Genomic DNA, 72,089 nt, shown 5'->3' with positions numbered 1-72,089 from the left:
CTCATCATATTGGATCCTTTCCACTGTCCATCCCTTCAGAGTCCAGACAAGGAAGTCACACCACTTTCTGTTTGTAATCAGCATCTGTCCTTGCACTTGGTAGTAGTATCTATTACTTTGTTTCAATTTCAATGTATCACAGGAATGATCAAAGTAGCAGAAAAAATCTGGATCCAACGCACATTGAGATGGGTGCTTAAATTTCCACTTCTCTGAAGCTGGACATTTGATCTCCAACACACCATAATCATCACAATCACATTTTGTAGGGTTTACCAACCCGTCTGGACTTGCTCCAAGTTGGGGGTACTTTGGATTAACAATCGATCCACAAACCATCACCCTTCATAGCATTTGCATACATCCTTCGCGCAGCAGGTTCATGTTTGATTCCCCAATCACAATATTTACTTTGGAAGTCCCTGTAACCTAAAATGTTCCTTAAAGTACTTTCAGGTTTTGTGTCAGCTTTACACTTGCACACTGTACCAAAATTAGATGATGTAATGCGTTCTCTGCGAGCTTCATGCCACATATCATTTTGGCTTTGTCCATTTGTGAATTTTTCAATTCTGTCTGCATTTTCCACTGTCAATTTCAATCGAGTAAATCTGTCCTCAAAATCTTTCTTACATTCCTCACTTTTCAAATCCATACGGTCGTGATACAGGTAAGGAACATCATGTAATTTTGGGATTTCCTCTGGTGGTTCATCAGATCCCTCGCCGAAAAATGTCAACCATCCAGCATTAGCACTTACTGGAGAACCAATCAGTCTTTTCTTGACCCTTTCAACGTTCAGGGTTGGTTTGAATGATGTTTCCCTTGCATTTGAGATGGGTGACATCTAGCAAATCAGTTTTGGGCCAGATGGAGGCGAGAGTATCTGTCTGGACTTCAGGTTCGTCAGAAATGGCAAGTTACCCAGCCGGACATCGCAGAAGGCGACATCGTCTTGATGAAGGATATGCAATGTAGTAGGGGAGAATGGCCATTGGGAATTATCGACAGGATCTTTCGTGGAGAGGATGGTCATGTGCGCAAAGTGGAACTGACAGTTGTTCGCGAAGGCCAAAGCCATTCATTCGTCAGGCCGGTAACTGAAATCGTACTACTCTTAAAGAAGTGACTGTATGTGAATTCTATTTCTACGAAAGTGTCAAGGAGACTGTGTTAATTGGTTATTAGAAGTGATATATGGGACTTTGAAACATATATATCAGGAGGGGAGTGTAAAGTAACACTTTTATGTTGGTTCGGTTGACATACCATTGTGTATATATTTACAGCTTGGGTAGCGTACTATTGGTTCAGTTACTTACTTTCAGTAGTGTTGACGCACATGTCTACCATGTGTTTACGCTTATTTTAGAGATGTTTCAGGGTATTTTCAGGCCAAAGCGTAAGTTATATTGATTTTTATGTTATCCTACATATATTCATTCATTATAATGTAAACAGCACTATAACGTAACTAATAATTCTGCCAAGCGGGACCGGAATAAGATCTATTCAATCTTAGAGCTATCGCAGTAATTGAGTTCTGTTATTGTCCATGTTATTATATATTATAATTACAATAGTCGGGTTAAACTTTATTTTTCTTATTAACAGATTTTTACCCTCTCAGGGGGATTGTATACCGAATAAAGGTTTAAACGGTACAAAAGGAAAGACACAGCTGGGTGGTACAGAGATTGAATCAACAAGAAGGATTGCTAATGTAAGGATTAATGTTGAGCGTGTCATTGGATCACTTCGTCAGAAGTACACAATTCTGCAGAGCACCCTGCCACTTGACCTGATGTCGATAGCTATTGACTCCAATGTGTCAACACTGGATAAAATTGCGACAGTATGTTGTGCCCTCACAAACTTGTGCCCATCAGTTGTACCAATTGGCCACTTTCCAATTCAGCGCCACCTGGCGGATCATAATCCAAGATGGCGGCGTATGGTGTGTCCGTGTCACAGCACATGTTTTTAGTGTTTTATCAGCGCTACGCGTCAAATTAGACTTTTTCCAGAAAATCTTCGTGCTTAAATGCGTATATAGGTAAGTAAGTCTTTATTTTGGAATGATTTTATAAGGAAATAAGGCGATATAAGACCGATATACACTTGTTCAAATACCCCAGGTGAGAAACCCTGCAGAATGCTATGTAACTCATTTACACAGGTGTAGCATTAAAAATCGGTCATTGTATGATTCACGATTCATTTATTAGTTCTTGATTTGTATAGATCGAATAGAATCAGTCACTGCTTATGAAATGACGGCATCATAACGATGATAGCGAAATAAATAACGATATATCCATAAATACTATTTGCACCAGGTAACATTACAGGTAAGTTTGAAAGGTGTTTTGAATGCCGCCATTTAGCCTATACTATTTTTAGAGCAGGTGAAGTCACGTGATCTATCTAGGATAGTGATCTTCCATTGATTCATTGTATTTTCTATTTCATGTCACCTGACATTCGTATTTAAATAAATATTATAAAAAGTACTGGTATAGGCCTAGTGGTTTAAAAACATATTATGAAAACAAACTTTGATTTATATTTTTCAGATACAAAATGCCTCATCACTGCTGTGTGCCACATTGTACAAATAATTCCAAGACAAAAGATGGTTACTCTTTTCATACATTCCCTAAAGACCCTTCAGTGGCAAAAAAGTGGGTGATTGCTATACGCAGAGATCAAGGTGCAGATTTTGATATCAACAAAGAGACAAGAGTATGCTCCGTTCACTTTAACGCAGACTCTTACCATCCTACCACTGCTATTCATGTTCGAAAACGTTTGCGAGGGACTGCTGTACCATCAGTATTTCAATGGACTGTACAGAAACCCGTCAGAAGGAAACTCAGCCTTCTCATGAAAAGTCCAAATTGTGGAAATGTAGAATCCAACAATACAAGTTTCCCAGAAAAACATGTTTTGGAAAGCTGTAATAATGATTGTGATGAGCCTTTGCTTGTAGACCAGCCTTTTAGTAGTGAGGATAGTTTAACAAATGTGGATTGGGCTGAATCTCCAGACAAGAGTAAATTAAAAGAAACCAACAGTATTCTACTTCACATTAGGAACAAAGAGAAGTTTTCAATTCTACGGTTTTGTAATTCCGATTCTGATATCAGATATTACACAGGATTTTCATCATACCTAGCCTTACACTGTTTCTTCACATTCTTACAACCGGCTTGTAGCTTTTTGTACTATGTAGGGACAGACAACACATCTGAAGGGACACCTTACATATTTCTCAACAAACGTGGAAAGTCCAGATCCTTGTCGCCTATGGAAGAGTTATTTGTAACTCTTGTTCGTCTTCGGAAAGGTTTACCAGAAAAACATTTAGGTGACCTGTATAACCTTTCTGAGGGACATGTGTCAAAAATACTCAACACTTGGATTGCTTTTCTTGACAACAGACTGTCTTCGCTACCAATTTGGCCACAAAGAGATCATGTGAATAACACCATGCCAGCAATTTTCAAGACATATTTTTCCTCTACTCGAACCATAATTGACTGCACAGAAATATTCATAGAACACCCATCTGCCTCGGAGTGTCAGCGGGAGACATTTTCCTCGTACAAACATCACAACACTGCAAAGGGTCTCATTGCCATCGCACCAAGTGGCCAAATCACATTTATTTCTCCGCTCTACTCTGGGCGATGTTCAGACAAGAAAATAATTCGCCATTGTGGATTGTTGGACCTGATAGAGGAAGGAGATGGTGTCATGGTTGATCGCGGCTTTGACATTACAACAGATCTTGAAAACAGGGGTGCTCATCTTATAATGCCTGCCTTTTTAAGTGGAAAAGACCAATTCACTCCTGATCAGTTATCTCAATCCAGAGAAATAGCAACAGTGCGCGTCCATGTTGAGAGGGCTGTGAGGAAGATCAAAGAATTTGAAATTCTGAGACACACAGTTCCCATCACATTGTGTCCTATGCTTGAAAAGATATGGAATATTTGTGGACATTTGGCTAATTTCTCAGGGAGTGGAACATTGTTTAGACAACCCAAAGATGTCTCCACTTGTAAAGAATAAAGACACATTGATAATGCTCTCATGTTTAATGAAATGTCAGATTCTTTTCATATATGAACACTTTATAATATGATACATTTTTTTGTACATATAAAACATGTTTCCATGGTGATCAAAGTTTCAAAAATATTATGTTGAATTTTGTACAATTTTTGTGACAATAAAATGCATTTTCAAATACTGTCATAGTAGTAATACCATGAAAAAATTCCAAGCAAAAAAGTTTGTAAATAATACATTTCTACAAATGAAATATCAGAAATTGTCCAACCGATATTCATATCATCATATATATGCATCAAACATTTATCACTAGTCATACATTGTAATATTCCAGTTGTTGTCTAGATCTATAAAAATGTATTGAAGAAATTTTATATTATCACAAGTGATGATATAGGACAACTTGGATTTCACTGCATCCTTTCTTAAGTTAATCTTTTTTCACTGTTGAAAATATAAAAATAATCTGTCTAAATTATAAACTATATTGAACCATGTATATGAAATGTCAGCATAGCGCAGGAAATGAATATTGTTCACATATTTTTAAACTTACTCTTTACAAGAAGTAATGACTATAAATAAATAATTTAACTAAGAAACTGTGAAATTGAATGTGGACTAAAAATACAAAATTCAATAGTAACAACTTTCATTTTAATTTTTACATGTTACAAGTCATAATTAAAAAATATCACAATTCAATGTCTTAATGACTATGAAACTAATAACAGTATTTCAACAAAAATTCTGTACAGTACAATTGTGACAATGGACATAATTTGTATGACTTGTGCTTGTATTCAATTTTATGCTACCATACATGGTTTAAGATTGTACTAGTGTACACTGAAACCATCAATATATATGTACATTGTGCTTTTAACACGAGACATGCATATGTCCTACACTAACTATCATATTGAACATTACATGTATATGTGTCAGTCACGAGTGCAAAAAAGGAATATAATGTATGAAATATCCTATGTAAAAATTAGAATAAATTTTGTTTTCCCCAAGTCACTTTAGAATCATGTTTTCACTTACAATACAAACTGTTTTTGTACATGTTGTATGTAAAACCCATCTGCACAGACATGTGATAATTATGATAATCAACACATTGAAAGAATCTAGTCAACATGCGAAAATATATGGCTACACACCATTTTTCAATATACATAAAGTAAAGTTTGTATTTAAAATGTCAGTCTGGATGGGTATTGCATGTGCCTCTTGTACTAAACAATACAAGTCGAGACCTTCACTGATCTTTTGTGCGGAGACAATCAACAAAATGTGGGAGCAAATGGCTGAAATAGATACTGTTGAGTTTAGGCAACATATTAGAACAGAAAAACTCTGAATCACGATGTATCTCTACTATGGCAATGTCTTCCGGAGGAACGAATACTACAAAGTCACACTTCTCTATTCCACACAAATTCAGTTGTCCTTGCACTTGATAAAAGTAGTCGTGGGATTTTTTGAGTTGGATTTCACCAGTTGTCGGGTTTTTTTCCAAATAAAAGTTTTTCTCCTTCATTTGTGATAATATACTTGTCTTCTTCTTGAATACAGAGTATGGACATTTGATTTCCACCAGTCTAATCTCATTGTTGACTTTTACTAGTCTATCAGGTGTCACTCCAAGATGGGGTAGTTTGGGGTTTACAACAAGACCAACTGGTGAACTAGCACATGGTTTTTCCTTTTGATACAAAGCCAAGGCTTGAGCTTCATAATTGATACCGTGACGGACACTTTTTGACGTGAAAAACTTCTTCTTTTGTTGAAACGTATTCACAGGGTCTGTTGTATTTTTCAGGCGACAAAAAACACCAAAGTTAGATGCAGTAATACGGTATTGTCTCTCATTAAACCAGAATGAAGTCTTGCTCTGTAGCCTTGTATTTTTCTCTATGAACTTGGCTCTTTGGGTGTCTACACTCACATTAACTAGGTAATGTTGCTGGATGTCTGATTTGAGTGCCTGTGGCAATTCTATTTCACTGAAGCTAGTATTGTCAACCATCTCAAACAAATCTGCGTCTAGGTTTACATCACAGCGTTGCCTACATGCCACAGGTTTGAAATTGTTTTCTCGAATGGTGTCCAACACTGGAAGGTTTAAACCTGATGCATCAAACAGGTTAACAAGTTTGGTTAGATCATTACCTGTAACAGATCTGGCAAACTCGGGCACAGGGTTATGAGTAGCTGCAGCTGCACACAAATCCTTCTTCACGGTCTTAAACGGATCATGTTTGACAAAGTTGATGTCTCTGAACAGAAGAGGCTCATCAGACGTTGGTTTTCTAACATGCCACAATTGCAACTTGTCTGTGCATGTTTTCACATCGGGCATTGTTTTTACATCCTGGCGGTGAAAGTCAATAAGACAGAACAATGTGGCTACAAGGTGCTTACATTGCCCATCTATTCCTGCTGGACATGAGCATGTCCCCCACTTTAATTTTGTTCCTCCATGTTTCAGGCACATGTATATGTTATAAGTTTTCTGCTTCATTGCAGCTTGGCATTGACCTCTGAAATATATCAAGTTTCCAGTTGTGGTACTGCTCAAACCTGTTATTTTTCCCTCTCGGAATAGTGTCCAGCCTTCAACCCTGTGGCGTTTTGTTTTCACAAAGTCAAGAACACTTTCATCGATGTCCTCAATAGGGAAATCTTCACCCCATCCTGTCGTTGGTGCCACGCGTCCTTGAAAACTAAGGAGTCCTTTTTTTGAAATTAAAGGGTTTATTTTCATTAGTTCACAGCAGCCAGGACAAAACCATTTTGCAATGTTCTTAGCTTCTTCTTCATCAAGATTAACACAAGATGGATGGAACCAATCATCACAGAGATCACATCTAACCATTATTTTTTCTGGATCTTCTGGGGTCTTGCAAACACAGTGCAGTGTACGGTCAGTAGATGCAGACTGGTTCATCTCCTCATGATTTCTTTTTCGAGACATGGTTACTTGTTGTTGGTACCTATATAAGTAAACAAAAATAAATAGACACATGAAGATTAATAAGGTTAAAGCTTATCAATAAATAATAGTACAGCTTATGATATCGTAACATATTAAGCTTTTCCATGGTAATATTAGCTGTTTATATTATAATAAACCATTAAGACTATATGCATGTATTTATTGCATTTTACTGACAGAAATCCTATATTATCACTAGTGATGATATAAGATTTTGACTGTACTGCATGGAAGAAATCTGATAAAATCACTAGTCATAATCAAATGTAAGATTTCTTGAATTCAATGCATTAACATAAAAGATACATTCAATGTGCTTTCAGATGTCTGCAAATGCATTTTAAGTTTAACTGCAAATGCAATAAACAGAAAATTTAATAATTTCTCGTTTGATATAAAATATATATCACTTGTATTTCAGATTTTATAATTAGATAACACTTGTGCTACACACTCGTGAAAATATAATTTATAAATAAATCTGTCATACTCATGAAATATATCTTATATTAAATAGGTAACTCTGAATATCCTCATTGATTCCTATGAGCCATATATATATCAAAATATTCAAAAGCAGATTTCACCCTGTTCTTAAATAGGCCTAATAAACAACATAACTGAAGATATATATATTTGTCATTATAACATAAAACAGGGCCAAAAACAAAACATCAACATGACTGCTAAAAATCTTTTTTTATTTTTGGTTAAAAAAATATTTTCATCATCATGTTTTGTCATTATCAACCTCTTGATGTCACGTGACTCTACCTGCTCGAAATATAAAATGGCGGCATTCAAAACACCTTTCAAACTTACCTGTAATGTTACCTGGTGCAAATAGTATTTATGGATATATCGTTATTTATTTCGCTATCATCGTTATGATGCCGTCATTTCATAAGCAGTGACTGATTCTATTCGATCTATACAAATCAAGAACTAATAAATGAATCGTGAATCATACAATGACCGATTTTTAATGCTACACCTGTGTAAATGAGTTACATAGCATTCTGCAGGGTTTCTCACCTGGGGTATTTGAACAAGTGTATATCGGTCTTATATCGCCTTATTTCCTTATAAAATCATTCCAAAATAAAGACTTACTTACCTATATACGCATTTAAGCACGAAGATTTTCTGGAAAAAGTCTAATTTGACGCGTAGCGCTGATAAAACACTAAAAACATGTGCTGTGACACGGACACACCATACGCCGCCATCTTGGATTATGATCCGCCAGGTGGCGCTGAATTGGAAAGTGGCCAATTGAATAACCTTCATCACAAACTGTGTTGTATTAGAGTTTACTTGTACTTGTAATCTATAGTACCATATTCACTGTAATTAGTGCCCATTCTACAGAGGTACCAATCTAATTAAAATCTAGATGGTCATTATCACTGCGTTACATGAACTCTAACAACATCCTATAAGAGGTCACGTTCTGATGACCTCTGAGATGTGTGTATTTCACTTTCAGGGCGAATTGGCATTTTGTCGATGTCATCGAAGCAAGACATTTCGTCACATAAGATATATCATTTTACATCATCATCAGACTGGGCCGGAAAGCTGTTAAAAACATCTCTTATACAGGAAATATTTAAAGAAAGCATAGTACAATGAAAGAAAAGTTCGCCTTGTTTCATCTTAATTGTGAAGACCCGAGAGTTGCAGGTTGGAACCTCACCTGGGACAGTTTGTATTTCGCATTTAAATTGAGTTAACAGGCTGTCCTATACTACTTGTGGGTGTGTTTGAGAAAGGTATATCACCCCTAGCTTGGTATATCTGGGGACGGATTTCCACATGATGTTCAGGGCTTGATTATGAATGATTTAAATACCAATATCTAACAACTACAAAAATGTAATGCACCTTGTTTATGTAACAATATGTAAAGATCAAGACCGGGACTAGGTATCAAAATGCAAATGTAGTAAAAACAATTATTGTAGCAAGCGGATGAGGTACTTTGAGTATCTATATTAGGAATAACAGTGTTGGTATTGAAAGATGCATCAACAATTAGGGACTCCCATAAATATACCCCTCCACATACTTAATGAAGTGTGATTTAAACTTGATTAATGACCACCGAAATGAATTCCATGCCACTATGCTATTGTGTAAACATAAAGTAAATCTATTGAGGGGTTCAAGGGATATGTTTCACACTTGAGGTGGTCAGGAAAGATTTTTCACAACCTGTTCACTGTTGTTGCACAGATGGACAGACAGACTGATGTATGGACAAAGTGTTAACTAATATAATATATGGCGAGTGTAACAAGAGGCCCATGGGGCCTGTATCGCTCACCTGGTTGGATTAGACCAAATGTCGAAATAATGTTCATATTCAATTTGTTTTATTTGTAAAACTCTAACAATGCTATATATGGTTATAGTGTGGGAATCTGAACTGCTTTAAAGATTAATGAAGTCTAGACTCTCTAAGGTCTGAAAGAATTGTTTATAGAACATGCATTCATCACTTTATGAGCCACCATTTATGTTCCCCTTCCCCCTATTACCTCTATTTCCCATATTTGGCCCCGCCCCTTTGGCCCCTCGGGGGTCAGAATCACCATTTATGCAAAATCTCTTCCCCTTCCCCCAAGGATGTTTCTGACCAAATTGGGTTCAAATCCATTCATAACTTTATGACTGGTAGAGATTTAGAGGAATTACCTCTGTTTCCCATATTTGGCCCCTCGGGGGTCAGAATCACCATTTATGTAAAATCTGTTCCCCTTCTCCCAAGGATGTTTCTGACCATATTGGGTTGAAATCCATTCATAACTTTATGACTAGTAGCGATTTAAAGGAATTACCTCTATTTCCCCTATTGGGCCCGCCCCTTTGGCCCCTCAGGGGTCAGAGTCCCCATTTATGCAAAATCTGTTCCCATTCTGCCAAGGATGTTTCTGGCCAAATTTGGTCAAAATCCAATAAGAACTTTATGACTAGTAGCGATTTGAAGCAAATGTTGACGGACAGACGCCGCGCCATGGCATAAGCTCACCGGACCTTCGGTCCAGGTGAGCTAATAAAATGAAATAAAAATGGATGGAGTCTTCACATTGAAACAATGGAGAAGGGTTAACTGGAAGGATTTTGCATGTTTTTGGATAATTTACACAGTATATGAAATTACAACAATGAATGTATTGTAATGAATAAAGTTTGCAGATGTAAATAATGCAATTTAGGTCATAATATTCTGGAATGCGTTAAGATTTACAAATAACAGCTTGTAACATATTTTGAACAAAAAGTTTGGACAGAAATAATAAACTGCACTGCTGTGGAACAAATAAGGCCAAATAAATATATAGTTGTGTTTGCTGCTGAATGGCAGAAAAATTATATGTAAATATATCCAGATAATATTTTTAACTTTATTTATATACAGTTGTTTTAAGTACAGTTTGTGGTTATCAAATAAGAGAAGTATCTGATATTTGAAGTATATTTAGCACTAAATTCTTTTTTACAGTGATGTTTGTTTTAATCTAGATCTGGGTAGAAGGTAAAGTAAGAGTCCCCATAATCACATTTTTGAATGTGATTGTGGGGACGGACTTAAAAATATCATCAAATTGTTCAGAGTTGGAACAAAAATCCTACCGTCATCCCCGTAGAAGGAAACAACCATATATCTTATTCTGGCCTGGCACAAACTAAAAACATATATAACAATACTCTGACTAGATAGGTTAAAGTCAAAATCATACTCGAACTAAGTAAACTAAAAACATATAACAATACTACGACTAGAAATGTTAAAGTCATACTCAAACTACGCAAAAAATTTTCTCACAATTATATATTTAATACAACTCAAAAGGAATAAACTCTTAAAAAAAATATTTTCAAAACGAATGAAGAACAAAGATATTATTGATAATAACATGAAATTATTGACACTGGAATGGTGCTGCTCAAATTAATGCACAAATGTTGGCTTTTTATTAGGAAATGCACCTTTTTGGCACTGAACAATATACTACCTGGTATAAAAGTAAATATACAGTGGATTCCGCAGAATTGCATATTAAACTTATTTATTACATCAAAGAAAAATTGACGAAAATATGCTATTAATAGTTATATGCAATTTAGTAATATGTTCCAAGTAAATAGTTCTTGGATATTGTACTAGATTAACAGAAATGTACATTTAACATGTACGCAATTAAGAGAAATCAACTTTTTATAAAGTTCTCTAAAATATCAAAATAAACTAAAAAAAAAAAAAATGCATAAGTTCATTTCATCCCTGCTGTAATGTAACAACTGAATGGAATGAACTTTTATGCATATTACATTATATGCTAAATAAATATTTTCTGTGATAATAAAATGATATACATGTCTAATTATGTTCACTAAACATATCTAACTCAACACTAAGTCACGTCTAACTATGTTCACTAAACATATCTAACTCAACACTAAGTCACATAAAGTCACTTAAACTTCATACAGTCACAGAGCAATACACATCCAATTAAAATGCGATATTGTAAAGATTGTTGCCAGCTGAAATGCAGGCTTTAATCTTAATTGGAAGGGCAGCAATGATCTTCTGTATGAGCGGGATCCTCTTCGGCACTAGTTTCTGATATGAGCAGCTTTTCTACAGTTGATTTGAAAAGTGTCATTTTCCCATCTTTTTTGTTGTCAGAGGAGTACAGAAACATTATCCGGTATGTCTTCATGGACGAGTCTGCATGCTGAAAATTTCAAACAGCATTATACAAATTAAAAAAAAAATATGGACAATAATACATGTACATGTATACAACTTTATTTTTCAGAACTGATCTTGATTTATGTCAATTGTATGAGCAAGAGGCATCACTGGGGGTACCACTTCAACCCAGCAAATGAACAAATATGCAATATTGATGTACACCTATTTAACATTGTGTATTTTTTTTTTTTTTTATAAAAATCTGGTATGCTTGAAAATCAGCAACCAATGCTACATTTTCATTTGTTAACAATGTCCCTTTAATATTGTCTGACAATATGCAGTAAAAAAAACTTAATTCTAAAATTTTGAGATTCCATGTGCCCTTTTATATCTCTGTTTACTAATTTTATTCCAACTCTTTTGCTAGCCTATAGCTTGCAGTGCTAGTTTACTACTGTCATGTACCTGGTCGGTGAAGTCTGTCAGGGTAATTGCCTCAGGAACATCTGCCGTGGCGTCCTCCTGAAAATTCTGATCATATTGGAATGGCGTCTTGTCACTTTCCTCAACAGTTATGTTTGAATCGTCACAGACAAACTGAAATATATAAAAAGCAATAACCTGATTCAGTAAACATATATACGACAACAATATACATTGAACATATTATATTACATGCCTTATCTGTAACATGTGTAATATAAACCACATGTAACACTAGTGTCATTGACTGTACAGGTCACATGTATATTATGCTGCCACAATACTACAATTGCGTGAGTCATGAATTTCAACATGGTGCAGGACAAACTGCTGCCTGCATTTAGGTTTGTCTGCGCAAAACAGCGTTTTCTGAGTTTTGTGATAAAAATGATCTTAAATTGGTTTTGATTTCATAAGAAGTTTACTTCTAATACTTCATGAATCGCATATGAAATGAAAACTCATTCAAGATCCTACATATATTGTTTTATGTAAGATCATTAAACTTTGCAACAGTGTTGTGTACCAAACTTTGTATGCGAGTATATAGTATACGGTACACAGTGTGACAGGTACTGAAAGTGAGTCACTGCGATCTTTATTTTGACAAAGCAGAAGCGGCGCATATCTATTCATTATTGAGCTTTACTCAAAATTACATCTAGTTTGGATAACTGGCACAGTTTAAGGTTTTAAATATAAAGGGTGTTTGACATCCATGACAATATATACCTGGCATGTTGACGCAGGAGAGGCAGTCAATTGAAGGTTACTAAGGTATTTTTGGGGGTACAGTGCAGTGACCTGCAGCATGTCGCCTTCCTTAAATGTCATTTCTGCATTGTTTCCAAATAGGCAAACTTTTGCAGTTGTGCTTCTGTCTTTCATTTTCATAGCACATCTTCATACAAACCTTCCAATTATATTTTTCATATGGTCCAAATTTCGAATACAGCACGAATACATCAGTTAATTAAAGGAATTAACTTCTCCAATTCAGCTGTAATGTTTCGTAATGTTTCTACAATTTTTTTTATCTCTAATTAAGCCAGCCCTCTTATGGATGAGTTCTTTATGGCGCCCCTTTAGGATCCTCCTACAAATGTGAAACACAAATTCTTAGTCTAGTCAGTTTAAAATTATCTTATTGTGATGAAAAAAACGACATGGGGCACAAGATATTACAACATTATGAATGCCCTTTTCTCAAATGTATACATCAAATTAGCAAATTGACATAACAGAGTGACCTGTTCATAATATAAAAGAAATAACATTAACAAAACAAATTGAAAATAAAGAGAAAACATAACTTGGGTACCGTCTCACAATAGTAGATTCTAAAATATAAGATGATTAAACCTCACTAGTCTTAATGCATTTATACACAATTTCAAATATAATATCCGTTCATTTTATGATCGGGATTACTTGATAGTAATATATCTTATAAAGTAATTTGATGTTTTTTTAGTGTTCAAAGTTTCAGTTAAGTTTAGTTTGGTTTAGTTTATTTTGTTTAACGTCCTATTAACATCTAAGGTCATTTAAGGACGGCCTCCCGTGTGTGCGACATGCATGCGTGTGGTTTGATAATGCAGTGATATGAATATAAAATTTACTTACTGCTGGTATTGTTGAGGGGATTCATCTTCATCTTCAATTAAGATGATTGATGCAGAAGCGTTCTGTTGTTTGGGAGTTGACGTCTCCCTGGCGACAATACTGTCGCTCCACTCTATGGTTTCACTACAAAAGAAAATTAAATAAAGTTATAATAAAATTGAGTTTTGGAAAATACAAAATCAATAAACAGACTAAATCTAGCATTGATTGGTTGATTGTATTAGTTGATCTGATAGTTTAATAAAACAATCATTTAAATGATCAAAAAACAATACTTACTTAAAGAACCTTTCAATTGGATCGACACCAGAGATATTTCCTTGATCGTCCAGGTCCCCAAATTCCTCCACGACTTTAACCAATTGGGTGTCGATTATTTGGCTAGCCATTTTAAATTTGATGTTGGCAGTACGTTTTAGAAAAAAAGACTGGGCTGGTGGAAAGACGATTGCTAGTTTTATCATTGTCACTTATCAATTTGCACCAATTTTTGGAGGGAAATGATTCTAGACGTTCATCAGAATTTGCTATCCCGATCCGTTGATTTTATCGAATCTATTCATTTTGTAAGGATTTTTCGGAGGGAAGGAAATTCATTCGTTAATCAGAATCCGATTTTCTTATCATATAGCATCGATAGAATTTCGTGGGAAGCAATTTGCATCGTTGTTTTTTTTTCTTTTTGAAGTGAAACATGTTTATTCTTCTATTAATATCTGATTTTATTATCGTGATAGATTCATTGATAGCATTATAAAATATTATGAGTGTTTAGTTGCGTAAATTATTAGTTAAACATTCATATTAATACACTGGCTCTGTAATTGTATAAGAGTTTAATTTCTTACCCGACCAATCACTAAATGCAAATCATTTATGATAGTAGCCTTCACGTCTCGCACCCATCCATTCACGAACTGGTTGTAGGCCTCTAGTCCTTTGAAACATCGGAGGTCATCTAATGTGTAGGGGCTCGGGCTGAACACCAAATAGTTGACGATATCTGGATAGGTAATGGAAGGAAGAATACCCGGATCGGTGCTATAAGTAGTGAGCATGTACGTAACGAGCTAATGATTTGGTTTGGTTTATTTTGTTTAACGTCCTATTAACATCTAAGGTCATTTAAGGACGGCCTCCCGTGCGTGCGACATGTATGCGTGTGGTGAGTGCGTATGTGTGTTTTGGGAGGCTGCGGTATGTTCGTGTTAAGTCTCCTTGTGATAGGCCGGAACTTTTGCCGATTTAAAGTGCTATCTCACTGAAGCATACTGCCGAAGACACCCAGCAGCACACCCCACCCGGTCACATTATACTGACAACGGGCCAACCAGTCGTCCCACTCCAAATATGCTGAGCGCTAAGCAGGAGTAGCAACTATCATTTTTAAAGACTCTGGTATGTCTCGGCTAGGGGACAGAACCCAAAACCTTCCTCACAGCGGCGAACGCTCAACTAAAGGCCAAAAGTGAGGCATTGCCAAGGGAGACATTAGGAAGAAGAAAGTTGTTAAGAAAGAAGAGAAAAGATAAGATCCCAAGTTTAGTCGCCTCTTACGATCATGCAATGGGGGCAGCAGGTACAATTCTTACGCCCTACCTGCAGGGCAGACGAGCTAATGAATAGAAATACAATAGATCTATTGTTTATAGAACAATGGGTCTATTGTTTGAATTTTTATAGGCTATTGTTGAATACAATAGATCAAAGGGAATCTATTGAGATTGATTTAAATGTCTATTGTTATCGATTTGAATAGGGGTATGGAATTTTTGTTGGTGGGGACGCACAGGTGTTCGAGGTCATTGACCGAGAAAACAAATGTGGTCAGTAGGGAAAAACACACACAAGAAAAAACGCATGTGATTAGTTGCGGAAAAAACTAAACCGTGTCCTTTCATTGATAAGATAAAAATAGAACATGTATCTATGGTGAATAGGGATTTTCCCACTTACGGTGTGACTGAAATAGAACTGTGGATTGAAATACGAAATAATAATAACAATTCGGTTAAGCAGACCTTTTAAAATTTCAAATATAAAAACCGTTGTCCAATTATAACACATGTTATTTATTTAATTGTTATGGTGATATATAAAATGGTTAGCAATGTTCTCATTACAATCATTTTCATAGCACATCTTCATACAAACCTTCCAAGTCTAGAGCCTTTTGTATTGAAGAAGTGATTATTTGGGATTTTTTTTCCACTGGACATTTGATCAACAATACCACTTTACATCATTACATTGTTGCTGAAGCTTGTCATCAAGAAAAACTGAACACCAAGTATAAAGGTAAGAAAGAATTTATTATATTTTTCATATAGTCCAAATTTCGAATACAGCACGAATACATCAGTTAATTAACGGAATTAACTTCTCCAATTCAGCTGTAATGTTTCGTAATGTTTCTTCAATTTTTTTTTTACCTCTAATTAAGCCAGCCCTCTTATGGAGGAGTTCTTTATGGCGCTCCTTTAGGATCCTCCTACAAATGTGAAACACAAATTCTTAGTCTAGTCAGTTTAAAATTATCTTATTGTGATGAAAAAAAACGACATGGGGCACAAGATATTACAACATTATGAATGCCCTTTTCTCAAATGTATACATCAAATTAGCAAATTGACATAACAGAGTGACCTGTTCATAATATAAAAGAAATAACATTAACAAAACAAATTGAAAATAAAGAGAAAACATAACTTGGGTACCGTCTCACAATAGTAGATTCTAAAATATAAGATGATTAAACCTCACTAGTCTTAATGCATTTATACACAATTTCAAATATAATATCCGTTCATTTTATGATCGGGATTACTTGATAGTAATATATCTTATAAAGTAATTTGATGTTTTTTTAGTGTTCAAAGTTTCAGTTAAGTTTAGTTTGGTTTAGTTTATTTTGTTTAACGTCCTATTAACATCTAAGGTCATTTAAGGACGGCCTCCCGTGTGTGCGACATGCATGCGTGTGGTTTGATAATGCAGTGATATGAATATAAAATTTACTTACTGCTGGTATTGTTGAGGGGATTCATCTTCATCTTCAATTAAGATGATTGATGCAGAAGCGTTCTGTTGTTTGGGAGTTGACGTCTCCCTGGCGACAATACTGTCGCTCCACTCTATGGTTTCACTACAAAAGAAAATTAAATAAAGTTATAATAAAATTGAGTTTTGGAAAATACAAAATCAATAAACAGACTAAATCTAGCATTGATTGGTTGATTGTATTAGTTGATCTGATAGTTTAATAAAACAATCATTTAAATGATCAAAAAACAATACTTACTTAAAGAACCTTTCAATTGGATCGACACCAGAGATATTTCCTTGATCGTCCAGGTCCCCAAATTCCTCCACGACTTTAACCAATTGGGTGTCGATTATTTGGCTAGCCATTTTAAATTTGATGTTGGCAGTACGTTTTAGAAAAAAAGACTGGGCTGGTGGAAAGACGATTGCTAGTTTTATCATTGTCACTTATCAATTTGCACCAATTTTTGGAGGGAAATGATTCTAGACGTTCATCAGAATTTGCTATCCCGATCCGTTGATTTTATCGAATCTATTCATTTTGTAAGGATTTTTCGGAGGGAAGGAAATTCATTCGTTAATCAGAATCCGATTTTCTTATCATATAGCATCGATAGAATTTCGTGGGAAGCAATTTGCATCGTTGTTTTTTTTTCTTTTTGAAGTGAAACATGTTTATTCTTCTATTAATATCTGATTTTATTATCGTGATAGATTCATTGATAGCATTATAAAATATTATGAGTGTTTAGTTGCGTAAATTATTAGTTAAACATTCATATTAATACACTGGCTCTGTAATTGTATAAGAGTTTAATTTCTTACCCGACCAATCACTAAATGCAAATCATTTATGATAGTAGCCTTCACGTCTCGCACCCATCCATTCACGAACTGGTTGTAGGCCTCTAGTCCTTTGAAACATCGGAGGTCATCTAATGTGTAGGGGCTCGGGCTGAACACCAAATAGTTGACGATATCTGGATAGGTAATGGAAGGAAGAATACCCGGATCGGTGCTATAAGTAGTGAGTATGTACGTAACGAGCTAATGAATAGAAATACAATAGATCTATTGTTATCGATTTGAATAGGGGTATGGAATTTTTGTTGGTGGGGACGCACAGGTGTTCGAGGTCATTGACCGAGAAAACAAATGTGGTCAGTAGGGAAAAACACAAGAAAAAACACACGTGATTAGTTGGGGAAAAAACTAAACCGTGTCCTTTCATTGATAAGATAAAAATAGAACATGTATCTATGGTGAATAGGGATTTTCCCACTTACGGTGTGACTGAAATAGAACTGTGGATTGAAATACGAAATAATAATAACAATTCGGTTAAGCAGACCTTTTAAAAGGAGGTGGTGCATAGGAGGGCTAAATCGGCCCACGGCGATTTTTTTCCCAGAAACATATTTTTGTAAAAAGCATAATATCCCCGATTATGTGGGAGGAATTAATTTCCATTCCTCAATGTATATATTCTTTTTTTGGTGATTTCATTATTTCCCCATCAAACTGCATAAGAAGCTAATGTTTTGACCACTAATTATTATAGAACACATTTTTATTTCCTATTTGTGAAACAAATTCACCCCATTTGTTTAAGGTTGGATTTTGTATATGAATCATCACGCTCCTTGACACTAAAATTAAATTTCAGCCTAATTTGATGTCTTCTTTGTGAAAATCATTGTTTTTAACTTTTCATTTAAAGTCTAATATCACAAAGTTATTAATGCAGTACTATCAAAATTTCCGGTTAGAAATAATCTATGGATATTCATCAACATTCAATGAAACAAATTTATTACGTAAATTACTGGATATGCCAAGATTTTATTATGTTAAATGCATACACCCCCAATTTTGGACAACATATCAAAGTACCGAAATTACTGAAAAATAGAGGCAAATGCTAAAAATCCAACAAAAATAACAATGCAATCAGACTTTACTGCTTGAGTCAGACAGGGTGCTCCTTTTTAACCCTTGGTTTTTTAATACAATTTACTTCATGACCTTTCTTTGTATGCAAAAATCTTTTGTTATCCAGTAATTTTTGATGATTTTTTTTGGTTGTGTATTAAGATTAATATGCAAACATGTTTTTTAAAAGCAAAATTTGATAGTACTCCAACGATTATTGCATCTTATCTATTTAAAAAATAAAAGCAAATTTCAAGAAGGTAAATTTTTTACTGATAATTTTGTTAAAAAAACTGTAATTACACTTTCTATTATACAAATTCATACTAAACACACGTGTTTATAAAATATAACATCACATGAGACTATCAATGCAATATGAAATTCATCAAGTACTTTTGTACGAGAAATATATTGAATTTAAAAGGGAGGGTACACATTTTTTACAGAAATCATGTTAGGTGGCGCTGCGTATACAGCATTTGCCAATTTTCGTTTTAGTGTCTAAATTGAGATGTATTTGGTAAAAGTCTATCATAATATCATACATCAAATAAGATTCGGCCGTGGGCCGCCATGCACCACCTCCTTTCAAATATAAAAACCGTTGTCCAATTATACACATGTTATTTATTTAATCGTTATGGTGATATATAAGATAGTTAGCAATGTTCTCATTACAATCATTTTCATAGCACATCTTCATACAAACCTTCCAATTATATTTTTCATATAGTCCAAATTTCGAATACAGCACGAATACATCAGTTAATTAACGGAATTAACTTCTCCAATTCAGCTGTAATGTTTCGTAATGTTTCTTCAATTTTTTTTTACCTCTAATTAAGCCAGCCCTCTTATGGAGGAGTTCTTTATGGCGCTCCTTTAGGATCCTCCTACAAATGTGAAACACAAATTCTTAGTCTAGTCAGTTTAAAATTATCTTATTGTGATGAAAAAAAACGACATGGGGCACAAGATATTACAACATTATGAATGCCCTTTTCTCAAATGTATACATCAAATTAGCAAATTGACATAACAGAGTGACCTGTTCATAATATAAAAGAAATAACATGAACAACAATAAACAAAACAGAAATTGAAAATAAAAGAGAAAACATAACTTGAGTACCGTCTCACAATAGTAGATTCTAAAAGATAAGATGATTAAACCTCACTAGTCTTAATGCATTTATACACAATTTCAAATATAATATCCGTTCATTTTATGATCGGGATTACTTGATAGTAATATATCTTATAAAGTAATTTGATGTTTTTTTAGTGTTCAAAGTTTCAGTTAAGTTTAGTTTGGTTTAGTTTATTTTGTTTAACGTCCTATTAACATCTAAGGTCATTTAAGGACGGCCTCCCGTGTGTGCGACATGCATGCGTGTGGTTTGATAATGCAGTGATATGAATATAAAATTTACTTACTGCTGGTATTGTTGAGGGGATTCATCTTCATCTTCAATTAAGATGATTGATGCAGAAGCGTTCTGTTGTTTGGGAGTTGACGTCTCCCTGGCGACAATACTGTCGCTCCACTCTATGGTTTCACTACAAAAGAAAATTAAATAAAGTTATAATAAAATTGAGTTTTGGAAAATACAAAATCAATAAACAGACTAAATCTAGCATTGATTGGTTGATTGTATTAGTTGATCTGATAGTTTAATAAAACAATCATTTAAATGATCAAAAAACAATACTTACTTAAAGAACCTTTCAATTGGATCGACACCAGAGATATTTCCTTGATCGTCCAGGTCCCCAAATTCCTCCACGACTTTAACCAATTGGGTGTCGATTATTTGGCTAGCCATTTTAAATTTGATGTTGGCAGTACGTTTTAGAAAAAAAGACTGGGCTGGTGGAAAGACGATTGCTAGTTTTATCATTGTCACTTATCAATTTGCACCAATTTTTGGAGGGAAATGATTCTAGACGTTCATCAGAATTTGCTATCCCGATCCGTTGATTTTATCGAATCTATTCATTTTGTAAGGATTTTTCGGAGGGAAGGAAATTCATTCGTTAATCAGAATCCGATTTTCTTATCATATAGCATCGATAGAATTTCGTGGGAAGCAATTTGCATCGTTGTTTTTTTTTCTTTTTGAAGTGAAACATGTTTATTCTTCTATTAATATCTGATTTTATTATCGTGATAGATTCATTGATAGCATTATAAAATATTATGAGTGTTTAGTTGCGTAAATTATTAGTTAAACATTCATATTAATACACTGGCTCTGTAATTGTATAAGAGTTTAATTTCTTACCCGACCAATCACTAAATGCAAATCATTTATGATAGTAGCCTTCACGTCTCGCACCCATCCATTCACGAACTGGTTGTAGGCCTCTAGTCCTTTGAAACATCGGAGGTCATCTAATGTGTAGGGGCTCGGGCTGAACACCAAATAGTTGACGATATCTGGATAGGTAATGGAAGGAAGAATACCCGGATCGGTGCTATAAGTAGTGAGCATGTACGTAACGAGCTAATGATTTGGTTTGGTTTATTTTGTTTAACGTCCTATTAACATCTAAGGTCATTTAAGGACGGCCTCCCGTGCGTGCGACATGTATGCGTGTGGTGAGTGCGTATGTGTGTTTTGGGAGGCTGCGGTATGTTCGTGTTAAGTCTCCTTGTGATAGGCCGGAACTTTTGCCGATTTAAAGTGCTATCTCACTGAAGCATACTGCCGAAGACACCCAGCAGCACACCCCACCCGGTCACATTATACTGACAACGGGCCAACCAGTCGTCCCACTCCAAATATGCTGAGCGCTAAGCAGGAGTAGCAACTATCATTTTTAAAGACTCTGGTATGTCTCGGCTAGGGGACAGAACCCAAAACCTTCCTCACAGCGGCGAACGCTCAACTAAAGGCCAAAAGTGAGGCATTGCCAAGGGAGACATTAGGAAGAAGAAAGTTGTTAAGAAAGAAGAGAAAAGATAAGATCCCAAGTTTAGTCGCCTCTTACGATCATGCAATGGGGGCAGCAGGTACAATTCTTACGCCCTACCTGCAGGGCAGACGAGCTAATGAATAGAAATACAATAGATCTATTGTTTATAGAACAATGGGTCTATTGTTTGAATTTTTATAGGCTATTGTTGAATACAATAGATCAAAGGGAATCTATTGAGATTGATTTAAATGTCTATTGTTATCGATTTGAATAGGGGTATGGAATTTTTGTTGGTGGGGACGCACAGGTGTTCGAGGTCATTGACCGAGAAAACAAATGTGGTCAGTAGGGAAAAACACACACAAGAAAAAACGCATGTGATTAGTTGCGGAAAAAACTAAACCGTGTCCTTTCATTGATAAGATAAAAATAGAACATGTATCTATGGTGAATAGGGATTTTCCCACTTACGGTGTGACTGAAATAGAACTGTGGATTGAAATACGAAATAATAATAACAATTCGGTTAAGCAGACCTTTTAAAATTTCAAATATAAAAACCGTTGTCCAATTATAACACATGTTATTTATTTAATTGTTATGGTGATATATAAAATGGTTAGCAATGTTCTCATTACAATCATTTTCATAGCACATCTTCATACAAACCTTCCAAGTCTAGAGCCTTTTGTATTGAAGAAGTGATTATTTGGGATTTTTTTTCCACTGGACATTTGATCAACAATACCACTTTACATCATTACATTGTTGCTGAAGCTTGTCATCAAGAAAAACTGAACACCAAGTATAAAGGTAAGAAAGAATTTATTATATTTTTCATATAGTCCAAATTTCGAATACAGCACGAATACATCAGTTAATTAACGGAATTAACTTCTCCAATTCAGCTGTAATGTTTCGTAATGTTTCTTCAATTTTTTTTTTACCTCTAATTAAGCCAGCCCTCTTATGGAGGAGTTCTTTATGGCGCTCCTTTAGGATCCTCCTACAAATGTGAAACACAAATTCTTAGTCTAGTCAGTTTAAAATTATCTTATTGTGATGAAAAAAAACGACATGGGGCACAAGATATTACAACATTATGAATGCCCTTTTCTCAAATGTATACATCAAATTAGCAAATTGACATAACAGAGTGACCTGTTCATAATATAAAAGAAATAACATTAACAAAACAAATTGAAAATAAAGAGAAAACATAACTTGGGTACCGTCTCACAATAGTAGATTCTAAAATATAAGATGATTAAACCTCACTAGTCTTAATGCATTTATACACAATTTCAAATATAATATCCGTTCATTTTATGATCGGGATTACTTGATAGTAATATATCTTATAAAGTAATTTGATGTTTTTTTAGTGTTCAAAGTTTCAGTTAAGTTTGGTTTGGTTTGATTTATTTTGTTTAACGTCCTATTAACATCTAAGGTCATTTAAGGACGGCCTCCCGTGTGTGCGACATGCATGCGTGTGGTTTGATAATGCAGTGATATGAATATAAAATTTACTTACTGCTGGTATTGTTGAGGGGATTCATCTTCATCTTCAATTAAGATGATTGATGCAGAAGCGTTCTGTTGTTTGGGAGTTGACGTCTCCCTGGCGACAATACTGTCGCTCCACTCTATGGTTTCACTACAAAAAAAAATTAAATAAAGTTATAATAAAATTGAGTTTTGGAAAATACAAAATCAATAAACAGACTAAATCTAGCATCAATTGGTTGATTGTATTAGTTGATCTGATAGTTTAATAAAACAATCATTTAAATGATCCAAAAACAATACTTACTTAAAGAACCTTTCAAATGCATCGACACCAGAGATATTTCCTTGATCGTCCAGGTCCCCAAATTCCTCCACGACTTTAACCAATTGGGTGTCACTTATCTGGCTAGCCATTTTAAATTTGATGTTGGCAGTACGTTTTAGAAAAAAAGACTGGGCTGGTGGAAAGATGATTGCTAGTTTTATCATTGTCACTTATCAATTTGCACCAATTTTTGGAGGGAAATGATTCTAGACGTTCATCAGAATTTGCTATCCCGATCCGTTGATTTTATCGAATCTATTCATTTTGTAAGGATTTTTCGGAGGGAAGGAAATTCATTCGTTAATCAGAATCCGATTTTCTTATCATATAGCATCGATAGAATTTCGTGGGAAGCAATTTGCATCGTTGTTTTTTTTCTTTTTGAAGTGAAACATGTTTATTCTTCTATTAATATCTGATTTTATTATCGTGATAGATTCATTGATAGCATTTGATTGAATTCAGTCATTTTGTTAGGTTTTGTTGGGTTTTTTTTGTTAGGGAAGCGCGCTTATACGTTTCATCAGAATGTTTTTAATACAATGAATTGAGGCAAAGTACCAATTATCCTGTCCTTTTAAAAAAGATTCCGCCCCTAAAACATTGTACTCTTATCTATTACGGTTATTAGGACAACGTGTGTCTCTACTCAGCTCGAAAATGACCTCGTAATTTAGTCGAGGAGGTCATATTGGTCAGTATCGCGGTCTACGGTCACCCTCAACCGTTCACGTTCTATAAACAAATTGATATGTATAACTCTGGAAAAGTTCAGTTTTCATCAAGTTGATGATTAGAAGAGTCAACATTTCAGAAAGGCAGAATGTACCTATTGTTTTCTCACTTCCTGGCGAACACTTATGTATACGGGAAAATGTCACATACCTCATTCACACCTGATTTGTGGCAAAACAAATCATTACGCATCTAGGTATCAGTTTCATTTTACCGCTGATTAGTGAGGACATTTGCATAGATGTGAGGACATTCGCATAGATAGATAAATATAAATGACATGATGGTCTCCAGTCGATCTGACTTTGGGGTCAAAAAAGGAAAATATCACACAGGTTATCAGTTTGTGTCCCCCACCACACCTTAATTAGACAGGACAAGCGTTGAGAGAAAAAAAACGAATGAAAAATAAAACAAGCAAGTTTCCTAAATCTCATTCATTCCAAGATGTTTGGTCAAACTCTTCTGATCAGTTTGATCATCGCATGCTCCGCTTGCCCTACGGCAAAACGATGTTGCAAAAACATCCGCACGGTTTGGGATTGCAGGGAAACTCGCTGTTCCTGTATACTACTAAGGACTAATGGGACAGTGTTTGCTGGACATACCCTACAAAGGGTAGTCTCCCACCGGTATACCGACATCTTTTTCCAATCGGAGGAGAATTTTGTTAATTTCAAATGTGTAGAAGGAGTTAGCCTGCATCTCCCCGGGAAAAAACGAGAGAGACATTGTGGTAAGTAGAAAATGATCATTTGTCATATGATGGAATATATATATATAACGGTCAAAGAATTAATATGAACAGTATAATCCAGATAACACTGGATCCTCACATAAATGTATGGAGGATACGAATTACTTGTAATGACATTATCCTTATTGTATTTTATTGTATTTCCAGTACTTATATATATTATGTGATTGTATTTGTAATTTTTTGTGTTTTGATAAAGGGGCGGATTGCCTCGAAAATTTAACAAGCCTTATTGTTTACACTGTTTGAATTACTTCTTTGCCCATATATATATATATATATATTTATCAACAATGTACTGATATGAGGTCAATATAAAAAGATGATAAAGAGAATACATCACTCCCTAAAAGTTTATGAATGTAACTGTCTCTATGGTCATTATAACTTCCTTGCTTTGGTTTGGTTTATTTTGTTTAACGTCCTATTAACATCTAAGGTCATTTAAGGACGGCCTCCCGTGCGTGCGACATGCATGTGTGTTTTGGGAGGCTGCGGTATGTTCGTGTAAAGTCTCCTTGTGATAGGCCGGAACTTTTGCCGATTTAAAGTGCTACCTCACTGAAGCATACTGCCGAAGACACCCAGCAGCACACCCCACCCGGTCACATTATACTGACAACGGGCAAACCAGTCGTCCCACTCCAAATATGCTGAGCGCTAAGCAGGAGTAGCAACTACCATTTTTAAAGACTCTGGTATGTCTCGGCTAGGGGACAGAACCCAAAGCCTTCCTCACAGGGGCGAACGCTCAACTAAAGGCCAAAAGTGAGGCAGTGTCAAGGGAGACGTTAGGAAGAAGAAAGTTGTTAAGAAAGAAGAGAAAAGATAAGATCCCACATTCGCATAGATAGATAAATATAAATGACATGATGGTCTCCAGTCGATCTGACTTTGGGGTCAAAAAAGGAAAATATCACACAGGTTATCAGTTTGTGTCCCCCACCACACCTTAATTAGACAGGACAAGCGTTGAGAGAAAAAAAAACGAATGAAAAATAAAACAAGCAAGTTTCCTAAATCTCATTCATTCCAAGATGTTTGGTCAAACTCTTCTGATCAGTTTGATCATCGCATGCTCCGCTTGCCCTACGGCAAAACGATGTTGCAAAAACATCCGCACGGTTTGGAATTGCAGGGAAACTCGCTGTTCCTGTATACTACTAAGGACTAATGGGACAGTGTTTGCTGGACATACCCTACAAAGGGTAGTCTCCCACCGGTATACCGACATCTTTTTCCAATCGGAGGAGCATTTTGTTAATTTCAAATGTGTAGAAGGAGTTAGCCTGCATCTCCCCGGGAAAAAACGAGAGAGACATTGTGGTAAGTAGAAAATGATCATTTGTCATATGATGGAATATATATATATAAGGGTCAAAGAATTAATATGAACAGTATAATCCAGATAACACTGGATCCTCACATAAATGTATGGAGGATACGAATTACTTGTAATGACATTATCCTTATTGTATTTTATTGTATTTCCAGTACTTATATATATTATGTGATTGTATTTGTAATTTTTTGTGTTTTGATAAAGGGGCGGATTGCCTCGAAAATTTAACAAGCCTTATTGTTTACACTGTTTGAATTACTTCTTTGCCCATATATATATATATATATATATTTATCAACAATGTACTGATATGAGGTCAATATAAAAAGATGATAAAGAGAATACATCACTCCCTAAAAGTTTATGAATGTAACTGTCTCTATGGTCATTATAACTTCCTTGCTTTGGTTTGGTTTATTTTGTTTAACGTCCTATTAACATCTAAGGTCATTTAAGGACGGCCTCCCGTGCGTGCGACATGCATGTGTGTTTTGGGAGGCTGCGGTATGTTCGTGTAAAGTCTCCTTGTGATAGGCCGGAACTTTTGCCGATTTAAAGTGCTACCTCACTGAAGCATACTGCCGAAGACACCCAGCAGCACACCCCACCCGGTCACATTATACTGACAACGGGCAAACCAGTCGTCCCACTCCAAATATGCTGAGCGCTAAGCAGGAGTAGCAACTACCATTTTTAAAGACTCTGGTATGTCTCGGCTAGGGGACAGAACCCAAAGCCTTCCTCACAGGGGCGAACGCTCAACTAAAGGCCAAAAGTGAGGCAGTGTCAAGGGAGACGTTAGGAATAAGAAAGAAGAGAAAAGATAAGATCCCACATTCGCATAGATAGATAAATATAAATGACATGATGGTCTCCAGTCGATCTGACTTTGGGGTCAAAAAAGGAAAATATCACACAGGTTATCAGTTTGTGTCCCCCACCACACCTTAATTAGACAGGACAAGCGTTGAGAGAAAAAAAACGAATGAAAAATAAAACAAGCAAGTTTCCTAAATCTCATTCATTCCAAGATGTTTGGTCAAACTCTTCTGATCAGTTTGATCATCGCATGCTCCGCTTGCCCTACGGCAAAACGATGTTGCAAAAACATCCGCACGGTTTGGGATTGCAGGGAAACTCGCTGTTCCTGTATACTACTAAGGACTAATGGGACAGTGTTTGCTGGACATACCCTACAAAGGGTAGTCTCCCACCGGTATACCGACATCTTTTTCCAATCGGAGGAGCATTTTGTTAATTTCAAATGTGTAGAAGGAGTTAGCCTGCATCTCCCCGGGAAAAAACGAGAGAGACATTGTGGTAAGTAGAAAATGATCATTTGTCATATGATGGAATATATATATATATAAGGGTCAAAGAATTAATATGAACAGTATAATCCAGATAACACTGGATCCTCACATAAATGTATGGAGGATACGAATTACTTCTAATGACATTATCCTTATTGTATTTTATTGTATTTCCAGTACTTATATATATTATGTGATTGTATTTGTAATTTTTTGTGTTTTGATAAAGGGGCGGATTGCCTCGAAAATTTAACAAGCCTTATTGTTTACACTGTTTGAATTACTTCTTTGCCCATATATATACTGAAACGAAAAAGAAACGCAACATGGAAAATTGTGATTAATTTTGTATTAAATATACATATCTGTATAAAAATCGCGGAAATAAACATGCACCCTGCCTAACACCCATACCAATCTTCAAAATCACCCAAGTGTGACTAGAGACCTATGCACTTCCGGCGCGGTAAAAACATCAAAAACCGTGCCTGTACAAACATATGCGTTCTTTTTTCATTCAAACCAGTATCAATTCATCACTAACATTGAGCCACATCATCGCCAATACTTTTGCAAACAATAATTCCTTTTACAATTATGCCACGGTTATCAAAGGTTGATAGAGGACGTGCTATAGCGATGCTTCTGGCAGGGAACACGCAACTTCACGTCGCTCGACAATTCAGAGTTCACAAATCGACTATTAGTCGATTAGTTTCACGTCTTAACGCAACAGGAAGAGTCGATGACCAGCCGAGATCAGGACGTCCACGCGTAACGTCGCGACGTCAAGACCGGGTTCTTAGGTTGGCACACCTGCGTAACAGGAGATTAACGGCCGCTGAAACGGCAAGGAATACGATTGGTTATCATAACCGTCGAATTCATCCCCAAACAGTGATCAACAGACTGCGTGAGGCTAATTTGCGTGCAAGGCGACAGTACGTTGGTTTACCACTAACACCGCAACGTCGAGCACGTCGTATGCAATGGGCAACGGCACATATGCCCAGACGTTTTCCTATGAGACTTTGGAGGTCTATGCTCTTCACCGATGAATCTCGATTCACGTTATTTCGAGCAGATGGCCGTCAACGTGTGTACCGGCGTCGAGGCGAACGTTTTGCTGACGCCTGTGTTTTGGAACACGACCGATTTGGGGGTGGATCAGTTATGGTTTGGGCGGGAATCTCCCATGGTTTGAAGACGCCTTTGGTGATAGTCAATGGGAATTTAACGGCCGTACGCTATCGGGATGAGATCCTTACGCCCCATGTTGTGCCGTTTGTTAGGCAGCATCATCTAACCTTTCAGCAAGATAACGCGAGACCACACGTTGCAAGAGTCTGTAGAGACTTTCTTGCGACACAGAACATTGTTCCTATAGATTGGCCTCCATATAGCCCCGACCTGTCCCCAATTGTGGGATGAATTAGACAGAAGAATTCGAAATCGCCGTAACCCCCCAAATACCCTCCCTCAGTTAGCAAATGCACTCGTCCAAGAATGGAATAACATTCCAATACGGAAAGTCAATGCCCTGATGAACTCAATGCATCAAAGAATTAGAGATGTGATAACTGTTCGAGGAGGACACACACGATATTAGGGCACGGTTTCAAAACTGCTGCCATTTCAACTTGGATTCACGTAGGGTACTACCAATCATGACCTTCTAGCAAAGTGACCTGTTCTTAAAAATCTCTAAACATTTAAAGGATGTTACATCAATATTCAATATTAACTATTACATATGAAATTTAAACATAATGCTCACAAGTATTATTTTATTAAACCTACAATTTGAAGTTGCGTTTCTTTTTCGTTTCAGTATATATATATATATATATTTATCAACAATGTACTGATATGAGGTCAATATAAAAAGATGATAAAGAGAATACATCACTCCCTAAAAGTTTATGAATGTAACTGTCTCTATGGTCATTATAACTTCCTTGCTTTGGTTTGGTTTATTTTGTTTAACGTCCTATTAACATCTAAGGTCATTTAAGGACGGCCTCCCGTGCGTGCGACATGCATGTGTGTTTTGGGAGGCTGCGGTATGTTCGTGTAAAGTCTCCTTGTGATAGGCCGGAACTTTTGCCGATTTAAAGTGCTACCTCACTGAAGCATACTGCCGAAGACACCCAGCAGCACACCCCACCCGGTCACATTATACTGACAACGGGCAAACCAGTCGTCCCACTCCAAATATGCTGAGCGCTAAGCAGGAGTAGCAACTACCATTTTTAAAGACTCTGGTATGTCTCGGCTAGGGGACAGAACCCAAAGCCTTCCTCACAGGGGCGAACGCTCAACTAAAGGCCAAAAGTGAGGCAGTGTCAAGGGAGACGTTAGGAATAAGAAAGAAGAGAAAAGATAAGATCCCACATTCGCATAGATAGATAAATATAAATGACATGATGGTCTCCAGTCGATCTGACTTTGGGGTCAAAAAAGGAAAATATCACACAGGTTATCAGTTTGTGTCCCCCACCACACCTTAATTAGACAGGACAAGCGTTGAGAGAAAAAAAACGAATGAAAAATAAAACAAGCAAGTTTCCTAAATCTCATTCATTCCAAGATGTTTGGTCAAACTCTTCTGATCAGTTTGATCATCGCATGCTCCGCTTGCCCTACGGCAAAACGATGTTGCAAAAACATCCGCACGGTTTGGGATTGCAGGGAAACTCGCTGTTCCTGTATACTACTAAGGACTAATGGGACAGTGTTTGCTGGACATACCCTACAAAGGGTAGTCTCCCACCGGTATACCGACATCTTTTTCCAATCGGAGGAGCATTTTGTTAATTTCAAATGTGTAGAAGGAGTTAGCCTGCATCTCCCCGGGAAAAAAACGAGAGAGACATTGTGGTAAGTAGAAAATGATCATTTGTCATATGATGGAATATATATATATATAAGGGTCAAAGAATTAATATGAACAGTATAATCCAGATAACACTGGATCCTCACATAAATGTATGGAGGATACGAATTACTTGTAATGACATTATCCTTATTGTATTTTATTGTATTTCCAGTACTTATATATATTATGTGATTGTATTTGTAATTTTTTGTGTTTTGATAAAGGGGCGGATTGCCTCGAAAATTTAACAAGCCTTATTGTTTACACTGTTTGAATTACTTCTTTGCCCATATATATATATATATATATATTTATCAACAATGTACTGATATGAGGTCAATATAAAAAGATGATAAAGAGAATACATCACTCCCTAAAAGTTTATGAATGTAACTGTCTCTATGGTCATTATAACTTCCTTGCTTTGGTTTGGTTTATTTTGTTTAACGTCCTATTAACATCTAAGGTCATTTAAGGACGGCCTCCCGTGCGTGCGACATGCATGTGTGTTTTGGGAGGCTGCGGTATGTTCGTGTAAAGTCTCCTTGTGATAGGCCGGAACTTTTGCCGATGTAAAGTGCTACCTCACTGAAGCATACTGCCGAAGACACCCAGCAGCACACCCCACCCGGTCACATTATACTGACAACGGGCAAACCAGTCGTCCCACTCCAAATATGCTGAGCGCTAAGCAGGAGTAGCAACTACCATTTTTAAAGACTCTGGTATGTCTCGGCTAGGGGACAGAACCCAAAGCCTTCCTCACAGGGGCGAACGCTCAACTAAAGGCCAAAAGTGAGGCAGTGTCAAGGGAGACGTTAGGAATAAGAAAGAAGAGAAAAGATAAGATCCCACATTCGCATAGATAGATAAATATAAATGACATGATGGTCTCCAGTCGATCTGACTTTGGGGTCAAAAAAGGAAAATATCACACAGGTTATCAGTTTGTGTCCCCCACCACACCTTAATTAGACAGGACAAGCGTTGAGAGAAAAAAAACGAATGAAAAATAAAACAAGCAAGTTTCCTAAATCTCATTCATTCCAAGATGTTTGGTCAAACTCTTCTGATCAGTTTGATCATCGCATGCTCCGCTTGCCCTACGGCAAAACGATGTTGCAAAAACATCCGCACGGTTTGGGATTGCAGGGAAACTCGCTGTTCCTGTATACTACTAAGGACTAATGGGACAGTGTTTGCTGGACATACCCTACAAAGGGTAGTCTCCCACCGGTATACCGACATCTTTTTCCAATCGGAGGAGCATTTTGTTAATTTCAAATGTGTAGAAGGAGTTAGCCTGCATCTCCCCGGGGAAAAAACGAGAGAGACATTGTGGTAAGTAGAAAATGATCATTTGTCATATGATGGAATATATATATATATAAGGGTCAAAGAATTAATATGAACAGTATAATCCAGATAACACTGGATCCTCACATAAATGTATGGAGGATACGAATTACTTCTAATGACATTATCCTTATTGTATTTTATTGTATTTCCAGTACTTATATATATTATGTGATTGTATTTGTAATTTTTTGTGTTTTGATAAAGGGGCGGATTGCCTCGAAAATTTAACAAGCCTTATTGTTTACACTGTTTGAATTACTTCTTTGCCCATATATATATATATATATATATATTTATCAACAATGTACTGATATGAGGTCAATATAAAAAGATGATAAAGAGAATACATCACTCCCTAAAAGTTTATGAATGTAACTGTCTCTATGGTCATTATAACTTCCTTGCTTTGGTTTGGTTTATTTTGTTTAACGTCCTATTAACATCTAAGGTCATTTAAGGACGGCCTCCCGTGCGTGCGACATGCATGTGTGTTTTGGGAGGCTGCGGTATGTTCGTGTAAAGTCTCCTTGTGATAGGCCGGAACTTTTGCCGATTTAAAGTGCTACCTCACTGAAGCATACTGCCGAAGACACCCAGCAGCACACCCCACCCGGTCACATTATACTGACAACGGGCAAACCAGTCGTCCCACTCCAAATATGCTGAGCGCTAAGCAGGAGTAGCAACTACCATTTTTAAAGACTCTGGTATGTCTCGGCTAGGGGACAGAACCCAAAGCCTTCCTCACAGGGGCGAACGCTCAACTAAAGGCCAAAAGTGAGGCAGTGTCAAGGGAGACGTTAGGAAGAAGAAAGAAGAGAAAAGATAAGATCCCACATTCGCATAGATAGATAAATATAAATGACATGATGGTCTCCAGTCGATCTGACTTTGGGGTCAAAAAGGAAAATATCACACAGGTTATCAGTTTGTGTCCCCCACCACACCTTAATTAGACAGGACAAGCGTTGAGAGAAAAAAAACGAATGAAAAATAAAACAAGCAAGTTTCCTAAATCTCATTCATTCCAAGATGTTTGGTCAAACTCTTCTGATCAGTTTGATCATCGCATGCTCCGCTTGCCCTACGGCAAAACGATGTTGCAAAAACATCCGCACGGTTTGGGATTGCAGGGAAACTCGCTGTTCCTGTATACTACTAAGGACTAATGGGACAGTGTTTGCTGGACATACCCTACAAAGGGTAGTCTCCCACCGGTATACCGACATCTTTTTCCAATCGGAGGAGAATTTTGTTAATTTCAAATGTGTAGAAGGAGTTAGCCTGCATCTCCCCGGGAAAAAACGAGAGAGACATTGTGGTAAGTAGAAAATGATCATTTGTCATATGATGGAATATATATATATATAACGGTCAAAGAATTAATATGAACAGTATAATCCAGATAACACTGGATCCTCACATAAATGTATGGAGGATACGAATTACTTGTAATGACATTATCCTTATTGTATTTTATTGTATTTCCAGTACTTATATATATTATGTGATTGTATTTGTAATTTTTTGTGTTTTGATAAAGGGGGGGATTGCCTCGAAAATTTAACAAGCCTTATTGTTTACACTGTTTGAATTACTTCTTTGCCCATATATATATATATATATATTTATCAACAATGTACTGATATGAGGTCAATATAAAAAGATGATAAAGAGAATACATCACTCCCTAAAAGTTTATGAATGTAACTGTCTCTATGGTCATTATAACTTCCTTGCTTTGGTTTGGTTTATTTTGTTTAACGTCCTATTAACATCTAAGGTCATTTAAGGACGGCCTCCCGTGCGTGCGACATGCATGTGTGTTTTGGGAGGCTGCGGTATGTTCGTGTAAAGTCTCCTTGTGATAGGCCGGAACTTTTGCCGATGTAAAGTGCTACCTCACTGAAGCATACTGCCGAAGACACCCAGCAGCACACCCCACCCGGTCACATTATACTGACAACGGGCAAACCAGTCGTCCCACTCCAAATATGCTGAGCGCTAAGCAGGAGTAGCAACTACCATTTTTAAAGACTCTGGTATGTCTCGGCTAGGGGACAGAACCCAAAGCCTTCCTCACAGGGGCGAACGCTCAACTAAAGGCCAAAAGTGAGGCAGTGTCAAGGGAGACGTTAGGAATAAGAAAGAAGAGAAAAGATAAGATCCCACATTCGCATAGATAGATAAATATAAATGACATGATGGTCTCCAGTCGATCTGACTTTGGGGTCAAAAAAGGAAAATATCACACAGGTTATCAGTTTGTGTCCCCCACCACACCTTAATTAGACAGGACAAGCGTTGAGAGAAAAAAAACGAATGAAAAATAAAACAAGCAAGTTTCCTAAATCTCATTCATTCCAAGATGTTTGGTCAAACTCTTCTGATCAGTTTGATCATCGCATGCTCCGCTTGCCCTACGGCAAAACGATGTTGCAAAAACATCCGCACGGTTTGGGATTGCAGGGAAACTCGCTGTTCCTGTATACTACTAAGGACTAATGGGACAGTGTTTGCTGGACATACCCTACAAAGGGTAGTCTCCCACCGGTATACCGACATCTTTTTCCAATCGGAGGAGCATTTTGTTAATTTCAAATGTGTAGAAGGAGTTAGCCTGCATCTCCCCGGGAAAAAACGAGAGAGACATTGTGGTAAGTAGAAAATGATCATTTGTCATATGATGGAATATATATATATATAAGGGTCAAAGAATTAATATGAACAGTATAATCCAGATAACACTGGATCCTCACATAAATGTATGGAGGATACGAATTACTTGCTAATGACATTATCCTTATTGTATTTTATTGTATTTCCAGTACTTATATATATTATGTGATTGTATTTGTAATTTTTTGTGTTTTGATAAAGGGGCGGATTGCCTCGAAAATTTAACAAGCCTTATTGTTTACACTGTTTGAATTACTTCTTTGCCCATATATATATATATATTTATCAACAATGTACTGATATGAGGTCAATATAAAAAGATGATAAAGAGAATACATCACTCCCTAAAAGTTTATGAATGTAACTGTCTCTATGGTCATTATAACTTCCTTGCTTTGGTTTGGTTTATTTTGTTTAACGTCCTATTAACATCTAAGGTCATTTAAGGACGGCCTCCCGTGCGTGCGACATGCATGTGTGTTTTGGGAGGCTGCGGTATGTTCGTGTAAAGTCTCCTTGTGATAGGCCGGAACTTTTGCCGATTTAAAGTGCTACCTCACTGAAGCATACTGCCGAAGACACCCAGCAGCACACCCCACCCGGTCACATTATACTGACAACGGGCAAACCAGTCGTCCCACTCCAAATATGCTGAGCGCTAAGCAGGAGTAGCAACTACCATTTTTAAAGACTCTGGTATGTCTCGGCTAGGGGACAGAACCCAAAGCCTTCCTCACAGGGGCGAACGCTCAACTAAAGGCCAAAAGTGAGGCAGTGTCAAGGGAGACGTTAGGAATAAGAAAGAAGAGAAAAGATAAGATCCCACATTCGCATAGATAGATAAATATAAATGACATGATGGTCTCCAGTCGATCTGACTTTGGGGTCAAAAAAGGAAAATATCACACAGGTTATCAGTTTGTGTCCCCCACCACACCTTAATTAGACAGGACAAGCGTTGAGAGAAAAAAAACGAATGAAAAATAAAACAAGCAAGTTTCCTAAATCTCATTCATTCCAAGATGTTTGGTCAAACTCTTCTGATCAGTTTGATCATCGCATGCTCCGCTTGCCCTACGGCAAAACGATGTTGCAAAAACATCCGCACGGTTTGGGATTGCAGGGAAACTCGCTGTTCCTGTATACTACTAAGGACTAATGGGACAGTGTTTGCTGGACATACCCTACAAAGGGTAGTCTCCCACCGGTATACCGACATCTTTTTCCAATCGGAGGAGCATTTTGTTAATTTCAAATGTGTAGAAGGAGTTAGCCTGCATCTCCCCGGGAAAAAACGAGAGAGACATTGTGGTAAGTAGAAAATGATCATTTGTCATATGATGGAATATATATATATATAACGGTCAAAGAATTAATATGAACAGTATAATCCAGATAACACTGGATCCTCACATAAATGTATGGAGGATACGAATTACTTGTAATGACATTATCCTTATTGTATTTTATTGTATTTCCAGTACTTATATATATTATGTGATTGTATTTGTAATTTTTTGTGTTTTGATAAAGGGGCGGATTGCCTCGAAAATTTAACAAGCCTTATTGTTTACACTGTTTGAATTACTTCTTTGCCCATATATATATATATATATATTTATCAACAATGTACTGATATGAGGTCAATATAAAAAGATGATAAAGAGAATACATCACTCCCTAAAAGTTTATGAATGTAACTGTCTCTATGGTCATTATAACTTCCTTGCTTTGGTTTGGTTTATTTTGTTTAACGTCCTATTAACATCTAAGGTCATTTAAGGACGGCCTCCCGTGCGTGCGACATGCATGTGTGTTTTGGGAGGCTGCGGTATGTTCGTGTAAAGTCTCCTTGTGATAGGCCGGAACTTTTGCCGATTTAAAGTGCTACCTCACTGAAGCATACTGCCGAAGACACCCAGCAGCACACCCCACCCGGTCACATTATACTGACAACGGGCAAACCAGTCGTCCCACTCCAAATATGCTGAGCGCTAAGCAGGAGTAGCAACTACCATTTTTAAAGACTCTGGTATGCCTCGGCTAGGGGACAGAACCCAAAGCCTTCCTCACAGGGGCGAACGCTCAACTAAAGGCCAAAAGTGAGGCAGTGTCAAGGGAGACGTTAGGAAGAAGAAAGTTGTTAAGAAAGAAGAGAAAAGATAAGATCCCAAATTTAGTCGCCTCTTACGATCATGCAATGGGGGCAGCAGGTACAATTCTTACGCCCTACCTGCACTTCCTTGCTCTCATTAATCTAATTGAATAATACGTATATACCCCCAACATTTATTTGTTTGGATTTTACTTTAAATGGCCCTATTGGATACACGCAATTTTTTTATTAATTTATACATATGGTAAAAATAATTCTTTGCATATCTGTTACAGATTCATTAAAAACTCAAGTCGTCGGTAACAACACCGCCTCCCCGATCACACCTAGAACCGCCGCTCCAGCCTCCCCGACCACGCCTATAACCGCCGCTCCAGCCTCCCCCACCACAGATAGAACCGCCGCTCCAGCCTTCCCGACCACACCTAGAACCGCCGCTCCAGCCTCCCCCACCACAGATAGAACCGCCGCTCCAGACTCCCCGACCACACCTAGAACCGCCGCTCCAGCCTCCCCGACCACAGCTAGAACCGCCGCTCCAACCTCCCCGACCGCTCCCACTTCTCCTACCACAGTTAGAACCACGAGTAATGACCCAGACACACAAGGTATGTTTTGTATGGTTTTCATACCATTTGGTTTTTCATGTTGCCAATTAAAATCAATTAATTAAAAAAAAAATAAGATGATGATGATGCTAACATGTCAGTTAAAAGTTTATAATAACTATCCATGTTCAATTTTTGATAACGAATAATCAAAGAAATGGTGGAGGTTATATCTTACCCCCTTTTTTTTTTTTTTTTTTTTTTCTATTTCAGATTTCCTCATAGCAGTGTCCTTTAATGGTAGATTGTCTGCTATGTGCGACGCAACAGACGGTACCGTCATTCATCGTCATCATCATTTGATGAAACGACCTTCACCACTAATTTGACTTCCGCATCAACCCCACGACATCTGTTATCACAATATAGAGGATCCCCACAAATGGGTGTAAGAGCTGTCATGGTGAACAGGTCATTATCATCCCCGACTTTAAGTTTGATACCCCTCCATCCTCTGCGTTCGGCATCATCTCTTCCGCCGTCAACACCACCAACCCCTCATCGTCCTCGAACACGGCAGATGAGTCGGGTTTTGAATATGTTTCTTGTTTTATTGGTAAAATAAATCTGTTAAAAATGAAAACTCTAGATGTTGTTTTTATTGAAAGATTGAAAAAAATAATGAAAACTTCAATGCATCCTGAACTTGAATTAATGTCTATTACTTTCTACTAGATCTGAGATACCTTATTGTAGTGTCTCTAATGAAAACATTCCCAATTAAACTTTTTTTCAGAATGCACTAAAGTTGATCGAAGGATCAAGAATGATTAAATCAATTTACTGGATGATAGTAACCTCGGGACATGTGCTATTTTAAAAATGACAGACTACCGTAAGGCCAATGATAGAGACAAAAAATGTATGTTAAGCTTAATGTCTATCATTGACAATTAAGATTTAACAGTGGACATCAGCAAAGTCATATTTTTAATATAAAAAATAAACAACATTGACAGAGATAGATTGGTTTGGTTTGGTTTATTTTGTTTAACGTCCTGTTAACAGCTAAGGTCATTTAAGGACGGCCTCCCGTGTGTGCGACATGAATGCGTGTGGTGAGTGCGTATGTGTGTTTTGGGAGGCTGCGGTATGTTCGTGTTAAGTCTCCTTGTGATAGGCCGGATCTTTTGCCGATTTATAGTGCTACCTCACTGAAGCATACTGTCGAAGACACCCAGCAGCACACCCCACCCGGTCACATTATACTGACAACGGGCGAACCAGTCGTCCCACTCCTAATTTGCTGAGCGCTAAGCAGAAGCAGCAACTACCATTTTTAGAGACTCTGGTATGTCTCGGCCAGGGGACAGAACCCAAAGCCTTCCTCACAGAGGCGAACGCTCAACTAAAGGCCAAAATTGAGGCATTGTCAAGGGAGACATTAGGAAGAATTAAGTTGTTCACAAAGAAGAGAAAAGACAAGAGATCCCAGAGGGATCTTGGCGCCCACCATTGAATGATCTTCATAGGTTCCATGTCAGATTGATCTTTTCTCTACTTTTCCCTTCATTTTACTAATCTGTGCAAATTGAGACATCCCTCCAGTACTTTTCAAATAAGGGAATCCTAGCTATATAAGAAATTTGAGATTTAACGATAATGGCTGTTTGTTTGCCAGGTTGTTTTCAGGACAGACTGGTCCAAAAATGCAATACAAGGGACCAAGGGGAACCTACTTATGAAATTTGAGAAAGATCCATTCAGTACTTTGAGAAATAGAGATAACAAACTTCAATTGTCAAAATCCAAGATGGCTGCCTGTCAGCCATGTTGTTTTCGGATTGGTCTCAAAAAGCAATATGCATAACTAGGCACCAAGGGAAACCTACATATGAAATTTGAGAAAGATCCCTTCAGTACTTTCTCAGAAATAGTGATAACAAACTTCCATTGTCAAAATCCAAGATGGCTGCCTGTCGGCCATGTTGTTTTCTGATTGGTCTCAAAACGCAATATGCATAACTAGGCACCAAGGGAAACCTACGTATGAAATTTCAGAAAGATCCATTCAGTACATTCTCAGAAATAGCGATAACAAACTTCAATTGTCAAAATCCAAGATGGCTGCCTGTCAGCCATGTTGTTTTCGGATTGGTCTCAAAAAGCAATATGCATAACTAGGCACCAAGGGAAACCTACATATGAAATTTGAGAAAGATCCATTCAGTACTTTCTCAGAAATAGTGATAACAAACTTCAATTGTCAAAATCCAAGATGGCTGCCTGTCGGCCATGTTGTTTTCCGATTGGTCTCAAATCGCAATATGCATAACTAGGCACCAAGGGGAACCTACATATGAAATTTGAGAAAGATCCCTTCAGTACTTTCTCAGAAATAGCGATAACAAACTTCAATTGTCAAAATCCAAGATGGCTGCCTGTCGGCCATTTTGTTATCCGATTTGTCTCAAAACGCAATATGCATAACTAGGCACCAAGGGGAACCTTCATATGAAATTTGAGAAAGATCCCTTCAGTACTTTCTCAGAAATAGCGATAACAAACTTCAATTGTCAAAATCCAAGATGGCTGCCTGTCGGCCATGTTGTTATCCGATTGGTCTCAAAATGCAATATGCATAACTAGTCACCAAGGGGAACCTTCATATGAAATTTGAGAAAAATCCCTTTAGTACTTTCTCAGAAATAGCGATAACAAACTTCAATTGTCAAAATCCAAGATGGCTGCCTGTCGGCCATTTTGTTTTTTGATTGGTCTCAAAATGCAATATGCATAACTAGGCACCAAGGGGAACCTACATATGAAATTTGAGAAAGATTCCTTCAGTACTTTCTCAGAAATAGCGATAACAAACTTCAATTGTCAAAATCCAAGATGGCTGCCTGTCGGCCATGTTGTTTTCTGATTGGTCTCAAAACGCAATATGCATAACTAGGCACCAAGGGGAACCTACATATGAAATTTGAGAAAGATCCCTTCAGTACTTTCTCAGAAATAGCGATAACAAACTTCAATTGTCAAAATCCAAGATGGCTGCCTGTCAGCCATGTTGTTTTCGGATTGGTCTCAAAAAGCAATATGCATAACTAGGCACCAAGGGAAACCTACATATGAAATTTCAGAAAGATCCATTCAGTACTTTCTCAGAAATAGTGATAACAAACTTCAATTGTCAAAATCCAAGATGGCTGCCTGTCGGCCATGTTGTTTTCCGATTGGTCTCAAATCGCAATATGCATAACTAGGCACCAAGGGGAACCTACATATGAAATTTGAGAAAGATCCCTTCAGTACTTTCTCAGAAATAGCGATAACAAACTTCAATTGTCAAAATCCAAGATGGCTGCCTGTCGGCCATGTTGTTATCCGATTGGTCTCAAAATGCAATATGCATAACTAGGCACCAAGGGGAACCTTCATATGAAATTTGAGAAAAATCCCTTCAGTACTTTCTCAGAAATAGCGATAACAAACTTCAATTGTCAAAATCCAAGATGGCTGCCTGTCAGCCATGTTGTTTTCGGATTGGTCTCAAAAAGCAATATGCATAACTAGGCACCAAGGGAAACCTACATATGAAATTTGAGAAAGATCCATTCAGTACTTTCTCAGAAATAGTGATAACAAACTTCAATTGTCAAAATCCCAAAGGGTTTTTCCCCCTTTTTTTGGGGCCTCAAAAAAAAATTAAAAAGGGCCCCGGGGGGCCCTTTTTTTAAAAAAAAAAAAAAATTTTTTTTAAAAACCAAAAAACCCAAATTTTAAAACCTTCCGTCCCCCTTTTTTTTAAAAAAAACCCTTAAAAAAAAAAAACCCCCCCTTTTTTTTTAAAAAAAATTTTAAAATTTCCAAAAGGGGAAAAAAAATTTTTTTAAAAAAAATTTTTTTTTAAAAATTTTTTAAAAAAAAAAAAATTGGGCCCGGGGGGAAAAAAAATTTTTGGGGAAAAAATTTTTAAAGGGGGAAAACCCCTTTTTTAAAAAAAACCCCCCCGGGCCCCAATTTTTTTTTTAAAAAAAAAATTTTTTTTTTTAAAAAAACCCCTTAAAAAAAAACCCCAAAAAATTTAAAAAAAAACTTTTTTAAAATTTTTTTTTTCAAAAAAAAAAACCCCGGGCCCAATTTTTTCCCTTTTAAAAAAATTTAAAACCAATTGGCCCCCAAAAAATTTAAAAAATTTTTAAAAGCCCCCCTTTTTTTTAAAAAAAAATTTTTTTTTTCCCCAAAAAAAACCCCCCCCAAAAAGGAAAAAAAAAAAGGGAAAAAAAAAAACCCCCCCAAAAAAAAAAACCCCCCCCTTTTTGGGGAAAATTTTTTTTTAAAAAAAAAATTTGGGGGCCCGGGGTTTTTTTTTTTAAAAAAAAAAAAACCCCCCGGGGGGGTTCAAAAAATTTTAAAAAAAATTTTTTTTCCCTTTTTTAAAAATTTTTTTTTTTCCCCCCCGGGGTTTTTTTTTTTTTAAAAAACCCTTAAAAACCCAAAAAAGGGGGAAAAAAATTAAAAAAAAAAAAATTTTTTTTTTAAAAATTTGGTTTTAAAATTTTCCCCAAAAAATTTAAATTTCCCCCGGGGGTTTTTTTTTAAAACCCCCTTTTAAAAATTTTAAAAAGGGGAAAAAATTTTTTTAAAAAAATTTTTTTTCCCCTTTTTTTTTTTTTCCCCCCCCCAAAAAAAAAATTTTTTTAAAAAAATTTTTTGGAAAAAAAAAAATTTTAAAACCCCAAAAAACCCCAAAAAATTCCAAAAAAATAATTTCCCCCTTCCCCCTTTTTTTAAAAAAAAAAACCCCCCTTTTTTTCCCCGGGCCCAAAAAAAAAGGGGGCCCCCCAAAAAATTTTTAAAAATTCCCTTTTTTTTCCCCCCCAAAAAAAAATTTTTTTTTAAAAAAAAACCCCCCCCCCCTTTTTTTTAAAAAAAAATTTTTTTCCCCAAAAAAAAAATTTTTTTAAAAAAACCCGGGTTTCCCAAAAAATTTTTTTTTTAAAAAAAAAAAAAAGGGGGTTTAAAAAGGGCCAAAAATTTTTTTTGGAAAAAAAACCCGGGAAAATTTAAAAAAAATTTTTTTTTTTCCCCCCATTTTTTTTTAAAAAACCTTTCCCCCCCCCTTTTTTTTTTTTAAAAAGGGGAAAAACCCTTGAATTTTAAAAAAAAAACCCCTTCAAAAAATAAAAACCCCCCGGGGTTTTTTTTTAAAAATTTTAAAAAAACCAATTTAAAAAAAAACCCGGGTTTTTTTTTGGGTTTTTAAAAATTTTAAAAAGGAAAAAAATTTTAAAAAAGGGGGTTTCCCCCTTTTTAAAAGGTTAAAAAAAAATTTTTTAAAAAAAGGGGGGTTTTTTTAAAATTTTTTTTTTTTTAAAAAAATTAAAAAAAAAACCCCCAAAAAAAAAAAAAAAATTTTTTTTTTTTTTTTGGTTAAAAATTAATTTAAAAAAAACCCCGGGGCCCTTTTTTTTGGGTTCCCAAAAATTTTAAAAAAAAAACCCCCTTCAGTAGTTTTCGATTGGAAATCGAAAAATTCAATTGTCAAATCCAACCGGGGATGGCATTTCCAAGTGTCGGAAACCCTACTATGAAAAATTTGAAGAAGGGATTTCCCTTCCCCCCCCCCCCCCCCCCCCCCATTTTGATTGGTCTCAAAATGCAATATGCATAACTAGGCACCAAGGGGAACCTACATATGAAATTTGAGAAAGATTCCTTCAGTACTTTCTCAGAAATAGCGATAACAAACTTCAATTGTCAAAATCCAAGATGGCTGCCTGTCGGCCATGTTGTTTTCTGATTGGTCTCAAAACGCAATATGCATAACTAGGCACCAAGGGGAACCTACATATGAAATTTGAGAAAGATCCCTTCAGTACTTTCTCAGAAATAGCGATAACAAACTTCAATTGTCAAAATCCAAGATGGCTGCCTGTCAGCCATGTTGTTTTCGGATTGGTCTCAAAAAGCAATATGCATAACTAGGCACCAAGGGAAACCTACATATGAAATTTGAGAAAGATCCATTCAGTACTTTCTCAGAAATAGTGATAACAAACTTCAATTGTCAAAATCCAAGATGGCTGCCTGTCGGCCATGTTGTTTTCCGATTGGTCTCAAATCGCAATATGCATAACTAGGCACCAAGGGGAAACCTACATATGAAATTTGAGAAAGATCCCTTCAGTACTTTCTCAGAAATAGCGATAACAAACTTCAATTGTCAAAATCCAAGATGGCTGCCTGTCGGCCATTTTGTTATCCGATTTGTCTCAAAACGCAATATGCATAACTAGGCACCAAGGGGAACCTTCATATGAAATTTGAGAAAGATCCCTTCAGTACTTTCTCAGAAATAGCGATAACAAACTTCAATTGTCAAAATCGAAGATGTCTGCCTGTCGGCCATGTTGTTATCCGATTGGTCTCAAAATGCAATATGCATAACTAGGCACCAAGGGGAACCTTCATATGAAATTTGAGAAAAATCCCTTCAGTACTTTCTCAGAAATAGCGATAACAAACTTCAATTGTCAAAATCCAAGATGGCTGCCTGTCGGCCATTTTGTTTTTTGATTGGTCTCAAAATGCAATATGCATAACTAGGCACCAAGGGGAACCTACATATGAAATTTGAGAAAGATTCCTTCAGTACTTTCTCAGAAATAGCGATAACAAACTTCAATTGTCAAAATCCAAGATGGCTGCCTGTCGGCCATGTTGTTTTCTGATTGGTCTCAAAACGCAATATGCATAACTAGGCACCAAGGGGAACCTACATATGAAATTTGAGAAAGATCCCTTCAGTACTTTCTCAGAAATAGCGATAACAAACTTCAATTGTCAAAATCCAAGATGGCTGCCTGTCGGCCATGTTGATTTCCGATTGGTCTCAAATAGCAATATGCATAACTAGGCACCAAGGGGAACCTACATATGAAATTTGAGAAAGATCCATTCAGTACTTTCTCAGAAATAGTGATAACAAACTTCAATTGTCAAAATCCAAGATGGCTGCCTGTCGGCCATGTTGTTTATCCGATTGGTCTCAAATCGCAATATGCATAACTAGGCACCAAGGGGAACCTACATATGAAATTTGAGAAAGATCCCTTCAGTACTTTCTCAGAAATAGCGATAACAAACTTCAATTGTCAAAATCCAAGATGGCTGCCTGTCGGCCATTTTGTTTTCCGATTAGTCTCAAAACGCAATATGCATAACAAGGCACCAAGGGGAAACTACATATGAAATTTGAGAAAGAATCCTTCAGTACTTTCTCAGAAATAGCGATAACAAACTTCAATTGTCAAAATCCAAGATGGCTGCCTGTCGGCCATGTTGTTTTCAGATTGGTCTCAAAACGCAATATGCATAACTAGGCACCAAGGGGAACCTACATATGAAATTTGAGAAAGATCCCTTCAGTACTTTCTCAGAAATAGCGATAACAAACTTCAATTGTCAAAATCCAAGATGGCTGCCTGTCGGCCATGTTGTTTTCGATTGGTCTCAAAATGCAATATGTATAACTAGGCACCAAGGGGAACCTACATATGAAATTTGAGAAAGATCCTTCAGTACTTTCTCAGAAATAGCGATAACAAACTTCAATTGTCAAAATCCAAGATGGCTGCCTGTCGGCCATGTTGTTTTCTGATTGGTCTCAAAACGCAATATGCATAACTAGGCACCAAGGGGAAACCAACATATGAAATTTGAGAAAGATCCCTTCAGTACTTTCTCAGAAATAGCGATAACAAACTTCAATTGTCAAAATCCAAGATGGCTGCCTGTCGGCCATGTTGTTATCCGATTGGTCTCAAAACGCAATATGCATAACTAGGCACCAAGGGGAAACCTTCATATGAAATTTGAGAAAGATCCCTTCAGTACTTTCTCAGAAATAGCGATAACAAACTTCAATTGTCAAAATCCAAGATGGCTGCCTGTCGGCCATGTTGTTTTCGATTGGTCTCAAATCGCAATATGCATAACTAGGCACCAAGGGAAACCTACATATGAAATTTGAGAAAGATCCATTCAGTACTTTCTCAGAAATAGTGATAACAAACTTCAATTGTCAAAATCCAAGATGGCTGCCTGTCGGCCATGTTGTTTTCCGATTGGTCTCAAAATCGCAATATGCATAACTAGGCACCAAGGGAACCTACATATGAAATTTGAGAAAGATCCCTTCAGTACTTTCTCAGAAATAGCGATAACAAACTTCAATTGTCAAAATCCAAGATGGCTGCCTGTCGGCCATTTGTTATCCGATTGTCTCAAAACGCAATATGCATAACTAGGCACCAAGGGGAACCTTCATATGAAATTTGAGAAAGATCCCTTCAGTACTTTCTCAGAAATAGCGATAACAAACTTCAATTGTCAAAATCGAAGATGTCTGCCTGTCGGCCATGTTGTTATCCGATTGGTCTCAAAATGCAATATGCATAACTAGGCACCAAGGGGAACCTTCATATGAAATTTGAGAAAAATCCCTTCAGTACTTTCTCAGAAATAGCGATAACAAACTTCAATTGTCAAAATCCAAGATGGCTGCCTGTCGGCCATTTTGTTTTCTGATTGGTCTCAAAATGCAATATGCATAACTAGGCACCAAGGGGAACCTACATATGAAATTTGAGAAAGATCCCTTCAGTACTTTCTCAGAAATAGCGATAACAAACTTCAATTGTCAAAATCCAAGATGGCTGCCTGTCGGCCATGTTGTTTTCTGATTGGTCTCAAAACGCAATATGCATAACTAGGCACCAAGGGAACCTACATATGAAATTTGAGAAAGATCCCTTCAGTACTTTCTCAGAAATAGCGATAACAAACTTCAATTGTCAAAATCCAAGATGGCTGCCTGTCAGCCATGTTGTTTTCGGATTGGTCTCAAAACGCAATATGCATAACTAGGCACCAAGGGAACCTACATATGAAATTTGAGAAAGATCCATTCAGTACTTTCTCAGAAATAGCTGATAACAAACTTCAATTGTCAAAATCCAAGATGGCTGCCTGTCGGCCATGTTGTTTTCCGATTGGTCTCAAAATCGCAATATGCATAACTAGGCACCAAGGGAACCTACATATGAAATTTGAGAAAGATCCCTTCAGTACTTTCTCAGAAATAGCGATAACAAACTTCAATTGTCAAAATCCAAGATGGCTGCCTGTCGGCCATGTTGTTTTCCGATTGGTCTCAAAACGCAATATGCATAACTAGGCACCAAGGGAAACCTACATATGAAATTTGAGAAAGATCCCTTCAGTACTTTCTCAGAAATAGCTGATAACAAACTTCAATTGTCAAAATCCAAGATGGCTGCCTGTCGGCCATGTTGTTATCCGATTGGTCTCAAATCGCAATATGCATAACTAGGCACCAAGGGGAACCTACATATGAAATTTGAGAAAGATCCCTTCAGTACTTTCTCAGAAATAGCGATAACAAACTTCAATTGTCAAAATCCAAGATGGCTGCCTGTCGGCCATTTTGTTATCCGATTGGTCTCAAAATGCAATATGCATAACTAGGCACCAAGGGGAACCTTCATATGAAATTTGAGAAAGATCCCTTCAGTACTTTCTCAGAAATAGCGATAACAAACTTCAATTGTCAAAATCCAAGATGGCTGCCTGTCGGCCATGTTGGTATTCCGATTGGTCTCAAAATGCAATATGCATAACTAGGCACCAAGGGGAACCTACATATGAAATTTGAGAAAGATCCTTCAGTACTTTCTCAGAAATAGCGATAACAAACTTCAATTGTCAAAATCCAAGATGGCTGCCTGTCGGCCATTTTGTTTTCTGATTGGTCTCAAAACGCAATATGCATAACTAGGCACCAAGGGGAACCTACATATGAAATTTGAGAAAGATTCCCTTCAGTACTTTCTCAGAAATAGCGATAACAAACTTCAATTGTCAAAATCCAAGATGGCTGCCTGTCGGCCATGTTGTTTTCTGATTGGTCTCAAAACGCAATATGCATAACTAGGCACCAAGGGGAACCTACATATGAAATTTGAGAAAGATCCCTTCAGTACTTTCTCAGAAATAGCGATAACAAACTTCAATTGTCAAAATCCAAGATGGCTGCCTGTCAGCCATGTTGTTTTCGGATTGGTCTCAAAAAGCAATATGCATAACTAGGCACCAAGGGAAACCTACATATGAAATTTGAGAAAGATCCATTCAGTACTTTCTCAGAAATAGTGATAACAAACTTCAATTGTCAAAATCCAAGATGGCTGCCTGTCGGCCATGTTGTTTTCCGATTGGTCTCAAATCGCAATATGCATAACTAGGCACCAAGGGAAACCTACATATGAAATTTGAGAAAGATCCCTTCAGTACTTTCTCAGAAATAGCGATAACAAACTTCAATTGTCAAAATCCAAGATGGCTGCCTGTCGGCCATTTTGTTATCCGATTTGTCTCAAAACGCAATATGCATAACTAGGCACCAAGGGGAACCTTCATATGAAATTTGAGAAAGATCCCTTCAGTACTTTCTCAGAAATAGCGATAACAAACTTCAATTGTCAAAATCGAAGATGTCTGCCTGTCGGCCATGTTGTTATCCGATTGGTCTCAAAATGCAATATGCATAACTAGGCACCAAGGGGTTTGATTGGTCTCAAAATGCAATATGCATAACTAGGCACCAAGGGGAACCTACATATGAAATTTGAGAAAGATTCCTTCAGTACTTTCTCAGAAATAGCGATAACAAACTTCAATTGTCAAAATCCAAGATGGCTGCCTGTCGGCCATGTTGTTTTCTGATTGGTCTCAAAACGCAATATGCATAACTAGGCACCAAGGGGAACCTACATATGAAATTTGAGAAAGATCCCTTCAGTACTTTCTCAGAAATAGCGATAACAAACTTCAATTGTCAAAATCCAAGATGGCTGCCTGTCGGCCATTTTGTTATCCGATTTGTCTCAAAACGCAATATGCATAACTAGGCACCAAGGGGAACCTTCATATGAAATTTGAGAAAGATCCCTTCAGTACTTTCTCAGAAATAGCGATAACAAACTTCAATTGTCAAAATCCAAGATGGCTGCCTGTCGGCCATTTTGTTATCTGATTTGTCTCAAAACGCAATATGCATAACTAGGCACCAAGGGGAACCTTCATATGAAATTTGAGAAAGATCCCTTCAGTACTTTCTCAGAAATAGCGATAACAAACTTCAATTGTCAAAATCCAAGATGGCTGCCTGTCAGCCATGTTGTTTTCGGATTGGTCTCAAAAAGCAATATGCATAACTAGGCACCAAGGGAAACCTACATATGAAATTTGAGAAAGATCCATTCAGTACTTTCTCAGAAATAGTGATAACAAACTTCAATTGTCAAAATCCAAGATGGCTGCCTGTCGGCCATGTTGTTTTCCGATTGGTCTCAAATCGCAATATGCATAACTAGGCACCAAGGGAAACCTACATATGAAATTTGAGAAAGATCCCTTCAGTACTTTCTCAGAAATAGCGATAACAAACTTCAATTGTCAAAATCCAAGATGGCTGCCTGTCGGCCATTTTGTTATCCGATTTGTCTCAAAACGCAATATGCATAACTAGGCACCAAGGGGAACCTTCATATGAAATTTGAGAAAGATCCCTTCAGTACTTTCTCAGAAATAGCGATAACAAACTTCAATTGTCAAAATCGAAGATGTCTGCCTGTCGGCCATGTTGTTATCCGATTGGTCTCAAAATGCAATATGCATAACTAGGCACCAAGGGGAACCTACATATGAAATTTGAGAAAGATTCCTTCAGTACTTTCTCAGAAATAGCGATAACAAACTTCAATTGTCAAAATCCAAGATGGCTGCCTGTCGGCCATGTTGTTTTCTGATTGGTCTCAAAACGCAATATGCATAACTAGGCACCAAGGGGAACCTACATATGAAATTTGAGAAAGATCCCTTCAGTACTTTCTCAGAAATAGCGATAACAAACTTCAATTGTCAAAATCCAAGATGGCTGCCTGTCGGCCATTTTGTTATCCGATTTGTCTCAAAACGCAATATGCATAACTAGGCACCAAGGGGAACCTTCATATGAAATTTGAGAAAGATCCCTTCAGTACTTTCTCAGAAATAGCGATAACAAACTTCAATTGTCAAAATCCAAGATGGCTGCCTGTCGGCCATTTTGTTATCCGATTTGTCTCAAAACGCAATATGCATAACTAGGCACCAAGGGGAACCTTCATATGAAATTTGAGAAAGATCCCTTCAGTACTTTCTCAGAAATAGCGATAACAAACTTCAATTGTCAAAATCCAAGATGGCTGCCTGTCGGCCATGTTGTTATCCGATTGGTCTCAAAATGCAATATGCATAACTAGGCACCAAGGGGAACCTTCATATGAAATTTGAGAAAGATCCCTTCAGTACTTTCTCAGAAATAGCGATAACAAACTTCAATTGTCAAAATCCAAGATGGCTGCCTGTCGGCCATGTTGTTATCCGATTGGTCTCAAAATGCAATATGCATAACTAGGCACCAAGGGGAACCTTCATATGAAATTTGAGAAAGATCCCTTCAGTACTTTCTCAGAAATAGCGATAACAAGAATTGTTTACGGACGGAGGGACGGAGGGACGGACGGACGGACGGACGGACGGACGGACGGACGGACGGACGACGGACCACGGACGCAGGGCGATTTGAACAGCCCACCATCTGATGATGGTGGGCTAATAAGATCCCAAATTTAGTCGCCTCTTACGATCATGCAATGGGGGCAGCAGGTACAATTCTTACGCCCTACCTGCAGGGCAGGACAGAGATAGAGATCAATCAAATAAACATCAAATATCAATCACCGACATTACAAGCAGATGACAAGAACTAATAACAAACAATATCGTAGTCAAGCTAACAATTAACATTGAGTTGTTATCATCTCGCATAGTAGCCGAAGACTGGTACACAATGAAGGTCAACAGTTTAATTATCAGACCGGAATGCGACACCAGGCGATGTTGTGTGTGCTAAACTTCATTCATAAAACACCGCGGCAGAGTGTAAACAAAACGTTCCCTGCACAACTCATATGTGTAAATTACGTGTACTGAACCATCGATGAAATCACAGAGTTGTGTCCCCCTTGAATAGAGTGTTGACAGAAAACAGTTCATATATTTTCAGATGTCTGACAAATTCATTTGCTCGTGGTGTGGACTGAATGACTTCGGATCATATGATGTGTACAGGGAACATGAAAATATGCATTTCAACATAGATTTCATGAATGGCATTCAGAGAGAGTACTTGTGCTCTTTTTGTCCTTGGGGACACTTCATGGATTTTGAAGAATATGGTAACCACGAAGCGGCTCACAATAACATCAGAGCAATCAGTCATACAGAACAGCCTCCACCGAAACGACAGAAAACCTTTCTACCAAAGACACCTCACCAAACTGTATCGTCGACAGAGGGTCCCAATCAAAACCCGATTTTACCAGCTGTCGCGGGACCCAGTCATATACAGTCCCCAGAACGTAAAACTCGTCCTGACTTTTCCTCAAAGTCTGTGGATGCTTCACAGTCAGGAGACGGGGAAACAGAACAAGACACCTTAAACTACGACTTTTTTAAAATAAAAGAACGGACATTTAAAAATAACGTCAAAGATGTACATTAAAGGTAGTATTTACTAACAATAAAAACGGCGGTAAGATATCTACCATGCTAACACAGTTAAGAGAAAATGTTTGATAATGTTATTGAACACGCGACAAATGGGCTTCAAAAATCGGACCTAGGGCGTATCATAATACATCATAGTGCACTAAATAATCCTATTGTAGTATCTCTTCGTACACTTGATGAGCTAAGTGGTCATAGAGGAGGTACAAAAAGTTTTAAATAGTCACGAGGAGCTGTCATTGAATGAAAGTTTCAGTGTGGACGTCGGAACATTGGATCTTCCTAGGGGTGGAAGGGGTAACGTTGTAACGTCTGTGACGGGACCTAACAGTAGTATTAACAAGAGGCCCATGGGCCTTAACAGTCACCTGATTTTTGAAATATTTCAGTAAATTTGAATGAAAGAATGAATTTCAAAACAAATAAAACAAATGATAGTCAAAAATGTGATTTCCCTATAACTATTGTAAAGTTTATCCCCTCCCATGGGGCAAACGCGAGACCCCAGGGCTAGAAATTCACAATTATGGTAAAACACCTTAAGACCCTTCGATCTGTGAAGAGTATTTAATTCTACCTTAATTGGGTTGTAAGAAGAAGATTTTTGAAATTTCAGTTAATTTGACCCTTTTTGGCCCCGCCCATCAGCCCCTGGGGGTCAGTCAGGGCCAACATGTACATCAAACTGTCATCCCAAGCTGATAACGTTAACGAAGTTAGAATGAATTCCAATAGAAATCCAACAAATAATAGTCAAAAATGTGATTTCCCTATATAAACTATAGTAAAGTTTACCCCCTACCCAGGGGCAAACGTGAGACCCCAGGGTCATGAAATTCACAATTTTGGTAAAGCATCATAAGACCCCTTCATCTATGAAGAGTATTTGATTCTAACATATCTGAGAGTAGAGAAGAAGATTTTTGAAATTTTAGTCAATTTGACCCTTTTTGGCCCCGCCCACCAGCCCCTGGGGGTCAACCAGGGCCAACATGTACATACCATCAAACTGGCATCCTATGCTGATAATTTGAACAAAGTTAGAATAAATTCCAATAGAAATCCAACAAATAATAGTCAAAAATGTGATTTCCCTATATAAACTATACTAAAGTTTACCCCCTACCCAGGGGCAAACGTGAGACCCCAGGGTCATGAAATTCACAATTTTGGTAAAGCACCATAAGACCCCTTCAATTATGAAGAGTATTTGATTCTAACATATCTGGGAGTAGAGAAGAAGATTTTTGAAATTTCAGTCAATTTGACCCTTTTTGGCCCCGCTCCATCAGCCCCTGGGGGTCAACCAGGGCCAACATGTACATAACATCAAACTGTAATCCCATGCTGATAATTTGAACCAAGTTAGAATAAATTCCAATAGAAATCCAACAAATAATAGTCAAAAATGTGATTTCCCTTTATAAACTATACTAAAGTTTACCCCCTACCCAGGGGCAAACGTGAGACCCCAGGGTCATGAAATTCACAATTTCGGTAAAGCACCTTAAGAGCCTTCCATCTATGAAGAGTATTTAATTCTAATATATCTGAGAGTAGAGAAGAAGATTTTTGAAATTTCAGTCAATTTGACCCTTTTTGGCCCCGCCCACCAGCCCCTGGGGGTCAACCAGGGCCAGCATGTACATACCATCAAACTGTCATCCCATGCTGATAATTTTAACCAAGTTAGAATGAATTCCAATAGAAATCCAACAAATAATAGTCAAAAATGTGATTTCCCAATATAAACTATAGTAAAGTTTACCCCCTCCCCAGGGGCAAACGTGAGACCCCAGGGTCATGAAATTCACAATTTTGGTAAAGCACCTTAAGACCCTTCCATCTATTAAAAGTATTTGATTCTACCATATCTGAGAGTAGAGAAGAAGATTTTAGAAATTTTAGTCAATTTGACCCTTTTTGGCCCCGCCCCTCAGGCCCCTGGGGGGTGGGGACCATATAATTCACAATTTTGGTTCACCCTCAGCCATGGAAGCTTCCTGTAAAATTTCATTGAATTTAGATCAGCAGTTTTTAAGAAGAAGTTGAAAATGTAAATTGTTTACGACGCACGACGCCGGACAAAAGGCGATTGCAATAGGTCAACTGAGACTTCGTCACCTAAAAACAAAAGGTCTATCATTGAAATTACAAACACTGACAATGCGTGTCTGTCAAGAGCCATCATCGTGGCATTTCTAAGCGCAAATCAAGTAAATCAGAAACTATGGTTAGAATTGCAGAGTCATGACGACAAGTCCTTGACCTTAGAACAGTTGATTCTTAAATACAAAAAATGTCCCGATTGGTATTTCAGAAAATTACGAAACCCAAAAACTGGGTCAAATAAATTGCATTGGTTGAATTTTTACCTTCTAGTTGAAACTAGGTTACATGGGGAGAGCAGAATGCTTTCACTCAACGATATAAAGAAATTTGAAGATTTTCTAAATGTAGATGAATATATATATATCTTGTACAATCTCACTTTCATGCCATTTCTAACATTCAGGGATTTTTTGGGGCAGCAAAATTCTGCGAAAATTGTCTCAAGGCGTATCAAAAAAGGCACGAGTGTAAAGTAAGTTTTTTTTTTTTGTGAATCAAAGAGTTGTCACGATGACGATTAAAACAGACACGGATTCGTCAGTTGTCGGCAATGTCACATGACTTGTAAATCATTGGCTTGTTTTTACCGTCATCTCGAGAAAAAGACAAGAAAGTGTAGTCCGATACCAGTTTCTAACTGTGATTTGATTTGGAAATGTACTTCTTGTCACAAATGCATTGACACCCTCAAAAGAAAACCTGAACAGCACGTGTGTGGGGAATATAAATGTAAGAGTTGTGACGAGTATGTAGATTCATCTCACTTGTGTTATATCAGGGCTTTGGACCCCCGAAAACCTAGATGTAAATTTGTCTTCTTCGATTTCGAATGTAGCCAGACTGATAAAGTACTGACATGTCAAGACGGTTATTCTTTCACTCGTAACTTAACTTGTGTGACATGCAAAGATGACGCGACTCCGTGTAAAACGTGTTCGCTGTGTACAAATTGTCGTCAGAGTTGGTGCAACAAGAATCAACACACACCAAACTTGGTAGTAGCCCACACTGTGTGTGAATTATGCATCGACGATGACGTCACACCTAAAGCTAAGTGTTTTGCGTGCGGATCTCGATGTGACAAATGTAATTCTTATAACAAGAAAGAAAAATGTTTTGAGAAAAATCCGTGTGAACATTCTTGCGGATTTCGCGAGATAATATTCAAAGGTCAAAATACTGCACAGGATTTTTGCAAGTGGCTCTTTCATGTCAGTCATAAAGACTACACGGTCTTGGCTCATAACATGAAAGGTTATGATGGGTACTTTTTATTAGAATATCTGATGGACAACGCCTTGCGCCCCGAGAATATCATTTATTCGGGTTCCAAGATTATGTCCATGACAGTAGGTAAGGAGCTTAATATAAGAGTTTTGGATTCGCTCAATTTCCTACCCATGAACCTTGCTAATTTACCCGATGCATTTAGCTATCAGAGCTCAAGAAAGGTTATTTCCCTCATTTTTTTAACACCTCAGAAAATCAGGGATATTCAGGTCCTTATCCTGCCGCTAGATACTATGGATGTGACTATATGTGTGAGAATGATAGGGTTCAATTTATGAAATGGTATGAGCAGAGAGTTGATAGCGGAGAGGTATTTGACTTTGAAAAAGAAATCGTAGATTACTGTCGCAGCGATGTGGATATATTGAGAAAAGCTTGCCTCAAGTTTCGAAGCATTTTATTAGACATAACGGGCAGCGCCACACACGGTGACGAGTCAACCTGTGAAGTAGATCCCTTTAATGAAATAACCATCGCAGGGGTTTGCTCAAAGGTCTACAGGACCAAGTTTTTAAAAGAGAACTGGGAAGTTAAGTTAGATGGTGACGACAAATTGACCGACTGGCTACCGGCCCAGAAACAAGGCGGGAAATTAAAAGTATGTCTTAATGGCACTTGGATGAATGAGAAAACTTTACATGACAAACATTATACGATTAATGAAAGTCGATTTTTAAGTTCTCCGCTGGCACAAGTTCCGTCTAGTGGGTATACCCGACGTGATAATTTCTCAAAAGCTTCCATAAAATGGCTGGAATTGATCATGCAAAGAAGCAAGAGAAACGGTAGTCCCGTTCACATAAGACATGCCCTAAACGGGGGGGGGGGGGGGGGGGGGGGGGGGGGATACGTATTCCCGGTTCTGGTTATAGAGCTGATGGGTACGCCGGCCCTTCAACAGGTGATAATATGGCACAGCGTGGCGGAACTGTGTACGAATTTCTGGGTTGTTTTTGGTACGGTTGTAGTAAATGCTTTCCTCTCAATAGGAATATGGTGAAGCTTCAACGTACCAAACAATCCATGAACGAGTTATTTGCTCTCACAAAAAAGAAAGAAAACTATATAAGAACTTTAGGTATAAATTATCATAGCATATGGGAACACGAGTTTGAGGAATTACTGAACAATTGTCAGGATGCCAAGGTTGTATGTGACAGTCTCGATATCAAGGAGAGACTAGATCCCAGAGACTCTTTCTTTGGGGGTAGAACTAACACCACAAAGCTACATTATAAAGTAAAAGACGATGAAAAAGTGCACTACGTCGATTTCACTTCCTTGTATCCTTACATCAATAAATACGAAAAGTATCCAATCAAACATCCCATCATTATTACACAGGGGTTTAAGGATATTTCAGAATATTTTGGCATTGCAAAAGTCACAATTTTACCGCCAAAGGGCCTTTATCACCCCGTCTTACCTCAAAAGTTAAACGGGAAGCTTACATTTGCTCTCTGTCGTACGTGTGCAGAACGATGCTCTCAGAAACCGTATCAGTGCCCCGACAGTGATAGGGCGATGACTGGCACATGGTGTACACCCGAAATCAACAAGGCGGTGGAGAAAGTTACAAGGTTATAGAAATCTTTGAAGTGTACCATTTTGATGAAAGTAGTCAATATGATCCTTCCACAGAGGAAGGAGGTCTTTTCGGGGAATACATTAATGTATTTCTTAAAATCAAGCAGGAGTCTAGCGATTGGCCCGCCTGGGTTCAGTCGGAAGAAGACGCTGCCCAGTATATAGAGCAGTACTTCAAAAGAGAAGGTATTCGTCTCAATCCAGACAATATTAGAGAAAACAAGGCCCTGAGATCTCTCGCAAAGTTACTTCTGAATTCTTTTTGGGGAAAGTTTGGTCAACGATTAAATATGCCACAGACTACATATTTTCATGAGTATGAGGCCGACAAGTTTTTTCAATGCTTGTCCGATAGAACAAAAATCATAAAAGATTTTCACATCGTAACCGATGATACCATCCAAGTGATTTGGGAGAATGATGAGCACTTCATACTTGAAAACGATCAAACCAATATATTCGTGGCTAGCATGACAACATGCTGGGCTAGACTTAAATTATATGGTATCCTAGAAATGCTGGGTAATCGCGTGTTGTACTACGACACAGATTCCGTAATATATGTCAGTGGGCAAAGCGACCTTAACCCTGACCTGGGGGATTATCTTGGCGAACTGACTAGTGAACTTGACCCAGACGACCACATCACACACTTTGTATCCGGGGGTCCAAAGCAGTACTCGTACATTACATATAAAGGGTATAGTGTTTGCAAAATAAGAGGCTTTACGCTGAATTATACCAATGCAAAAATGCTCAATTTTGAAAGCATGTTGGGTTTAATTGAAGCACCGCGTGAAGAAGTCGGCAGCATTAGTGTAACAAACCCCCACAAAATAACCAGACAAAAAAGAAAAAGAAAAATACATTCTGTTGAAGAAAAAAAATATAAAATTGTATATACCAAACGTTGTATTCAGTGGGATACATTTGACACCTTACCGTATGGGTATTGAAAAAATGTCCATATATATCATGAAATGTTTTTTTTTCACTCATGTCAGTTTTTTTTTTTTTTTGTACCACCCTAACTTTTTCTGTTCATGGAGCGATAGCGATTCTGTGATAACAAAACGTTTAGATTTTTGATTCGGTAGAATTAATCATCAAACGCCTCTATAACACGCGTGTAACGTATTTTAAATTAACCTTCTTTATTCTATAGTAACATCGTTTCAAATATCATACAACTTTTCATCTAATGGTTTTTTATTCAAGCTGTTTAATATTTTGCTCACGTAACAATTATTGTACAATTCTACGAAAAGAAATGTGTTAATGTCTCGTTTTTGTTACAGAAAAGAAAACATTTTCGATTCGTGAACAAAAATCCAATCACTTGTAAGTGTAATGAATCATTTTTTAAACAAACCTTCTTTATTTCATATAAGTATCGTATCAAAATTAATACTACTGTACATGTCATGATGCGATTTTTCGTCACAGGGTTTTTAATTTTTCGTTCGTGTAACGTTTTTTATGCAACACAACGTAATGTTTTTAGTTCATGGACACATTTTTGTACGTTTTCGTAACAGTAAAACCAGTAAATCCAGTAATTCCCATTTGTGTATGATTTCTATGACAATGGCCTGTTACCATACTCTCCTTGTATTTTTTGTTGGAGAGTATAAATATATACTAAGTCAATATATGAAACTTTAAAAGATAAAAAGACATACATTTGTACATATTTTATTTTCATTGTATAGGAGTGATTTACGATCAGTATTACTGATAAACGAAATGGGTGTGTGTATCTCCTTCATCCCAGCGTAAAACTCTTTATATCCACGTGGCCTGTGTGCTGTGCGGACAGTCACGGCGTCTCTAATGAGGTCTCCTTTATATATCAATTCACCTCCTTGGTTGAATTTTAAAACAGTGTTACCGTGCCTTGCCAGGAAATCTAGTAAACCTTCTGGTTTTTTTCTGAAATTTGTTTGGAATAACGAACTTCAAAATGTTCACAAACGAATGCGTCGGTGGATAGTCCTGTGTACTCGATTTCATCGAGGGGTTTTCCTGTTGATTCGTGACAGTAGTTTTGTTAGGTGCACTGGCTCCATTATTCACCTGAGAGGTCACCATCATCTCGTATTTCATCTTGGGAATCAGAATGAGTTCCTGGGCCATCGTACTCCTTAAGTGCCTGTAGAGCAGGTTTTAACAATAAGGGTAATAAACCGTGACGCCTTAGAAGTGTTGATTTTTTACGACTACGTCGTACACGCCTGCTAATCAGTGAGCGAATAACAGTCTTGAAAGGTTTCAGTTTCTTTATGTAAACACCGGGCAGGTCAAACGAGTCTGTACACATTCAGGGCTACTTCACACAAGGCATGTAACTGATCATTTGTGATGGTCTGAATCAAGACCTTTCTCTGTTTAACGCCTGCCTCGTACAATAGTTGTAGATAACAAGCGTGTGCTCTCATTGAACGACTCATTTTGACTGACAGATTTAATTGATATGATTGATATTTATCCTTTTGGTAAATAAACGATGGTATCTTGATTGGGTAGTATGCGTGTGCGCAGTCTGTATTAATTATCGGAAGAAGGGTGTAGATCGACTAATAAATAGCTATACGGCGAAATACTCATTGCCTTTTCGTAAGCCTGTTTAAAGTAATTGCTTTTCCCGGGAAACACCTGGGTTCCAAATGTAACAATTTGACGAGCATCTCTGATGTTTCTAAATAGTAGGACATATTGACAATTTAGTGATATGGTTTTGAAAATATTACCGCGTAAAAACAAATTCTGAGATAGGAATAAGATTGAAATTCGTTTATGATGTGCTGATATGCAGAAAAGATTGACAGTTTCAGAATTTGAAGCCACTTCATTCATCATGTCCAAAACGAGAACGGTGTGACCGTTTCCCCGACTCCATTCATGTATTTCTTCTCTGGACGGCAGACCCTGGTGTAAAATTAGACCTGGTATATCCTTTTCCATCTGTTCTAGTAATGACTGATATTCTCCGTATGCAAACACTATTTTGGTAGGGTTTTCTTCAAACATGCCAGAAGCCTGTTTTAAAATATCGAAGGTCAGAGTAGTCTTGCCGGACATTGTGGCGCCCGCAATCAATATTGTCGTTGGGGATTTAAAGGGTAATAGAGATCTCGTTTCCCACCACGATGACATGATGTATCCTTCTCAAAAGTCGGACTTTAAATGAGTAATCGTCACATATTTAGCACACTATATAGACAAGATACACACGTATTTTTTTTATTTGTTTTTATTATTTTACTACACACTACTTTATTTACACACATTTGAAATTATGGGTTACATATTCATATACATATTTGTCTGGTGAAATACATTATCTCATTATATGTACAATATCGGACAAAGACACATTTCTACATTTCATGAAGATATAAAACAAAACATGATATCCACAGGTAATTGCTCCTTTTCTTTGAACTCTCACGTTATTGTATAAACAGGAAGTTGAGGTTTTCTTTATGAAATTGTCGAAATGTTCGCTGTAATGTCTTGGCAGTTTTCCTAAGCTGTCATAGAATTCCGTATGCTTGGGACTCTGAAGCCAGAACACTACCCAGTGTGTTCCTGGCAGATGTGAGGGATCTGTGTTACATACGATGATGGACGGATACGTGACGCTACGAGGTGAAGTGTCACTAGAATAAACACCATGATTGACGGAAAGTTTCATTTCCTTCATGGCACACTTTAGTTGTTCCGTGTTCATACTTGTGTATATTTGATGTCTGGTCGATCTCTATGAGAGCTGGAAATTCTGCATAAGCTACACAATTTAGGGTTTCCGTGGTGTTACTCGCAAACTTCACCTCGAGTCTGACACTTCCCTGTCTGACCAGGTTTATATATTCCTCTCCAAGTCCACAGGGTGTGAGAGTAAACCCATAAACCGTAAATCCTTGATTAAAGTTTTCTCTAGTAATCGTGAGTCCCGAATCATCGTTCCATTTCTCGGCTACTTCAAAAAGGTTGACAAATGGTGTGACGTAATTTCTGTTGTCTCCTACGTCCATTTTAATGGGGCGAGCAGGTATGCTTTCTCCGTTAACGTACAGACCGATTTCTTGCGCAAGGTTCAAGAACTTGAACGAATTTTTAGTGTAATCTCCGTTCACTGCCGTCTGTTTGACAAAAGCGAAATACACTTTTGTAGGTAAATTGTTGGACCAGACGTTCTGCCAGATGATCGTACCCATCCCTGAGGAGATCGTGTTCATCTTTACTTCAGTTCTCGTCAGAGGGTACTTTGCCGTAACCTCCTTGAGTATTGCGGCATGATTGATGAGAACGCCACTATCAACCCTGACCATGCAAGCTTTGAATGCCACGTCGAGTATTTCAAACTTGTATGCTGGACTGTCCTCACCACTCATTATCACAAACGGAGCTCTGTTACGAAATAGTTTCAGATGTAAGTCGACTCCATTCACGAGGTACTTGTCCAACCTAAATATGTCTTCATATAAGGGTCCCTCCATGTCAAATACCCGACTTTTCTGTGTATAATCGTATCTGTATATCAAACCAACGTTTGATCCTGTAGCAGCATCGGGATCGTCCATGTCGTAGCCGTCCTGATAATACAGTTGAGATTGAAGTTGGGACTGTGTCACGTCCTCACCACTGGATAACAGGACCTTAAGATAGGCCTTCCATGGGTAATTATTGGTGTTGAGCGACACCAATTTTCCATTCATATATGTATCCACTTGAGACCATATGCTCTGTAATGGTAAATTGACAATGCTTGTTTTTTCCTGCGATGCGAGGGCAGTGCCGTCAGTCTTTAATATTCTCCCTTTAACGTAAAGTCTCGATCTCCGCAAGTCCATGTACTCGCTTCCCTGTCCTGGTAAACCGTGAAAAGAGACAGCTCGGCAGGTTGTGCAATGTCTTTAAGCTTATCACTCAGGAAAGCCATGTTGTTGTGAGGGTTTGTTGAAAATTGTTCGTCCTTCCTGCACGGTTTTGCGTTTTGATAAAATGATTTCCATATTCTAGGGTCCGATACGTACGTAGATCCAATCATTCTTGACACTAATGAAACTTTGTTTGTTTGTTTGTTTATGTTTTACGGCCCATCGACAACTAGGGTCATTTAGGGCCAAACAATATTCTAACATGTTTTATTTTTTAAGTTAAAATCAGTTAAAATTTGTCATTTTTTAAAAGCATCCGTATTGTATATTTACATCATTATAATAAAAGGTGGTTAAAAATGGTAAAATATATATATGTACATTATGTGAAATAATATGTACGAATAGATTATGTGAACTTTGTTATAAATAGAACGTCAAAGACAGTAACGTAAAAGACATCAAAGTCTATAAAATAGGTCGATTTCTTTCAAGTAGCTAAATATTGTTTTCGAATCCACGGAACTGAAAAGGGTTTTCATATCCGGGACTCGAAAGTATTTATCACGAATGTGCTTAAAATCGGAACATTCTATTAAAAAATGCTGCACTGTGAATTGAACATCACATGCATAACACACCGGTGGATCCTCTCGTTTCAAAAGGAACGAATGAGTAGGATATGTGTGCCCGGTACGGAGCCGAGAGAGGACTATTTCCTCTCTACGATCCTTCCGGCTTGGTTTTGATGTTTTAAGTTTTGGTTGTACTTTAAAAAGTTTGTTGCTCGTCTCGAGAGACCAGCGTTGCTGCCATTTACTCTGAATGGCAGAACTAATTAGATGTTTGAAATCTGTATATGGTATTTTAATATTTGTTTGTTGCAGATTTAGAGCAAGTTTTGCTTGGCGGTCAACAAGTTCGTTGCCTTTAATTCCGACATGGCTCGGAATCCAAAGTAATGTTATTTTGCATTTTTTTAAGATACGAGATATTCGTAAAACAAGGTTTTGTATGAGTATGTTCTTTGGATCTCGTGATTGTAAATTCTGAAGGACGGATAGAGAGTCGGAACAAATTATTGCCTTTCTGATGCGTTGTTCTTCGATATGGTCGAGGGCCAAATCGATGGCACATGCTTCCGCAGAGAAGATAGAGGCACCATCTGGTAAGCGGATTGAAGAGCAGTGGTGATCGGAATAGCATGCTGCGGAGACCTTTACTCCATCTTTTGAGCCATCAGTGTAGATCTGAACATGATCAGGAAAATCTGCAATGCACTCCCGAAAAAAAGATTTGTGCTCTTCGGGTAATACACTCGACTTTGCCCTCTCATGTAGAGTAAGGTTAATATCAGGTGTTTCGATAAGCCACGGTGGTACATCAGTTACGGTGTACTCGCCTATGTTGTCTAAACTGATGTTAAGTTCCTGAGGAAAGTTAGAAATTCTAATGCCAAATGTTGGTAAAAGTTTTTGGTTTTGATTAAATATGTTTTGGTATTTCGGATTGACAACAAGGTCAAAAGCCGGATTTTTCGGGTTGGATTTTAATTGAACAGCATATTGAAGAGAAAGTTTTTTCCTTCTGTCATTTAGGGATGGTTCATTTGCCTCAACATAAAGGCTCTGCACAGGTGTTGTTCGAAAAGCACCAAGTACTAGACGTAATCCTTGGTTTTGGATAGGATCCAGCATCTGCAGGTAAGAATTTCGTGCCGATCCATAAACGATGGAGCCATAGTCGAGTTTTGATCGAATAAGTGCCCTATAAAGGCGCAGAAGCATTTCGCGGTCTGCACCCCAGTCAGTATGGGATAGTACTCGTAAAATGTTCATTGCCTTTGAGCACTTATCTTTCAAGTATTTTATATGTGGAACAAAGGAGAGTTTCGAATCGAAAATTAGTCCGAGGAATTTAGTCTGCTCGACAACTGGAATTGTGATACCGTTTAATGTAAGATCTGGATCATTATGTGGTTTTCGTTTTTGGCAGAAGTGCATGCAGACAGTTTTTGATCTGGAGAATTTAAAGCCGTTTTCATCCGCCCATGTTTGTAGTTTGCCTAAACATTGTTGAAGTTGTCGTTCTATCGTGTGCATGTTCTTCGACCTATAGCAGATCAAGAAGTCATCGACGAATAGAGACCCTTCAGTCGACTTACCGAGACATTTAGTTATACTGTTGATTTTCAGACCAAAAAGTGTTACGGAAAGGATCCCACCCTGAGGGACTCCCATTTCCTGTTTTGCTGTTTCGGAATAAGTTGAACCTACGCGAACTTTAAAATGTCTGTCAGATATATAGTTTGAAATGAATTTTGGGACATTCCCACGTACACCAATTTCATGCAGGTCTTTCATAATACCATATTGCCATGTAGTATCGTATGCCTTTTCCAGATCAAAGAACACAGCGACAAGATGCTCCTTCTTCGCGAAAGCTTCTCGAATGAAGGTTTCTAATCTGACCAGATGGTCTACTGTTCCTCTGCGGTTTCTGAATCCACTTTGGAGTGGACTCAAAATATTATTGGATTCAAGGAACCAAACTAGTCTACTGTTTATCATCCGTTCAAGTGTTTTACAAATGCAACTCGTTAGAGAGATTGGACGATAATTATTTGGTTCAGTGGTGTCCTTACCAGGTTTATGAATTGGAATAATTGTAGATTCCTTCCAAGAGTCTGGGATCTTTCCAGATTCGTAGACTTGATTAAAAATATATAGGAGACAACGTAAGGATGATTCCGGTAGATGTTTCAGGAATTGGTATGGAATTTCATCAGGCCCAGCTGCTGAATCGTGTGATTTGTTTAAGGATTCAAGCAACTCTGGGAGATCGAATGGTTTATTGTAACTTTCTGTGTTGGAGGATTTAAAATTAAGACGTTTCTTTTCTTTCTCTTTTTTAAATCGTTGAAATTTTTGGGAGTGGTTTTTGGCTGATGAGTTTTGGGCTATATTTTTGGCAAATACATTCGCAATTTCGGATTTAGAAGAGAAAATTTGCTTTTATTGATAAGATGGGATGATGGTGCCGTTTTTCTTTTTCCACTTATTTTTCGCAACTGATCCCATACCTTTTTAGATGATGTGTTTGAAGTTATTTTAGAAACGTATTCCTTCCACCTATTCTTTTTATCGGATTTAATAGATCGTCGAGCCTTTGCTCTCCAAATTTTAAAATTATTGTAATTTTCGACAGTTGGGGAAGTCAAAAATCGTCTTAGAGCTGCCTTTCGGCCGGATCTATTAATAAAAGATTCTTCAGATAAAAGAAACTTTGTAGGTTTTGGAACGGACTTTGGTATCGTTTTTTCGGCAATAGAAGTGAGAGTTTCGGTAAATGTTTTAAATGAATCATCGAGGTTAGTTAGTTTTTCTACAGTAAGCTCCTCGTTGCACATGTGTTGGAATTGGACCCAATCCGCTTTGTGCATATTCCATCGAGGAAGTGGTTTATCAAGAGGAGTCCCAATATTATTTAGAAAAATAGGGAAGTGGTCACTCCCACATAAATCATTATTAACCTTCCAGTCATAATCGAGAAAAATGGAAGGATGGCATAGTGATAGGTCTATGTGGGTACGAGAGCCTGTAGCAGGGTGTAAATATGTTGGGGTGTTATTGTTAAACAGGCACAAGTTGTTTTTATCTATAAATTCCTCAATACGTCTTCCTCTCTCGTCTGTGTTCGGAGAGCCCCACAGGCTGTTATGCCCATTAAAATCTCCGAGAATTATGTATGGAACGGGCTCTGTCTAAAGAGTAGTGTCACTGTCACGGTACCTGTGATGAATATGGCAGGGTGACCGTGGCCGTCCTTTATATACATATGGACGTCACTAACATGACCGATTCTGAGAGGTACTTCGTAAGGAGCACCTTATTACCCTCGTTTTCCATGTATACTCTCCTAAGTAGGGGTAATTCCCTCTCTCCGACAATGGTGTCGTCACACAAATTAGAGTACACAAATAGTTCCGTATCGTTGACTGACAATGACTTTGAATGCTCTATTGTTATTTCCGTTAGACCTACCGACCATTAACCAATTAATGTCAGCGGTCGTGGTAATTGAACCCTGAAATCATAGGGTACGTTAGCTGTATGTGTCAACAGACTGTCCGTAGACTTGAGTACCATTCGTATGCTCATCTTGAATTGTAACGCTATTTTTTAAACGTAGTGAGGGTTTGGTTTGGTTTGGTTTATTTTGTTTAACGTCCTATTAACATCTAAGGTCATTTAAGGACGGCCTCCCGTGCATGCGACATGTATGAGTGTGGTGAGTGCGTATGTGTTTTGGGAGGCTGCGGTATGTTCGTGTTAAGTCTCCTTGTGATAGGCCGGAACTTTTGCCGATTTAAAGTGCTATCTCACTGAAGCATACTGCCGAAGACACCCAGCAGCACACCCCACCCGGTCACATTATACTGACAACGGGCAAACCAGTCGTCCCACTCCAAATATGCTGAGCGCTAAGCAGGAGTAGCAACTACCATTTTTAAAGACTCTGGTATGTCTCGGCTAGGGGACAGAACCCAAAACCTTCCTCACAGCGGCGAACGCTCAACTAAAGGCCAAAAGTGAGGCATTGTCAAGGGAGACATTAGGAAGAAGAAAGTTATCAAGAAAGAAGAGAAAAGATAAGATCCCAAGTTTAGTCGCCTCTTACGATCAAGCAGGTACAATTCTTACGCCTTTTATGGACATTTTGAATGTTGAAATGACACGGCAAAAACCATGTTGTCTTCCTTATCATCAAGTTATATCCGTTCCATGTTTCGAATAGAGTTATTGATGTGAGCAGTTATACGTTGTAAATAATTCCACTGTCGAACGTTCAAAGCAATACCGTTAGCAATACCCCTAATGGATGCTTTACCGCTGATGAATTGTCTAAGATCAATTATTACACGTCTTTGGTACTGACACACAGACAGATAATAGCCGTCTGGTAACTCGTACTGACGGATGTAACTACACAGCGTGGCATTTACTATAGGTGGTGTAGAAACTTTACAGTTCGTGGTATTTGTTACGATGTTTATACAGTCGGGCTCGTTTGCTTTTCCATGTTCTCCTGCCAAACTTCCGGTAACTACCAGTGACGTCGTTGTCTGGGTAACCAAAGCAAATACTCCAACCCATTTGATGACTTTTATGTGTAGATTGTACCTTTCGTACACGGAATTCAAACTGGATATGACACTTGATGATGTGTTCATACTTGTGTCTGGTAATAAACCGTCGTCAAACGAATTGGTTCTGGAGATCATTACTCTTGATCCTGTCTTCTCTGAATGAAGATAAACCGACTATCAAATAATATTTGTATGACTCTACAATCAATCCTTTTGGTCAAAAAGTTATCTACTGTCCTAAGTAAACAGTTGTATCGTTGAGAGATTGCATTACTCACTTCTATACCGATTGCAAATCGGTCTTTTTTATCCACGAATTGAATTTTTTGGGCCAGTGTAACCAGGACACCAGAACTTCCGGTCCACTCTTTGACGTCCTTTCCTGTAATATCTTGTCAATTTTCCATACGGTTTCTTCTCCTTTCGTTACTTTCTGGAGTTCCTCTTGATAAAAAGTTCCAGATACCGGTTCGTCCATGAAATCCTTGACTTTATAGATAGGTAAATCTTGTCTTTTAAATCTACCTGACACTTTAAACACTTCTCCCGTCCATTTTTGCTGGTATTCTCGCAAAAACGTGTGTTTTAAATGGGTTATCCTCATATGGTCATTTATTCGAAGTTTGTAGATAGCTTTTTTCCTTTCTTTTCGATTTGTTTTTTTTCTTTTGGTATTTCAGGCTTCAATTTCGTCTTCGTTCTCACTAAGTAAGCGTTTAACCTGATTTCGTCTTCGTTTTTTTTTATTTACTTCTGCAGGGGTTATACCGCCAAGGGGTATAGACGGCGTGTTGTTGATACTATCGGTTATGTCTTGTAATCGATCGATGTATCTGTAAGAGTTATTAAATGTAAACATTCTAAACATCCTACTCTTCAAGTCTTTAATCCGCCTTTCAGCGTAATTGGCTTTAGTCGCTGTGTTTTCTGTGAAAATTACGTGCACATTTATAGACCTAAGATAATCCTGAACAAGGACCGTTTTGAAAGCTTTGTCAAATCTTGCCAGTGAAGGTTGTCTCCCCTTAGCAAAAACCATTTACCATTTCTTCTGCCGTCTTTCGTTTTAATGGCACCGTGAACAAGAATCGTGAAAAGATGTCTTGTAGGACTAAAATGTGATGAATACCGTCATTGTGTTTTGATAGGTTGCTGACATCCATTAAGTCACCGTCCCATTGACTGTCCAGTCCATTCACTATAACACGTCTCTTTTTAAATTTTCTTTTTACATGTCTTTGTAAAGTGTATGCATCTTGTCCAGATAAAAACTCTCTGATACGTGTCAGACCGATCTTAAACTTCCCATCTTTTTTAACGACCTGATATAATTTGTATGGACCGCTAAATGACCCTGCATGTTTTGGGTCAGACCAAATACTCTCCAAGTACTGTTGCTCCTCTGCTGTCAACATTGTAAAATGATTGATTGCTAATAACAAATCTACTTATAGTAAAAACAAAACAAATGCATTCAAATGACATACAAAACATTTTTATTTCCTCTTAAAAATTACTACATGGTCATGAATTGGACAAGAGGGTATCCACCATGAGCATTTACAATTAAGCATTAGCTACAAATGTACAAAAACAATGTCACTTTCATTCACATTATGAATTTGATATCTATTAAAAATACTGTTCATTCCTCCACATTCGTTCCATCAAAACATAGTTCCATTAGGATTACAATTGCTGCATTGGAGCATCCCCATTTGATTCTGATGGTCGTCTGCCAATTCACAGAATCTAACGTTATCAAGTTCGGCTCCTATTAAATCTTTTAAAACAAGCATACTGTCCTTGACTTTCTCCCACTGTCGAAATGTCAATGTTATTCCCTTGCGAGTGGATTTGATGCTTTCTTCATTTTCTGGTAGAAACCATCGTCTGATATTTACGACTGGGTATCCCTGTTTTACACTGACGAATTGGCTCCAAGGTGAAGGTGCAAATCTGTGTCCCTGTTGTCGTCGTACCCCTTGATGGCATCATCCACGGCGTCGGCATACCAGGTCATAAGTTTCATCCATTTCTCTAAGTCTAGGGCAATTCCCTTTTTAGTAGGATACGTGGAGTTATTCTGTCCTTTCTCATAGACTCTAATATGAACCCAATGCCTGCCTTGGAAATGATTGGCAACAACATAATGGCTGTTTCCAATATCTAACTGACAAATGTTCTTTCCGGACACTCTGCCACTCGATTCTGCCTGTTTGACGGAGAGGTCATTGTTATGGTGTGTCTTGTCCACCATTCTAGGACTCTCTTTATCTATCTTGACTTTTTTGACAGGAGATTCGGCGATGAACAGCACTTCTGCATCTGCATCGAAACTTTCTCTGGCATTTTCGTCGATGAACAATTTCTTTCTCAACGTTTTAGCTGCTTCTGTATCAAGTATTCTGCGTCGTGGGTTATGCCTTTTCTTCAACAACGATGCAGGCACTAGAACTGGTGAAGATTGAGTTCCGGACATTTTTTTTCTCACTTCTACGGAAGCTGGTAGTAGATTTCGTAGAGCCTGTTGAGCCTTCAGTGATCTTCTGACAAACTAATGTCTTGTATGCTGTTTTGGAGAGTTTATATAGGCACAAAGTGACGTAGGAGTTTTTTTCTGTACATTTCCACGGAAAATTGTACAAGTTGTTTTGATCTCTGGTATCTATTTAAGTCAAGACGAGATTTTAGACTTTGAAGGTATGACTGAAGATGTGGTGTGTGGCTTTTTTTTTATTAACTTCTGATATAATACATATGGGCATGGTAACATAATGAGATGATTGGTCAATGGTTTTTACATTTAAAATTTTCCAAACACGTTCTATTTTATCACAGGTATATGTTTCTCACGTGATCCACACAGCAACGGGGTGCTCCCCCACTGACCGCATTCCTGGACTTTTTATGCTGAGTATACTCGTGATAGATGTTCTATATTTATAACACTATGCTGGTCACTTGGGTTTTTTCCCCAGTGACCTTATTCTATTTTTATCATACCCTTAATTCTTCACACGCTATTTCTGTCCCAGTGACCACATTCTCGGTCAATGACCTCGAACACCTGTGCGTCCCCACCAACAAAAATGCCATACCCCTATTCTAATCGATAACAATAGACATTTAAATCAATCACAATAGATTCCCTTTGATCTATTATCTTCAACAATAGCCTATAGAATTCAAACAATAGACCCATTGTTCTATAAACAATAGATCTATTGTATTTCTATTCATTAGCTCGTTACGTACATACTCACTACTGCTATATCGGTCTTTACTGATTGTATAAGGGTCAACCTTATCAATGATACTTAATTTCGCAGAATATCTAGCTTTAGAAATGCTGTCCAGCGATTCAAAGTACGGAGGTTTGGTTTGGTTTATTTTGTTTGTCCTATTAACAGCTAAGGTCATTTAAAGACGGCCTCCCGTGCGTGCGACATGTATGCGTGTGGTGAGTGCGTATGTGTGTTTTGGGAGGCTGCGGTATGTTCGTGTTAAGTCTCCTTGTGATAGGCCGGAACTTTTGCCGATTTATAGTGCTACCTCACTGAAGCATACTGCCGAAGACACCCAGCAGCACACCCCACCCGGTCACATTATACTGACAACGGGCGAACCAGTCTTCCCACTCCAAATATGCTGAGCGCTAAGCAGGAGTAGCAACTACCATTTTTAAAGACTCTGGTATGTCTCGGCTAGGGGACAGAGTCCAAAGCCTTCCTCACAGGGGCGAACGCTCAACTAAAGGCCAAAAGTGAGGCATTGTCAAGGGAGACATTAGGAAGAAGTTGTTCAGAAAGAGGAGAAAAGATAAGATCCCAAATTTAGTCGCCTCTTACGATCATGCAATGGGGGCAGCAGGTACAATTCTTACGCCCTACCTGCAGGGCAGAAGTACGGAGGTTTCGTTGTGGTCTTCATCTTAGACGCCGCCATGATGGAATTGTATGTAATCCAACATGGCGGACAAATATCGTTTCTAGCGAAATTGTGACGTCACTGAGAACTCTCTATAGGCTCTGCTGATCACATCTATGTTATTTCTCATATGATACATGTTCCATACGTTAGATTGCGTTTCATGACAGTCCACTTTGATCATCTGAATAGCCTGCAGTGTTGACTAATTTCTCATATTGTCAATGCATATCATACTGGTCACAGTTGTTACAAATCTGTTGTATTTGTCATCCGAGTCAGTTCGAAGAGCGACCAGTGCGTTTTTCTTGCCAGAAAAGTTTTGGCGGGCGGGGGGGGGGGGGATGTAATGTTACTAATGTATACATTTCGCTCCTTGACGGTACTGGTGTCTCGGGTGCCATCCGCTCTTGGTTGCCCCCTGGCGGATTTTATGAGAACGAGAATAAATACAGAAGCGAAGACACATGTTCTTGTGATTACTTAATTAAATCTGGAAAAGTTGGATCAAAATCTGCATAAAAACTACAAAACCAATCCCTCTGATCAATCGTTTCGCCACAATAAGTTTAACCGGTACGACGTTTCGTCTCCAAATATTAACATGTAAACGGGTTTTTGAGACGACATTCCAGTAAATTCTTATTATTTTGTCGCATCATGACTCCTACGATATATAATATGAGTGAAATGTTAACTTGCTAACACTCAAATAATTATGTCGTTTTTCTACAGCGGAATACCACGGCCGTTCATATCAAAGAGGCGTCAGACAACTCGTCCCAAAAGAATGATACCATTTCGCCAGACATTTGGGGGACAAAACGAAATATACATCCGGCATAATTACCCAGTGTCCTAGGCTCGGTTATAACCGGAACAAAGACGTTCAGCCCCATCAATCAATCAATCAGATATTTACCCAAAAGTGACCAATCTAATTAAAATCTAGATGGTCCTTATCACTACGTTACATGTTTTTTACGTTACACAAAATTTGCAACATGCATGGATGGTATGATAGATATAAACTCTCACGAAATTTACGTTGACATTCGACAATTTTTCAAAAACTAAAACCCGTGAAATTGATGTAGGGTGAGTTCACCATGCATCGGACACCTCTCTCGGAAGTTGCGCGTTCGTTCCTTCGCTGGTACGTTATACCCCATTCCAATACAACACAATAAAGGTGAATGTGTTCCGAATGACTTTTCTACTACATAGAAGCCGAATGAGACAAGAGTGTGTACGAAAGACGTCTTATTTCTAATATACGCTAGGTATACCATGGATCGGATGGTCTCATACCATACATCGGACAGTCCGATACCATACACCGGACACACGATTATTTCTTTGAATATATTCAATTTAACACCTCAACAATGGTATTATAACACACTAAAATTATTTATGCTCAGCTGCTTGTTTTACCACACTGCGCTTTCAGTCAAACTGCAAGCTTGTCCAATAGCCACAAAGAACAGAAACACTTTGATAGATTGAAATGGCCGTTTATTAAAACGACATGAAATATTTAATTACATAACCTTATGTAATGAAAATTAACATTACATAACACGGTTTATCCTAATCAGGATAACTTTCTATATATGACTATTGTAGGTGAGGGGGAAAATCAGCCCAAACCTTAAAATTGTACAAAACTTAACATGTAACACCTCAAGTGTGCTGCGAGCGGGCTGCCCCAACCTCTCCCCTTTCTAGGGAAGAGGGAGGTAGGATTTATCCGTGCTCTAGGCCAGCTGGTAAGTGTTTACTCACTCAATTATAACCGAATACCACTTGAGGTGTGTATGGACATGTACATACTAAATTGAATAAAGCAGTAAATGCAATATAGAAAAACATTAAAATTAAACATAAGTTTGAAAAACAATCTTAAAATGAACAAACTCCTACCAAGATTGCCTAACCAAATGAAACAGATATCCTCATAATTCTACAATATATACATGAATGAAATCTACAAAGATTTCGCAACAGTAAAAAGAATCAATCAGGGCATCCATTAACCCGAGACCTCGGGTCAATGAC

At 37.7% G+C, this 72,089-nt stretch overlaps 4 protein-coding genes across 4 annotated transcripts; 2 read left to right on the top strand and 2 right to left on the bottom strand.

Moving 5' to 3' along the window:
• Positions 1–1,901: 1,901 nt before the first annotated feature.
• LOC117315371 lies at positions 1,902–4,155 on the top strand. The gene is made up of 2 exons (XM_033869528.1): positions 1,902–2,056; positions 2,577–4,155. The coding sequence occupies exon 2, from the start codon at positions 2,584–2,586 to the stop codon at positions 4,075–4,077; it is 1,494 nt and encodes a 497-aa protein (XP_033725419.1). The 5' UTR covers positions 1,902–2,056; positions 2,577–2,583; the 3' UTR covers positions 4,078–4,155.
• Positions 4,156–4,735: 580 nt separating this feature from the next.
• Positions 4,736–8,364, bottom strand: LOC117315370. The gene is made up of 2 exons (XM_033869527.1): positions 8,205–8,364; positions 4,736–7,085 (listed from the first exon to the last, which is right to left on the bottom strand). The coding sequence occupies exon 2, from the start codon at positions 7,064–7,066 to the stop codon at positions 5,348–5,350; it is 1,719 nt and encodes a 572-aa protein (XP_033725418.1). The 5' UTR covers positions 7,067–7,085; positions 8,205–8,364; the 3' UTR covers positions 4,736–5,347.
• Positions 8,365–36,890: 28,526 nt separating this feature from the next.
• On the top strand, positions 36,891–38,003 carry LOC117315369 (proteoglycan 4-like). The gene is made up of 2 exons (XM_033869526.1): positions 36,891–37,433; positions 37,647–38,003. The coding sequence occupies exons 1-2, from the start codon at positions 37,067–37,069 to the stop codon at positions 37,760–37,762; spliced, it is 483 nt and encodes a 160-aa protein (XP_033725417.1). The 5' UTR covers positions 36,891–37,066; the 3' UTR covers positions 37,763–38,003.
• Positions 38,004–59,728: 21,725 nt separating this feature from the next.
• On the bottom strand, positions 59,729–60,922 carry LOC117315136 (uncharacterized protein F54H12.2-like). The gene has a single exon (XM_033869281.1). The coding sequence runs from the start codon at positions 60,920–60,922 to the stop codon at positions 59,729–59,731; it is 1,194 nt and encodes a 397-aa protein (XP_033725172.1).
• Positions 60,923–72,089: the final 11,167 nt, after the last annotated feature.

The sequence above is a fragment of the Pecten maximus genome, chromosome 17 (genome assembly GCF_902652985.1).
Source record: "Pecten maximus chromosome 17, xPecMax1.1, whole genome shotgun sequence".
In the NCBI taxonomy this organism is placed as follows: Eukaryota; Metazoa; Mollusca; class Bivalvia; order Pectinida; family Pectinidae; genus Pecten; species Pecten maximus.
The sequence above is the reverse complement of the archived record's forward strand: the minus strand, read 5'-3'. Positions and strand labels throughout refer to the sequence as shown.

Excerpts from the sequence above, each read along its gene's own strand:
- LOC117315371 (XM_033869528.1), top strand. The coding sequence starts at position 2,584 with ATGCCTCATCACTGCTGTGTGCCACATTGTACAAATAATTCCAAGACA.
- LOC117315370 (XM_033869527.1), bottom strand. The coding sequence starts at position 7,066 with ATGTCTCGAAAAAGAAATCATGAGGAGATGAACCAGTCTGCATCTACT.
- LOC117315369 (XM_033869526.1), top strand. The coding sequence starts at position 37,067 with ATGGTAAAAATAATTCTTTGCATATCTGTTACAGATTCATTAAAAACT. Across the intron at positions 37,434-37,646 it reads TAATGACCCAGACACACAAG|ATTTCCTCATAGCAGTGTCC; the intron begins GTATGTTTTGTA and ends TTTCTATTTCAG.
- LOC117315136 (XM_033869281.1), bottom strand. The coding sequence starts at position 60,922 with ATGGACTTGCGGAGATCGAGACTTTACGTTAAAGGGAGAATATTAAAG.